Source organism: Haemaphysalis longicornis, unplaced genomic scaffold, assembly GCF_048455015.1.
Source record: "Haemaphysalis longicornis isolate Haplotype H1 unplaced genomic scaffold, Haemaphysalis longicornis Haplotype H1 scaffold_3, whole genome shotgun sequence".
NCBI classification, from domain to species: Eukaryota; Metazoa; Arthropoda; class Arachnida; order Ixodida; family Ixodidae; genus Haemaphysalis; species Haemaphysalis longicornis.
The window spans coordinates 131652345-131724433 of NW_027526335.1; the positions used below are offsets into that span (position 1 = coordinate 131652345).

The 72089-nt window shown below is 47.4% G+C and overlaps 1 protein-coding gene across 4 annotated transcripts; it reads right to left on the reverse strand.

Moving 5' to 3' along the window:
• Positions 1-8356: 8356 nt before the first annotated feature.
• LOC144175091 (protein lin-9 homolog) lies at positions 8357-59307 on the reverse strand. 4 transcript variants are annotated; one of them, XM_077704150.1, is made up of 16 exons: positions 59235-59307; positions 58874-58909; positions 58655-58701; positions 58429-58536; positions 58257-58328; positions 54787-54914; positions 50953-51078; positions 47305-47462; positions 42781-42914; positions 41919-42032; positions 40580-40684; positions 35176-35256; positions 34064-34189; positions 29155-29388; positions 24844-24938; positions 8357-13535 (listed from the first exon to the last, which is right to left on the reverse strand). In XM_077704150.1, the coding sequence occupies exons 1-16, from the start codon at positions 59251-59253 to the stop codon at positions 13427-13429; spliced, it is 1692 nt and encodes a 563-aa protein (XP_077560276.1). In that variant the 5' UTR covers positions 59254-59307; the 3' UTR covers positions 8357-13426. The 4 variants fall into 4 exon arrangements, with proteins under 4 accessions (XP_077560276.1, XP_077560277.1, XP_077560278.1 ...); XM_077704151.1 differs by having other exon boundaries at positions 58969-59247; XM_077704152.1 differs by having other exon boundaries at positions 59143-59243.
• Positions 59308-72089: the final 12782 nt, after the last annotated feature.

The window sequence follows — 72089 nt, forward strand, 5'->3', positions numbered from 1 at the left end:
GGAGGAGGAGGTAAAACGTTTTATTGAGCAAAAAAAAAAAAAAAAAAAGAAGAAGGTGGGTGGAGTCCTTAGTTCAGGAAGCCGCGCGCTTCCGCAGCCCGGGTGGCCCGGTTGATCAGGCGTGGTTGCTGGTCCTCCGGGTGCAGGCTGGTCAGTGCGCGTTCCCACCGCTCAGGGGATGGGGAAGGGAGGGGATCGGGATGGTGCGGGCAGAACCATACAAGATGGGTTGCTGTGGTGGGGAGGTTGCATGAATGGCAGAAGTAGGAGAATGTGGTAGGAGAGATGTGCGACAGTACGGTACAGTTGAAGTATGTGCCTGTCTGTAGCCGGCGTCACGTCCGGGCCACTGCTGTAGTGAGCGACGGGTGGGGAGGACGAGTGTGGCGGTAGTGGGCAAGCAGGTCGGTGTATCTGAGCGGCAGAGGGTGGGGGATGGTGCGGACCGTGCGGATGCCTAGTCGTCTGTCCTAAAACGAAAATCCCGGAAAATGAGTTCACGGGCAGCGGCATGTGCCGCCTCATTCCCAGGTAGGAAGGCATGCCCAGGTGTCCACACTATCTGGATGGTTGGGGGAGTCTTGAGGGATTGAAGTATCTTGAGAGCCTGGTAGGGAATGCGGCCAAGGAGGTAGTAGCGGCAGGCCTGCCGAGTCTGTTAAGATGGTGAGGTGGCCCGTACTTGTAGTGGTGGTGGCTGCCAGGGCTATGGCGGTTGCTTCTGCTGTTGCGGATGTGGTGTTAGGTAAGGTGGCCGAGGTGAGTATAGCACCTGTAGAATCCGTGACTGCCAGGGTGGCACGAGATGTGAAAATGCAGTGCGCGATGTCGGTGTATCTGCTGTATGGTTGGCCAGAATAACGTCTGTTGAGGTAATTGACCCGAGCTTCACGGCGGCCCTTGTTGTACTCTGGGTGCATGTGGCGCGGTATGGGGGTTACTCTGATGAAGCTACGTATAGGTTGCGGGATTGATTGATTGAAAAACCTTTATTAAGACAGGAAGACCAGAGGTCCGAGCGTGGGAAGGGAAGAAAGGAGGGAAATGGAAGCCAATAACTTAAGCACTTGTCCACATTGATGTCTCGATAAAGTCCAATAGTTGAGGCAGTCGTATACATATATAGGCCGGAGTCTTAATTGTGTCCACTGCTAAATAGTCCAAGCGACAGTCACCGATGGCGCTCTTATACCAGTCGTGCTAGGCCACTCTTAAGAGAATACGTCGCTATTTGTGCGAGTAAGGACGTGTCCAGTAGAGTTGGGTCTGGTTGAGGGTTCGGGGCGGTGAAGGTACGGTGGCGATTGAAGGCTGGACATGTCCAGACCAAGTGCCGGAGGTCGGCTGGGAGGCTTGACTGGCAATGAGGACATCGGGGAGGAAGGTGAGGCGTGTACCATTTACGAATTGTTTCCGGTGTGAAGGCAGTGTTTGTGATAAACTTGTTGATGAAGATCTGGCCACTACGTGGTAAGGGCGGAAGTTTACTTAGGTAGCCGGTAGGAGTAAGGTTTTTTAGTCGTTGACGTCTATCCAATTTGTAGCGATGAATCCGCAATGACGGAGATGGTGTAGATGAACGAGACGGTTCCTCGGCAAAGACCAGCGGAGTTTGAGTTAATGCACACTCCTGTGCGGCCGCATGAGCCGCCTGGTTACCAGTCGAGTTCGGCTCGTGGCCAGGTACCCAGTCAAAGCGGACAGTGAGTATATTCCAGGCACTATAGTGATGTGGTTCCGTTGAAGAATTTGCACTTGGTAGAGAATTTCATGCACAATGGGGTTAGTGGTGGTATGGGATCGAAGTGCCTGTATGACCTCGTAAGAGTCCGTGCTGAGTCGAAGCGAAGGTGGGATAGCCGTCGTAGTGTCATAGAGGAGGGATGATACAGCGGCGTTCAAAGCGTGCAGTTCTGCTTCAAAACTTGTTAAGGTGGGGTCCATCATGGTGCAATATCCCGACAGAGCAGGAAGTTCGGGGCACGTCCATGCAAGGCCAACACATTGAGGGGTCACACTGGCATCAGTGTATATATCGACTGCGCCGTCCTGCTGCGCCGAATGCATCTGCAGAATGCGTTGTCTACGCAACTGAGGGTTTCTGCGTCCGATGGGGTGCGAGTGCGGCGCTGTGACGCAGTCCGGTCGTGCCCAAGGTGCGATAGGTACTGGAAATGTGCATGTTGTGGGGATTTTGCGTTCGTCCCATGCAATCAGTGACAGCCCTTGGTGGGTTAGCGGCCGCTTGAAGGACGCCTGTGCTTTTGCCTCTTCGATGATTGCTGACACAGGTGGAAGGGGGACCGATTGCTCCAAACTGTGGATGGGGGTGTGCCGAGGCAGTCCGCTGATCACGCGAAGAGTGGCCCTATGTAGTACCTGTATGGTCTTCGTGTGAGTTTTATTGAGGTCGTAAGCCAGTGCCCCGTAAGTAAGGGTGCTCAGTGTGACGGCCCTGGCTAACGCTTGTGTGGCGGCTTGAGTTGCTCCTCCATATTTGTTAGAGAGACGCCGAATGTTTTGAAGGATGCCTTTCCACTTTTTCTTTAGGCGCTGTAGCCACGTGTTAGCGCTGTTCTTCGTTCCAATGGGCAGTCCTAGCAACATTGTGGGGTCTGTTGAGGCGATTATCGTCTGGTTCGAAATTGTCACTGGAATGGTGGGGATCGATGGAGGTGGTTTGCAGCCGTACACTGCCAAGAGCTCTGTCTTCTCTGGAGCGAGCGTAAGCCCCAACTCACACAATGACGACTCTAGACTGTGGGCAGCCGCTTGAAGTTCGATTATTTGATCTTCCAGAGAAGGAAAGTCAGCTGCCTCTGTCCATATAGTAATATCGTCCGCATAAATGGTGAAGCGGGCCGCGGTTTCCATGTCGAGCCGGCGTGCTACCCGGGACATTGCCAAGTTGAACAACAGGGGTCCCAAGATTGATCCTTGAGGGACTCCTCTATCCAGGTAGTAAGTGAGAGGATCCCATCCCGGGTGAGACCCCTGCAGTCGTATGGGGCGGCTTTGCAAGAAATTGCGAATCCAGGTTTGGGCTCTGCTGCTAGGATAGGCTTTGGCTAGTTCCTCAAGTATCACCGCCTGGCTAACATTATCAAATGCCTTTCGAAGATCGATGGCCATGACGAGGTCTGGATCTCCTCTGTTGTAATGGGGCCGGTTCATGACCCGCCGTAATAGCCACAGGCTGTCGTGCGTCCCTAAGTTGGGTCGAAAACCAGTCTGGGCAGGATGAAAGTAGGGTCTTACGTATTCAAGGTGGTGGATGATGCGGATATTGATGAGCCTTTCGATTAGTTTGCACAATACAGGTGTTAATGAGATGGGGCGCAGATTTTGGAGGTTATCGGCCGTCTTCTTTGGCTTTGGTATGGGGAAAATGAGTGTAAGCTTTAAATGGTCCGGAACGAGACCTTGCTCCCATAAAGAATTAATTTGAGTGAGTAGGTGGGGCAGCGCCTCGGGAGGCAGATTACAGAGGTGCTTCCAGGTCACGTTGTCGTGTCCAGGGGCAGATTGTTGTCGACCCAACCTTATAGCCGTACGGAGTTCCGCCATAGTAAACGGAGAATCTAATTCGGAATCAGGATTGTCAATGGGGATAATGGGCAACGGTGGTGGAGGTAGCGTAGAAGCCGTAGGGAAAAATGTGGTTATAAGCCGTTTCTCCACATCACTTGCTGGTGCCGTCAGTGTGAGGGTCTCGAACAGTGGCTTGCGGCCCTTGCTTTTCCCGCTCAACTTGCGATGCAGTTTCCATAGGCCCGAGAGCCCACGCTCGTGACTGAGGTCGCTACACATTGTCGCCCAGGAATCCTGATTTAGTTGTCGCTGATAGTCTGAAATCAGGCGATATTGCCGGCGGATTTGTTGTAAATCTCTGTGTCTTTTTCCTCTAACTCGGTAAGTGCGAGTAAGCTCGTGCACTCTCCGCCAAAGGTTTGCCAGATGATTGTCCATGTGCCGAGTGTCGTCACGGCATTGGATGGTCTCTTGCGTTTGCGCAGATGAAGTAGCAATCAAGTTGCAAAATTCGTCCAGCGATGCCGGTGGGTTGGAGGTTAGTATAATGTGTCGAAATTTGTTCCAGTCGGCCCTGGTCACTGCTTTGGCTGATCTCACGGTCTTGCTCCTTAGCTTTATGAGGATGGGTAGGTGGTCGCTGCCCCACGTAGTCGCATATGGAGTCCACGCTTGAACAAGTCCGGCAGTCGCCCAAGTGAGGTCGGGCGAAGTGTCGCGTTGAGCAGCGTGAAGGCCGATGCGAGTGATTGCGTCTGGGTCGTTAATGAGAAGAAGACCTGCTGCTTCTGCAGCATACTCCAAGGCTTTACCCCTAGGGTGAGTTCTGTTGTAACCCCATAAGGTGTTGGGGGCATTGAAGTCCCCACCCAGTAAGATAGGGGTGCCTGGAAATCGGGACGTTAAAACTTGTAACCAGGTAAAGGAAGCAGTGGTGGAGGATGAGGTAGTTGGCTTGTAATAGGCGGTGGCCACAATAATGGGTTTTCCCCCAGGTAGGCGCGTATGTACTGCCACTACTTCGTGATCCGGCGAGGAGAATTCAGGGTCTTGTATTTGCTGGTTTCCCAGAGATGAACGGACAAGGACGGCGACATATCCAGGTGGTGGCATTATCCGCTGATTCCGAGTGGTTGGTGCGATGGATGGGTTCACATGAGTAATGTATCCCGGAATTTGAGGAGTGCTGCGGGTTTCTTGCAGTAGTATGTAAAGTGGTTGGATCTGGATAATCCTCTGCTTTAGAATAACTTGCTGGTGGGAGTAGCTGCGGCAGTTCCATTGCAATACTGTCGGTGACCGGTTCATTGTGACTGGTTGTTGGGCCGAATGGACACTTTGCGCGGTGGTTCCTTAGAGTTTTCTCTCGAAGGGAGCTTTTGCAGAATGGACTGAACGAGACTACGGATCTCATTCATCTGGCTGTCGAAGTTTTCTTGGTCCTTTTTGCGCTCCGCTTGACGCGCAAGCCGTTCGCGGTGAATGTCTGTGCGGACGGTTTGGAGCGCTAACTGGAGAGGGGATTCGCTAGTTGGTCGAGATGTAGGGGTACGTTTTGTGCTCTGGGATCGGCTGGGTCGGGTTTGGGAGTTAGGCAATCTTTTGGACGTTGCTGTTGGCACTGTTTTGCTTTCTAGCTGTCGTTTAAGCTCTTGTTTTTCATTTCGGAGTTGTTGGTTCTCCTTCCGAAGCTGCTGTACATCCGCCCGGAGGGCAGCAAGTTGGGACAGAATGGCTGCCACAGTCGGTTCTTTTTCAGAGTTGGCATTTGTTGGGTGACTTATGATTGATGTCGACTGATCCGTGTGAGTGCCACGGGCCCTATCTGCCCAAGTCACCCGTTTGGTGGCATCCTTTCGCGGGCTAGCCGGGGGCGTTGGGATCCTGCTGGGACAGGTGGGATTCAGCGCAATGTGTCCGTATTCTTTGCAGGCCACGCAGTATATCTGAGGGCCGCATTCTTCACTCTCGCTGTGTGGTTTGCCGCAAGCTTTGCACACAGCTTGCGCCGGGCAGGAGCGGGCCATATGACCAACGTTATGGCAATTGTAGCAAACAAGTCGTTTTGGCTGGTAAGGCGAAACTTTGATTATAGCCATGTAGTATTTAACAGCCTTGGGAAGGGTAGGTGTGTCAAACGTGACCACTGCACGGTTAGTGCGTCCCAAGCGATGACATGCCAGTATTTTAGCCTGCTCACATCTTAACCAGCGAAGGGTCTCCTCGTTAGATTCATTGGGTTCAATTGTGATGACTCCCCTCGTCGTGTTTGGCTTGTACGGAGAAAGCTTGATCTCTACTGGTATGCTTTGCTGGGCCCCTTGGCGGACAAAGAAAACTGATCCAACTTGAAGGAGCCGAGAGGCGTGCGTTTCGTCGTAGACGTTAATGTAAATGCAGTTGCCAGTCGTGTCGTATTTGTGTGAGGCTAGTTCAGCTAAATACGAATGTGGGGCACTTGCACCAATTATGTGCGCAAACGTGTGCTTAGGAATGTCATTCACGTTGTACTTAATGAGTGGCCTGAGCACGAGTTGGTATCGAGAGCGACTTACTCTGTCAGAACGGGTCACTTGTTCTTGATCACGCACTGCAGGGCGGTTCCACTGGAAGTTCATTGAGGCAAGTTGAGGGTTCATTTGGGGGGTCTGTACCTCCGGATGAGAGGCCGAGGGTTGCGTGGAAGTGTCTTCTTCCATGGGGGATACTGTTTCGTCTTGTGGCGATTGAAGCGCCGATGGATCTGTAGGGGCGACGTGTTGCGCAGAGGCGTAGATGACCGACTTGAAGGAGCGGCGGTGCCGCACACGGTAGGCATTGCTGACGGTCGCTCTTCACAACGAGGCGGTGTTGGCGTAGTAGCGCATTCCCTGGGCGGTGCCGATGGCTGCAGCTGCACGTGCAGCAGCGGCGGCCGAAGCAGCGGTGGGGTCGGCGTCGCCGTTGCGCTGCTTAGGCTTAGCACCCGGCTGGGCTACTACTGCCCGCTTCGTCGAGGCAGATGGGGCCCTATGACTGTCCGTTGACCAGGCGAGAGCGGAACACTTTACGAGTCCGATGACACCAAAAACAAGGGGTTACGCAGTAATTAACTCACTTGCCGAAGCAATTATTACGCAGCCGATCTGGAGCCATGCGGTCGATCCAGAGATCGGAGGACCGTTCTGCCGGTAGATGTCAGGGCCAGGCGGGAGAGTTGGTTTACCTGCTGGTCGGTTTACCATGAACATTTTTATAAAGAAAGACTGTAGATATCACTTATGTGTTGATTTTCTGCCTTATATTTGCTTAATGTCTTGTTCTTGTTCAAGACAAGTATGAACATTAACATCGGATTTGGCTGTGGGTATGTAAGACTATTGCGCAGATATTGTTTCACTTTGGCCGGGTGGCTGAATCGAGTCACAGACAGACATACAGGCAGACCAAAATTTCTGCATTAAAGTTGCTCAAGAAAGAGTAACTTGCTTCCCGTGGTAGGATACGGTCCTGGTTCCTCGTGTTATGAAGCCGACGTCTATCTGATTGCACCATTCCCACAAGGTCCAAGCAGTTTGGATCATGCTTCCGTTCGCCTAACGATGGTGGTTGTTGAACACTATGGAAAGTCATGGAATTCTTGTATCAGCAAAGCACTATAGAGAGCGCAATTGCAGAGCAGTAAACGGTTCACTCGCTTCTGCGTCGGTTTGTTCGGTGTTGTACTTGATTTTGGAAAGCTTCGTGTCGTTTCAACAGAGGGGTAGTTGACTTTGTTTATGGAATGTTTGGAGCAACAGCTTGAGCTGACATTTTTTGCTTTTATCTCAGCTCTTTGACACCATTCTGAACATGCTTTTTTTTTCAGATTTTTTTATCGTAAAAAGAAATATGTGCACTTGTCATTAAAAGAATGTTAGTACTCTCAGTTATGCACTTACGTTTTGCCTCGAATTTACCTAAGGTTTCCTTTTCTCTGAATATGTGGACGCATATGGGCCAGGGCAGCACTTTTAATAGTTTGGAATGGTCTTGCCTGTATGTATTTTGTGAATCATTCACTTGCCTTCCAACCGGCAGCAAGCGGTTGAGTGGAGTAATAGACAGACAAATATTTGTCTTAAGTAGCCCAAGACAATCGTTTTCAAAACTATTTCTCTCTCTTTGTCGTCCACGTGGATTCGATGTGGCTTATAAGTGAATCTCAGCATTTTTTTAATAAACCTGAGGATACCTATAAGGCTGTCGCCTATAATGCGGAAAAAGTCTTAAATGTCCAATTTTTTTCCTGCTCCTTTTAGTTATTCTCATGGTGCAAGTCTTTAAATGTGTTTGCATTTGCCGCTGTGCTCGTGGATATACGATACGCAGTGACACCAGTGACTGTGAAAGACTTCCTGGCGTCCCGCCTGACTAAAACCACACATATTTGGTAGGACCAGAAATTAGTAGGACCAGTTTCAATGTGGCTTCGATATGCGAGCATCAGTGCCTTCCGTTATTGCACGTTTAATATACAGCTCCATTAGCGGAAGTAATGCCTCATGCTTTGCGGCACATAACTCACACTGGAGGATTGTTGAGTGTTACAGCATGTTCAACCTAGGTCCCCTTTCAGCTCAGGCCAAATTTGAGTAGGCTTATACTAGTGAGGAAGTGTTTTATACATAGCTGTTACGAAAAAAATGTGCTAGAACATGTTCTCTTTTTCTTTAAGGGGGAGATAGGGTATGTCTCCATCGAACGATGCCAGTACAGCATGACAACAAGCCTTCCCATTTCTCCCGAACAGCCAGTGGTGCCTGGCTGCACGAAATAGGAAACAGAGACAGTCTCACACTCATCATACATGTAAATAAACTTTTATTTTCATCGCAAAATACCTCTAGTCATTTTTTGTCAGTGCAGAGCTCACAATCAATAGGATAACATTAATTACAAAGCAGTACACCTCTACCCTTACCTGTCGTACTAAAGCGCACACAATCGTCTCGCACCTGGAAATCCAATGTGCTCGGGAACTGGCCAGTTAAGCACTTACTGCACACAATCGGCAAAAAGCAAGTCAGTCTCACGAAAGGCATAAACGGCCTGCTACAATGCCCAAGGACACATTTGTATCGAGCAGCAATTGGAAGATGCTCGGTCACACACCGCTGAGCAAGCATGCACTCGCAGTCTGGCAACAGAAAAGCGTAAAAAGCACTTGTCTCTCGCCTAAAAAGATAAGCAGTTGTTGTGGAAGAGTTTGAGGAAATGAGGCAAGCTATTCAGAGCAGTACAGTGTCTTCGGGACCAACTCCACTGCCACACATTGTCACTCACTCCCCCTGCTCTTGGATCATTCTCCTACCTCAAATGGCATTCTTAGACGGCATCAGAATGGGTTCCCTTTGAGAGCAAATTAGCGAAGAACATGCGCAGTAATTGCTACGCTAGAAGAAACTGTCACAATACCCGAATATCCTTCTGCCGCTTCATGAATGCAAGTGACTTCTTTTTGATTAAACAAACCTTGCTCGAGGCTGACATCATATCTACATGTTTTAACTCTCTGGGTAAGAAACTACCTTCAGTTCGTTTTTTCTGTCCCCTTGCAAAAAACTGAAAAATTTGTCGCTGCCTTTTAAGAGACAGGATTTAGAGGGAAAATAATTTTATGAGGTACACTTCTGCTTATTTTTTTTTGAAGTAATAGATCAAGTGGGTTCATTCCATTGATCTAACTAGCATATCAATTGCGGCAGTAGATACGAAGGTAGTTTCACTTGTTGCAGACAATCTCAAAATGTGCACAGCCATTGCAAGGTTGTGCATTCAGACGTCAGCTAAGATGAACCGCAGTATTAAATAAGCGGCTGTAGATTGCACCACTAACGGCACAAAGGCGTTACTACAGCTAGCCGTCACTGTTTTCGCGTCACATGTCCTCGCTTGCATTCTCAAGTCTTCGTATTCGGGGCTACGTCTCAATCTTGGCCATGATGCTGAAACATCACCGTACTGTTCCCCAGGATAGTTTGCACCAACACAATAAACTGCGGGTTCTGTACTGGTCGTAACATCTAAACGTCGTGTCAGGTAAGCACTGGTGCACATTTCAGCAAAGCATTGGGAGCTGTACAAAAAGCGAAGGCAAGACAATACAAAATAGTTACGCCATACAACGCTGGGAAAAGCCTCCAGCCGAGCTGTCCACAATAGACCAATGATACTTCAGTGCCAAGGGATGCTTGTCCAAGGGACGTTTCTACAGTTTGCATGAATTGGGGAAAAAAAATTCAGTCACTTGCCCGCGACCTTGTCAGCCTAAAGTCGCAAAAAGTGCAATGGTGACACCTAAAAATGAAGTCCAGAGCTGTGCAATGCTGAAGTTTCCAAATTAACTTACGGGAAGCCAGTTGTATCAGCTAATATGACTGTGTTTCAGCTGTGCATAACAAATGCCGAAAATTGATATAGCGAATCACTATCAGATCAAGTAACTACCAATGCTACGCCATCTGGAAACTGGGTAGTCAACATTTATATAGCCACTAACTGATGAATTTCTTAAAGATTAAAGAGTGATGTACTGCAAGGACCAGTGGAAGCACCTGAACCATTCAGGCCAAAAGCATAGCTTCAGTAAAGATGGCAAAATGAAGCCCTTAAGATGGCTTCAGGAAATATGGGATGTCAGGAGATCCCGATGCTGTAGTCGATCGTAAGCTTTCTATGCCTTCGTACATCAAAACAACCACTAGACATTCTTGCAGCACGAATCGTATATTGCTCACAGATGGAGCAAGCTGTATGCACAAAAAAAGGATGCTGCCATAACCACGCTCAATAGTTTTTCACAATCACATACAGATGACACAATAATCCCATTATATTTCTTACCCTCCTTAGCACCTGAATATGAGATGAAAAACTTGATTTGACGGTGCATTTATTGTGAATTTTTTCTTGCCGACATTGTAACTTCATGATTTTTAATTGCAGCACGCACTGTTTTTTCTGGTAGATTTTTCCCTCCCCCTTTATTGTCCATAAAAAGTCTAATTTTTGAACACAAACAAAAAGTAAACGTTTAGCTGCCAAAAATGAATGTGCAACACAGCAAACGAGAATGCCGATGCCACAAACTGCGTTCCTAGCTTGCGTTTGTGATGCAAATCATTCACTACCTTTAATAAAAGCGCTTCACCACCTGTTCAGCAATTGCTACTGCCTTTCAGGAAATCAAGAATAAAACCTAGGCATTCCATGCCTGTCGATTAGACTGGATACGGTTAGGTTGTGCAAAGTGACACACGGTAATGGTGAAATATCTATTCTGACAAAGGTTTAAGCCGCACTATGATTCACCTCTCGACAAAAAGCGATTGAAAAAATTTAATTAGTTGCCTTTAAAACAAAAAATGATTGACGTGATTTCATTAGTCTTATTTAGTAAGCTTTTAATAAGAGGTGCCCACTACTTCCCGTTTTTGCACAGCCATTTGCACAGAAAATAAAGTAAATCTAAAAAAAAACCCTATGCACAACAAGCATCCCTCTGTACACCACACAGTACACAATTGCTGGATCTAAAGGAAAGGACACAAAACGGTCAGGTGGACACAAAAATTAGGATGCAAGACTCGCTGCTGACTCGTATGATTGCGGCAGTTGGCCTAGAGGCTCTGCAGAAAATAAATAAAAGCTTTATTGCAACAAAACACAGCTCAAAAACTGCCTTGCACATAAAGTGTAACCCTTTCCCCGAGCCTCCGCTTCAAAGGCGCCTGCCAGCCAGCAACACTTTTCTCCGAGGCTAAAAACGCGCAGGCCGAAATTCGCTCGCAAAAGAAGGGACAAAAGTTTATACAAGACTACTATCACCTTTATAATACAACTGCCACGACATACGAAGGCTTGTTTTCAGGATGCATGAAGTTGTCTGCCTCATTATCACTAATATATATAGATATATTCTTTTTCTTTTTTACAGCAAAGATGCCAAGTCTTTTGAATAAAAAAACTGCAATTCTGTCAGCACTGTTTCTGAGGGAAAAAGCGTGAATTTGAGACAAACTGCCTGACAAAAAATCCTGCCGATGGCTGTGACAAGCATCTGAACAACACAAAACAAAAGATGAAAAAAAAAAAAGAGAGAGAGAGAGGAGGGTTTATTGGAGAAAAATTTAGCTCAATTAACTGGAAGGCAACCAGGCCCATACAGCATGTAGGCTCATACAGCAATACACAAAGCTGGAGAATTTGGGGTGGAAATTTGCTGCAATTATTTTTGCTATACTTCACCAAATTAGGGTTCCATCCAGGAATGGTACTATAACAATCATTTCATATCATTTCTGACATTCCTTTCGTAAATTTGTTTTTTGCCATGGCTAACAGAATGCCTCTTTTAAAAATGATCCCCCCAAAAACCTTTGCAACACTAGACAACGGCATTTCCTTGCCAAACTTTCTGTAATCAGCACAGATGTGCCAGAGCCAGCAATTCCGCCTTTTACCACCAAGCAGAAGAAAATTTTATGCGTTTAGCAGCTGTAACTGATCTGCCCAGCAAACATGTATTGCCTCGGTTTTAAAATTACCACGATTAGAGAACTGCCCCCCAGAATGAAGTAGCTGCTCATCTATTTCTAACAGCCCTTCTTAAGACAAAAACATCAAAACCAATTGCGGACAGATACCAAATGAAACCCCAAAGAACCCCATCCAACTTTAAGCACGTCACTATTATTCGGACGGGTTGGCAGACAAATGGAAGCAGTTCGAAAACAAGCTCATCGAGATGGCGCCAAAATTGGCCTCCGCAAACATTTCTCATTACCACAGGCAAGATGGCCCAATAGAAAACAAAATTGTATATAGCAAGCAAGCAAGTCCAATGAGTGTGCTGCTTCAGGGGTAAAAAAACAAAAACAAAAATAGAAATTAGAAAAGCTCAAGCCTATGTTAGCGACAATGACTTCATAGTGGCTTCAACAAGCGCCGTTACGCGCCGCAAATGAGAACACTATTTACACACACAATACATTCCACAAGGTGCTATAAAAAAGACAAGTACAGCAGCTGATGCATGCAGCTTTGCATTTCTATCAGACTGCTGCTAACTCGGTTCAGGAGGAAACCAAAGCGCATGCATTTAATGTAATGTACACGATGATGGTGATGATGATGATGACAATCGCTAACAACTACAAAACACGATAAACACACCGAAATTGTAACTCAGCAATTTGTATGTGTTTTCATCGCGAACCGGGCCTCCCCAGAGCACTTCTAGCTCACATCTACAGTCAGCCAAAACCAGGAGCTTTCAACCATGTCCACCACGTGCCTACATATTTCTCCTCCCACTTGTCACGCTGTGCGCTTTTTGACAAAAACAAACAAGTGTGCTCACAATTTACTTAAACAAACAAACGAAAACCAGGGCATTGCTGAAGCAACTGTACATAACAACACCAGGACGGTGCTGTTATCCGACTTTCACAGTGGGTAGAGAGTTATGGCAGGCCTGGAAAAGCTAGTGCTGTAACGACTGGCTTGATACACGTGACCGGTGCACAGCCCTGCCCATACTCATGTGCGTGCGGGCGCACCGATCATGCACAGGCCTGGCGTAACTCTCCGATACGCACTGACTTCTTCTAATCTGGGAGTGCTAGGTGCTACCGTGCGCATCTTCAATGACAGAGGCAATGCGTGTCACGAAACGGTGCCTCCATTCGGCCACATCACCTCTCGAGCGGAGAGCGCAGGAACGTTGGTGTAGAGGCCAAGAGTGCCCTGGGGGCCATGAGCGAGTGAACGATGAAGACGATGACATCCGCTGCTGAGGCCCAGACAGCCTCTTGCCGTCATCGGAAAAGCTGGCCAAGCGAAGGGTAGTAGTAGTAGTAGTGCAGTGGTGCGGTTAAACGGCGACGTTATGAGACGAAGACGTGAACGCGTACAGGCTCCCCAGTTGACTGAGGCCGTTCTGGATGTGGTTGACATGTATTTGAACTTTGTTCTCGAACAGCCTGCAGGAAGACAAAAAGGAGGGGGGAAAAAAGACATGCAGTTGTCACAACTTGCAATGCATTCTCTTTCTTGACCATCAAGATGGTCTCACCCCCGTATTCACAAACCTAAGTTAAGTAGAACTTTTCCCTTCGGACACTTTTCGGCGCCTTAACGCATTTCAAGAACCAAACTTATGCTTAAAGGTTGCCTTTTCGCAAAATTATCGGACTGAAAAGTAAGCGCTACTTAAAGGAGCCATGAAGAAAAAACAAAAGTTTGTTTTATTCGAAAGATTAGGTGTTTCATAGTACCCCAAGCGCTTTCCCGGAAGCAAATGGTGCTTTATTCACTGAGAAATAAGGCAATTTAAGCCAAAATTTTAAATCTCCCGCTAAAATTGCAGATTTCGTGAGGCGTCATACGAGCCGGTCCATGAAACAGATACTTAGTACGTCGACTCCATATAGCACCCACACGCGGAAGTCAGACAGGAACCGGAAATCGTGCCGAAACCGAGACAGCGGCCATTTTAAAAATACTAGTAAAACCTAGTGCACCCGCAGCCCTAGTCATGGAATCGCCTGATCGGGAGAACGAAACTCTCGCCGAGAAGCTCGGGCTTGCATTTAACAACCTCACACTACTCGAACGCTCAATGCTTCTAAGTGCACGAGCGGCAGGAGTTGTGGGATACGCGGATGGACCAGAAAGCGATCATTCTGCGATAGCCACAACATACGAACGCCCAGCCGTCGGCACCGCTGCCTCGTCAGCCCCGTCGTGACGGATGAATACAGACTGGTACGTATGTGCCGTATTTTTATTATGGTTAATAATAGTTCAATTTCAGTAGCAGTATCGCTTATGCCAGTTGGCTGGTGTCGTGTATGGAAAGCCGTTCGCGCGAGCTCTCTGCTCCGACCAGAAAGATACGAGCTACAATGTGCGGTGTGTACGGCATCTTTTCCCCCAAGGTCAGAGCGCTTTGACGGCGATTTGACGAAGTCGGCGACGAGCGCCAGCATGTCCCAGGAGTGAGCTAACGTAAGGGTCCCTGCCGTAATCACTTCGTCGGAAATGAAGCGAGCACACTCGTACTTCCTTTAGCTCCCTTTCTCCTCCGTTTGCAAAGTTCATAAAACGTAGCCACTTGAAAGGAGATCTCTTCACCGGCGGGGATGTCGCACTCCCTCGACGATTTGCCTGTACTACATGGGCATTTCAAAACGCAGCAACGAAATTTCATTGTAAAGAACTCGAACAAACTGAAGTTTTCAGTGGTTGTAAACTGGAAACGAGCTCGTAACGACAGCAGCAAGCCAACATCATTCAAAACTTCTGCGACGACTGGCACTATCTCGTCGCTTCTTGCTGTTCCTTACTCCCCACGTTTCTATCTTTACCTTTGCTGGTTAGCGATATGACGGCCAACCTCCTGTCAAGGGATTAACAGGGGTGAGACAGGTGAATCAGATTTGGGAGCAGTTTTTGGAGCAGCGAAATCTCGATTTTGGAGCAGAAGAACCTTGATTTGGAGCAGAATGATGACATTTATTACCCCCCCCCCCCTTCCCCCACCCCCCGAGTTGCAGGTGCCTTAAAATCAAATTTTTGGCAACTCGGGGGGTGGGGGGAGGGGGGGGTGCACTTTTTAATGGGGGTTTGAACGTACTTAACACAGAAACAGCCTTTCAATGAAGTTTTTTCTACTAGAGTATCACAAGGCAAGAACTGCACTACCTTTTTACAAGCCCTTTATAAATTCTTAGGCTATATATGCATGCATAGATAGCACGTGCCGTTGAAAACATTGAATCGAAAAACTAAGCAATCGTAAGGCATTTTCTTTATCGTGTGAGTGCTGAAATTATTATTTTTGTAATCCCGGACTCGGCTTTACACACAATTGTAGAGGCATGGCAAAAGTTGCGCAAAGCGAGGTGACAATCTTCGCACCCCACCAGCTCTCCCATTTGAATCCCCAAGGTGCGCAGTGACTACGATCGCAATTTGAATAACGTTGGTATGTTTAGCCACCTCCCTCTTGGCATTAAATTTCACTTCAGATAGATAAACAATTATTACTAGCGTGCAATAATAGCCCGTCCCGCTATCGGCCACTGCTTGAACATTTTGCGGCTATGTAGCCTGCGCGGCCACTTCTGCAGTGTCGATCGCCTCATTTCCGCCACTCGCAAGCTTGCTGTCAAGGGCAGCAATAACTTAGCGTTTTATTATAACACCGCAATGAGTCCGAAATTTCACTTCAAGCACGCACCGCGCCTCTCGCTCGAGGCCGAAACACGGTGAAATCACGTGCCCCACGTTGTTTTTGATGAACTCCCGTTCTGCGAGTCACGCAACTTTCCTCAACAGATCAAACGGCTAAATTAAAACCCCGCCACCCCCATAACCAAAACCACAGTAGAAATCGGCGAAGAGCACTCTGCCTGAACCACGAGCAACTGCTTCGCCCGACGGCCATGTTTTCCAATATTCACCACACCAAGACGGCGGCGCCCAGTAATGCCGTTCTGGTAGTATACACTCTAGTTCTGGAGGTACGGCGCTCCGAAAATTGCCGTCTTTTCATAAATTTTCACCAGTAGTTTGTCGCCTGAGTACACATACGTATTTTTTCTACAGAACTTTGCAATTGTTTTCCATGGGAAAACTTAAAAAAAAAACACAGAATATAACATGTGCAACCCGACATGGTGACCTTCGAAAAAACTATCTTGGGGACAATTTTATGCGGAACTATCTTGGGGACAATTTTATGCGGGTTTTTTATCTTTACAAACAGGATCACCTTGGGGGTGCTGGAAAATTATGCCGTCAGTAAGCATTTTTCCCCACTGAAACTGGCGGGAGCGTTAAAATCCTTGGCTCTCAGACTGTTTTGGAGCAGTTTGGCGCAATTTTTGCAATTTTCAAGCTTTTGGAGCAGCCTGGCGCAGGAAAGCAGATTTGTATCAAAAGTGCGCAATATGCGCAGCTGTCTCACCCCTGGATTAAGATACCAAGCAAGGTCGCGGCTGTACGTGCTGGAACGGTTCGTTGGCCCCTAAGAGCCTCGAACCCGAAAATTCGTCTGCGCGATGGCGAGATGTCGAGATCGGCCGGCGGTAGTTTCGTATGCATTGGCGCACACGCTTGCGTGTTCGTTCGGTACTTCAACCGTTTACTCCACCGTTCTTTGTCATAACAAGAATGTGCAGTATGTTTCATGGGCATATAGCTCACTATGCAAACTGTAAGCCCTGCCTAACATGCGTTTGCTTTTGCCGGCCTCCGCCAATCGCAGAGCATTCTCGAGTGACATCATAGGTTCTGTTGCGGAAAATGAGCTGGTGGGTCGCATGGTCATTTCCTTTTTTCCTAATTATGTAGCTTATTTGAGCGAAGTTTGCGTTATAAGTGGTGTCGTTATGGTTATAACGAGGCAATCTTTCGAATGAACCAAACTTGTGTTTTCTCTTCATGGCTCCTTTAAGGTAGCACCCGACCTACCTTAAAGGGGCACTGACACAAAAATTTTGCATCTTGTTTTTTTTTGTTGCGATAAGTAGCTAGTGACCTACTTATAACCTGTAGAAACCTCATTTGCTTCAGCGTGCGACGGTTGTTTAATTAGAGGCATTTTCAATGCGGCCAGTCGCAGTTTCGGTTTCAGCGAGTGCTGCGAAACGATGGATTTTGTGGATTTTGTGTGAACAAAACTGACCACGTGACCGTCGGAGGGATATCACAGAGCAGAGCTGCCGTAGCACTGTCGAATCCGCATCGACGGCAGTTTCTGCGAATGCCCCCACGTACTGATCTCGTGAGGCGCTTAATTAAAAAGCGACCGTGGATGTGCGCAGGCGCTGCGAGTGCAAATGCTACTGCGGCTAAAGAACTGCAGGGCAGCTGCAGTCCACATTTCAACCTCCTGAAACAGTTATTTCCGTATAGTCTGCCTTTTTACTGCAAGATACAAAGTATGCAGCTGAAATACGCGTATCCACGGTGCAAACGCCCATAAAAAATCGACAATTTTGAAAGCGAAATTGAGGAGAGCACAGCAATAACGGCCAGGCTGAAGTGACGTTCCAGCCGGTGGGTGAGCGGCGGCATGCGGCCAGACTGCTGGGGAAAATCTGTGTGCAACGGCTCGCCCTCACCACAGTCCTAGGAGAAGTGCGCACAGCAGAGCTAGACTGATTATCAGGGCTGGCTGCAAGAAAATGCACAGGGCCAGCCGCAATGTCACTTCCGCTTGTTTGCACGATCCGCCAACAGGTGCATCGTCACCTGCGACGGAGCTATTTTAAACGCTTATAACTAATTAAAAATGCATTTAACAGGGCTACCAGTAATGTCCCAGTTGGTTTGGTGGTACGTACTGTACGTTTAAAGTAAATTTGGCCGAGGTGAAATCTGAGTGCAGTTGGCCTTCAATTGTTGAGACAAACTGCACAAACTCTGTGCACCAAACTGTGCAACGCACCCCATTCCTACTTGGGCATTCTGGAATTCGAAAATAAGAGTGAAAGGGGGGGGTGCTCACAACAGAGAAAACACATGATCCGGCTATTCAGAAAGCAAATTGAAAGCAAACAGGCCACCACACATTTTACAAACTTTCCCTAAGGTGGCCTTATCAAAGACACCATTTTGGAGCAGGTTAGGCGCCTGCAGACGAGGCTAGTGCTTGATGCCCCAATCCACGCATGGTGGGAGGGCGGAGCCTGCCTTTTACAGCAATCATGAAGCACGCCCCTGCAGCGGTGGATTCGAAGCACTCAGATGGGCCAGCTACATCCGTGGCCAGCCTCCCATAGAAAGCATTAGAGTTAACATCGCACCAGACATTTGACCACCACATGCAACAAAAACGCGGACCACAGTCTGTTGAGCTGTTTTTCCATACACTATCACCACCCCACCACAGTGCCTCAGTAGCTAAGGCATTGTGCGTGGCCCAAGAATGCGAGTTCGATCCTGGCCACGGTGGCTGCTTTTATGATGGAGGCGAAAAGCGAAAATGCCCGTGTTTCAAGATTTCGGCACACGTCAAAGATGCTCAGGTGGGCAAAATTAGTCCGGCGCGTTAAACCCCACAATCAATCAACCCACACTATCACCCCTTTACTCCCATCACCACTTTGCCAGCGCCAACGCTGGCTGCCTTACGCACCGTCCGAGCCAACGTGCGGATGTGTACACAGCTGCATTGAGACAGCCAGCGTGCGCGAGTGGATCGTTCTCGCATGCGAAAAAAGCTTAGATTTTTTCAGCTTTATCAATTTCATGTGCACAATGTGCGAAATCTGCAAATTCAGCTAAGCTATCGTCACAGTCTGCAATGTTGGTCAGGAAAAAGCACATAAAGGTAGGTCGGGAGATATCTTAACAACACTTTCCTGCCCCCTCCTATTCAAATTGATAGTAGTTTATCGACGCTTGCAAGTTCAAATTTTGATGTTTTCCCATCCAAAATTGGCACTGTCCGAATGCACTCTGGGAGCTGGCACCATCTACTGAGTAATAGACACCTACACCCTCTTTTCTTTTGTTTTTTTTTCTGCAGCGCTGATTTTTAAAGCGTCACTGGAGTCACGTCACAGGCGCTCTGAAGATATGGCAATGATGTCGACATCGCAACGCAACTGCGCCGCAAAAACGCTGCCTTTCTAGACCCTTGGACAAGCCTACACACAAATTTTTGAATGATATTAGCCTTTTATTCATCGGATTTCAATATGGAAAGTGAACCTGAGTAAAATCAGCCGGGAACCTGATACCTTTGTTCGACGCAAGCCCCAGAAAATGCAAAAGTATTGAAACTGTAAATTGTGCTACGAACAAGAAAGAGTGGAATAGTAATCTAATGCTTTCTGCGATGCATGTCTAGCCAACCTATGTTTGACAAGTTCCAGGAACTGCTTTCCCCAGTGGCATGAAACTCAATAGGGTTTCCTTCTTTTTTTTTTTTTTTTTGTACGCCAAAAATTTTTAGTTAAGCATTTCACATTTTCAGAAGTTTTGCACTGCCAGTATGCAATTTTTGTGTCTTTTTCAGTGTGGAGCAACCCCAACGTTTCTGCTAATTTTCATTTGTCACAAATTTTCTGTGCAGCTTTGTTTCTTTCTTTTTTTTTTCACATAAACATTCATGTTTCAAACCATTGCCATTGCAAAGGAAATTTACCCTTCTTCATTTCGTACCATACACTTATATGTTACATATTCTTTGCAACCGGGAAAAGATTATTTGCTAGACTAGCCAAAATCCCTGCTTTTTCCATGGCCAGGAAAGTGTTAAGGGGGTTACGAAGATAACATACAAGTTTCTTTTATTCAAAAGATTGGTGTTTTCTAGTGCCCTTAGAACTTGTCCGGCAGCAAATGATGCTTTATTCACTCAGGGGTGAGACAGCCCAAACAGATTTGGGAGCAGTTTTCGGAGCAGCAAAATTTCGATTTTGGAGCAGAAGAATCTTGATTTGGAGCAGTTAGGGACATTTAATACATCGTCTTGTGAGCTTAAAAAATCATTATTTCAGCAATTTGCAGGGTCACGTGCACATTTCAATCAGTTTTGAATACACAGAACACTCAAACAGCCTTACCTGAAAGAGTTTTTAAGAGCATCACAAAGTACTAACTGCACTAATGTTTTCCTAACTGGTGATATTGTGTTGCGCCCGCACGCAACACTGACAACAAAACTGCTGTTAACATTACAGAGTTTTAGCAGTCCGTCTGTTCTGTTGGTCACTTTGTTACCGGGTTTACCGGACTGGTCTGCGCCTACGCCTGCGCGCTCGGAAGGGCGAGGAGGCGCGGACAAGGCGAAGGCAGGTCTGCGCAACTAATCCCCCTATGGCTACGAATGCCCAAGTGCCCAGACGAGTCCCGGTGAGCACGGTAACTACGTACACGACGAAACAGACGGACTGCTAAAACTCATCAAATTTAAAGGCTCCGCAATTGTGGCGTTTTTTTTGCTGTTTTAGTGCTAAAATTATTTTTGTAATCCCAGGCTGCGTTGTACGAACGACTGTAGTCACGGCAACAGTTGAGCAGCTTCGAGCTAACGGTCGCATAGCCCAACAAGCCTACCCGTTTCAGTCCCCGGGGCGCAGGTTCACCCTATGGTCATTTGAGTAGCGTTAATGTTTAGCCACCTAGATTTTGGCATTAAATTTCACTTTGCATACATCAAGTGTTATAGTCGCGTTCTATGGCAACCGTGTAGCCCTGCAGCTATTGGGCGCTGCCTGAACAGGTCGCGGCGCCGTAGCACAGCCCGCAACTTTCGTGTCGACCGTTCCATCCCCGAGGCTCGCGATCGCGCTTCGAAGCACACCAACACCTCAGCATTCTACAACAGCACAAGCCAAAAAATTCATTTCATGAACCCGATTATAGACGCGCGCACCGGGTTTCGCACTCAAGGACAAACCCCGGCGAAGTCGTAGGCCCCACATTCCAATGAACTTTTTTTCGAGCCGGCCAACTTCCCATAATCTGGCACCAATCTCAAACCATATCCCCGCGTTAACGTCACTGTTCAGAGCCACAACAGATAGAATGAATAGACTGGAACCCAGCTGATAGCGTAACATAAACCAGGGAAAATATCAGCGTTGCGCACTGAGCGCGTTGGTAGCAGCCAGATCAGGCGGCAGCCATGTTTGTTGCCACAGCGATGCCTAATCGAGGAGGCCGTTTCAGCAAACACGGACGGAAAGCGAATCGAGTTTTAAAAGCTATCGCTTGCTTCGTTTCAGTCTTTCTATTTGTGCCATTTCTGTTTGCGATTGACCGACGATAAAAGCGGTGACTGGGATGCGGGAGGATTTCGTCTCCGCCGAAACTGACATGAGCATCAAAATCCGTGCCGTTGAGGCTCTTCTGGAGCAGTTTGGCGCAATTTTCGCCATTTTCGTGCTTTTGGAGCAGCTTGGCGCAGAAAAATGGAATTGTATCAGAAAGGCGCAATATGCGCAGCTGTCTCACCCCTGTTCACTGAGAAAAAAACAATTTAATCCAAAATTTAAATTTTCCCACTGCATCCTGTTTCATGATGTTGGCAATAACAATTATTCAGGAGAGGTACCTAAAACAAAAGTTAGCATGTTGACCAAGGCTGCCGCCTTAAGAGGTCTTGCAGATAGCAAGAGCTCCTGCTTTGTTCCCACAAAAGAGATAAAATACGCTAAGGTACTACCGTGCAGTGTGCCTTCCGGTCCTTAACAGCCTGTCGCTGAACATTTTTTGTTCATTTTCCCGAGTTTTGGCCACTTGAGTTTGAAAGCGTCACTGCCACGATGCCTGGTTTGCCATACAGCATGGTTTCTCAAAGTGGGTTCCGTGGAACCTACGGGTTCCGCAGGCCCCTCCTCAGGGTTCCGCGAGCCACTGATAAATGTTCCCTGGTTCCGCAGTCGCAAAGTCACTTATACGGTGAACCCGCGGTGCGATCGATTTGAGGAACCTCCAATAACTCACACCCGAGTGTCAGTAAGCCCATATTGGCGCATAACAGAAACGCGCGAGCTGCACAATAAATCTCGGCAGCAGCTTGTAGCCAGCCAGACTCCGAAAACGGGCCGCGTGGTTACACTATTGCACTTGAATCTCGGCCTTATATTACCCCCTTGCGCATTTCTCCTGTTTGGAGATAGGTACCGCTAGCGTACGCGCTCGCGTAAAATCGACTGGAAAAAAACACCCTTGCTTGCTTTTGAGTTTATTGCACGTTAATGTAGCATGAACAGAATGAAAAACGGCCGCGGAGGGGAGGGGGGGGGGGGGGGGGGGGGGTTCCTTGGCATTTAATGAAGCTTAGCAGGGTGTTCCCTGGGACCAACATGCTTGAGAAACCCTGCCATACAGTATGTTGCGATTTGACGGTGGCAAGCCCTGTCCTAGACCTGTTGCAACGGTGGCAAGACCGGAGGCAAGACCTGTCCTGTGGTGATAATAATGGAGTTCTGAAGGCATAAACAGCTTGTCTTGTGAAGAAAACTTTTGCACTTTTCTTTTTTATTGTTTTCTTTACGCAAAAGTGCTGCCAGGGAGCATAGGAAGTGCATATTTTCTAAACACATCGTGCAGTTAACGTTTAATCCGGCATGATACAGTAAAATCTCGATGATAAGAATCTCGCGGGACCGCGAAAAATATTCGTATCATCCGAAATTCGTATGGACCAACACAGACCGAAAAATTTAGCACTAAAAAAAGTTTTTGTTTATTTCTTTTCTAATTTCACGTGAAGAAATCCGTGACGTTTTTCTGTTGCTTTTTTAACCTCCATGTCGCCAAGTGTTCCTTTCTGGACTTTCGTCTCCTCACTCGCGGTGCCCAAGCTCACTACAGAAGCAATTCTGCACGCGACTCGTGTGCATCGGCGTTGCGCGCGCGATAATTGCCCGTGTCGGAGATTCCGCGCCAGCGGCCGTCTGTGCCACACCAGAGTCTTTCAAAGCATTGAAGGACTCTGGCGATACGGCCAGAAAATGACGCGCGACACGCAGGGCAGTGGGAAAAGCCTGACGCCTTGCGCCAATGTGAAGGCGTGTGCCTCATGGCGGCAGTTTCGAAGCGCTTGAGACAACCGGCTGGACCCGCCGGAGTGGTTTAGGCTTAATACCACGGCAGATATCCCACGGGCGCTTTTACTAGCGGCGCGGATGATTTTTGATAGCACCATTTTCCCTCACATTATTAGCTCATTTACCGCACAAGAAACTTTGTGCGTGCTTTGAGCAGCATTTTAAAGAGCAGTTAGAAGCGGTCACTTGAGCGCCCTGCACCACTTCGCGACCGAAGCCGCCGCCATGTTGCTGCGGCCGGCCGTGCCTCGTGCAGCATTTGGGTGGTTTCGCGGCGGCGTCAGCGCGCCTGTGGAGTACGCGGCGCGTTTGTGCGAGCAGAAAACAACAGCCCGGCCGTTCCTGGAGAAAGAGCGGCAAAGAAGGGATAGAGAGCCCGTACGTCGCCGTCGCCTGCTTGCTCGGCAGTCGGGCCCCTCGCCAGCTCGTTCGTATCATCCGCCGGGCTGCGCAGGTCCGTTCGTAAGAGCCGAAATTTTTCCCATTGCAAACAATGCAATTTCGCCAGGACTTACCAGAAATTCGTATCATCCCGAAATTCGTATCACCCAGAATCGTATCATCGAGATTCCACTGTAATTTGTTATGAGCGCATTACCCCGCATCTATCTACAATTAAACCTCATTATAACGAGACAGTCCATAACGAAATAATGGCCATAATGAGCAAATCGTAATTCCCCTTGAAGGTCTTCATAGAAACCAAAGTGTGTATTAACTTTGTTTTAACAAGGTAAAATTTGCCTGTTGCGGGACATAGCAGACAAAATTCGTTAGAAAATAAAATTTCGAGACAATTTCACAGCAGTGTGCAAGGCAGATTTGAGATGGTGCACAAGGCAACAACCGCATTTTTAGGCTAACAGTTCGAAACTCCCACCATGCACACCCCGGCAACGCATGCAAAGCCGGACAGCGCGCCATCGTCCACTGTGCCCGTGAAGCCATTCCCACCTTCCTTTCGCTGCGCACGGCACGCAGACAATGCACGCGGCTCTCACATCTACAGCATGACCGCATGCAACTGTTGCCGACGCACAGCGCCGGAGCCGCATTGTTGAAGTTGTGTGCATGTTTTTCTCTCTCTCTCTCTCTTTCACTGCTTCAGCCTTATCTTTTATTGCGCTGCGCGTGTGATTTGAGCAGCACGAATTCGCCAGGCAGGAAGCTAAAGACGCTAGACGTGAAGGCGGCTGTGATAAAAGCCGTCGCATTGGGTGCAAACCTGAGCAACTCTTTTGCGTCTAAGCCTGTTTGACATACGAGTTACGTAGTTGGTACTTTGTTGTGTACCGCCATACAGTGCGATTCAATTTTACCCGCCATTTGTTTTGGGCCAGTACAGTGCCCAATATTTGCAATGCCCGCTATGGGTATAATGAAATATTGGTCATAACGAGCAAATCGTGGCACCCCTTCAATTTCATTATAACGAGGTTTAACTGTATTTATGCAACAATTTATTTTACAAGTGTAATAAAAAATATTGTTAGCATTTTTTAGTTACTACACACATATTCGATATCCAATCTGATATTCGAAGGCAGTGTCTTGCCTAATTTCTATTCGATTTGTATTTCAAAATTTCAATATTTGCACACCACTAAAGCCAACGCATGGGCTACAAGATCATCATGATATGCTCCAATGGCATATTCACTGTCTGAATTTCCACGCCCACCCAAGAGGACGACAGGCAGGGGTGGCTACTCACGCAACGTTGCGGCTGTCCAGTCCACCTTGTACTTCCACCAGGGCCTCACTCAGCGACTGCAGCTCAAACGAGTTCAGGTCCCCTTGCGCCAGGTTCTGCGAAATGGGCAAAGCGCAACACGGGCTTGTACACACTGCTCACTTCCACTCCTGCTGTGAGCTCAGCCTTGATCGGATGGTAAAAGCGTGGTCAAAATAAACGGGAAATGAAATTAACCAAAGTTTTGATTGTGGCGTTTCATGCGCTGACGCTACACAGGCGATGAGGCACGCCGTAGTGGAGGGCTCCAGATTGATTTTGACCACCAGGGGATCTTTAACGTGCACCGAAATCTCGAACACACGGGCGTTCTTGCTTTTCGCCTCCATCAGAAAAATGGCCGCTGCAGCTGGGAATCAAACCAGTGTCCTTGGGCTCAGCAGCACAACGCCATAGCCACTGAGCCACCGCGGCGGGTAAATTAACCAAAATCAAAAGTACAGTCTTTGTTAAAATTTTCTAGGCCAAGCCAGAAATGCGCAGGGCGCAAAAAATTCAATGTATACGCATACCTACGAGCGAGGCTGAAACTTTGTCTGCCAGAAAGCTAGCGAAAACACCATTTTCTTACTCATAAAATATTTTTGTCACATTAAAAGGCAAAGCTTATTCTTTGAATTCTTTGGTCGCGAAGGTTTAGGATTGGCTAACAAAATTTTGGCAAAGGGTGTACAGACACCCTGGACTGCTTATAATGAGGGTTCAACACTTTCAGGGTTTTTTATTTATTTTTATTTATTTATTTGTTAAGTGCCCATGAACAGCATGTTGCCTTTGGCGTGGTTCCTGAAACTAAAGAAACAAAGTAAAGAGCGGTATATACATTGGGGGAAGAAGAGCAGAGAGAGAGAAGAAAAAACAGATATGGATCGAACACCGCAAGACCAACTGACACATGATTTTACAACACAAAGAAGTACACTCCGGCTCTGGGCCAATCTTTTACAGCTCAAACAGAAGTGCTCCAACAGCCAAGGATACTCAGATCAGATGCGCAGTGGTGCCACTGATAACGGTGATTTGGAGCAATTTTTGTATCAGCAAATTATTAATTTTGGAGCAATTTGGAGCACCTAAATGCCAGTTTTGGAGCACCTTGGAGCAACTAAACATCAACTGCTAGATATGTTCAAAGCAACTCTCAACACTAAACATTAACCAGTATCGTCCAGTAATTGATGTAGAGGTCGCCATGGAATGGGCTTCACGATGCTTTTCACACGTGCGATCAAAAATGGACGGCACAGCTGAAGAATAATGGCCTTCTTGTCCTTACTAGGGAAGACTTTTTCAAGGAGTCACTGAAAACGCTCCATAGTTGGCAGGCTCGAACCTGTATTAAAAATAGCTTTCACAGTCAGCTCACCCAATAGCCCAAGAATAGCCAAATAGCCAATAAAAATTCCACCAACCACAAAAAAGTAGCCATATTTGGCTATTTATAGCCCCAACCTGGCATCCCTGGGGCAATGGGATTTTTTTCGCACTTATTTCGAAACAGTCGCTAGAAATCGCCAGAAGTTTGATGCAATTAAATAGTATCCACGCAATAGCAAAAAATGCCACAAAACATAATTTGCAAGGTATTTTGCTCCTTTCTGGTGCGAATAATAGGCAAAAAGGCAAGCTGGAAATACGCATGGAGCACTTTTGCATGCGATTCGTGCGCGTCGGCGTTGCGCGTGCGATTTTTTCACGCCCGCGTCGACGATTCCACGCACGCAGCAGCTTCTGCCTCGCTCAGAAAATGACGCGCGTCGCGTGCGGCAGTGGGAGGAGCCTGGCGACTTGCGCCAATGGGGAGGCGCGCGCCTCATGGCGGCGGTTTTGAAGCGCTCGAGACAGCCCGGTCACGGCCGGTTGGCTCCGTCCGAGGGGGTTTAGGCTCACCACCCTGGCAGGTATTGCATGGACGCTTTCACTGGCGACGCGGATGGTGTTTTATAGTGACGATTTCACCCACATTATAAGCTCATTTACCACACAAGCAACTTCGTGTGTGCATTGAGCGGTATTTTAGAGAGCGCTTAAAAGTGGTCGCTCGAGCTCCCCACACCACTTCGTGGGCGAAGCCGCCGCCATGTTGCCGCGCCGCTCGCAGCGTGCGGGTGGTTACGCGGCAGCGCGCCTGTGCCGTGTGCAGCGCGTTTTCGCAAGCAGAAAATGCTCCACGAGGTTCATGCTTTAGAGAGACTGGCCATTTTTCACGGCCCGCTTCACTTGCGATGGTTTACTTTGCGAGCCCAACAATCGAAGCGGGAGCTTGCAGCCAAGCGCGTCATGCATGCTGCGAAACGGTGCTCCAGCTGGCTCTCGGGGCGGAGAGAGCCGGCAATAAACGCCACCTAAAACTACCTATTGTTCATAGCAGGAACCATTGGAAACTACAGCAAGAAGGAAAGTTTTGAACCGCGGTACGCCAGCGCTGCAATGAGTTGCTAGACGAAAACACTGTATCGGCGGTACAGTGACGGCGCCAACCAAACTCACCGCGGCCAACACGATGACGGGTGCTAGGGAGTTCAAGTTATCAAGCCGAATTAGTTACACAGGTCTAGAGACCACTGTGAAGTAGTGCTTGTAACAGGCTGCACGCGATTTGCACGACACAAATTTTGGCGCACTTTTGGCGCACTTGCTTGCAAAATCGTGGTTTTTTTATCAGGATGGCGCACGATACCTCATTTGGCGCAAATTGGCGCATTTGGCGCAGGAGTGGCAGCACTGGATGCGTCAACAAAGTCATAGAGGATTTGAGCTCTCTGGACAAGACTTTTATTATTCATCTATATAAAATATATGACAAAACATAAAACAATTATAACTAATATAAACCATAAAAATGAGTATAACTAAATGCCTGTACAATTCGGTTAGAACTGAAAAAGATCAGTTTCTCCAACTGCCAGGTGCACAGGAAACTAAAAGTCCCTAACCTTTTTAACACCCTCTCTCAAGCTGTGCTAGTATCTGTGTGGATATGTGAAGTAGGCTGTGCTCAAAAATGTACTACAGTTGAACCTCGTTATAAGAGACACGGATGTAAGAGACAAATGGGTATAAGAGACACTATTCACCCACATGGTTGGCTGCCCTATCTTTCTCATTAAATTGACCTCTTTTATAACAGACATCGGATGTAGAAGATTGGTTATAAGGGACAAGTCATCCTTGAACTCTAACCAATATTCTCGCTTGTAACAGACATTTTAACTTCAGATGCAGTGCCACCAGTCACTAATTGCCGTTGCTATTTATTATAACTTCAGCAAACACACAGTGGTTCAGTCAGCTATGAAATGTCGATGAGAAGCCCTGCCAATGGAAATGCAACTTACAGAAGTGGTTGAAGCTTACTGCCATCCATTGGATGGAGCGCAATCGCACGTGCGGGCTCTCCCACTCGCATAGCTCCCAATCAAGAAGCATCGCAGATGTTGAATCCTGGAAGCGTAATGAATAGCCTGAGCACACAGTGGAAGAAGCTGTGCGCTCTGGCTATTCATCAGGCCTGTGAAATCAACATCTACGATTCATCTTCCACAAACAAGGAAAGGAAAAAAAAGCTTGTAGAATTGGTTGTAAAAAACAGTGCAAATACAGTCATGAAGCAAACAAAGATTCAGAACCGTTTCATAAATTCTGGGGGCCAAACATAAATTACCTAGAATGAATCTTTTGCAACATGTTTTAGTGTTCTTTTGAGCTTATTTTAGTCATATAGTGCCTGCATTGAAATAGGGGTTGATCAGTAAGTGAAAACATGGTACCCTGCTTATAAAAGACATCTCATATAAGAGACAGAAACTGCTCCCCGGTACGCGTCTCTTATAAAGGGGTTCAACTGTAGCACTGGTTGCCTGACTAGTACTGGCTATCACATTTCACTGATAAGTTTCAGTGGTACATCAAGGACTTGAGGACACGGCGGAGGTTCCTGCTTGGCCAGACTGGCAATACCAACCAAACACCGGTGTGGTTTGATATGCGGAGCAGGAGATTCATTGCCAGAAAGGGAGAGCCCTCTCAGAAGAAAGTAACGGGTCAGCTTGGAAACGAGGCAAGCCTAGATTTGAATAAACCCAGCATATTTTCCAGCCATTTACAAAATCCGAAAACAACCACAGTTTCCAAATAGTGTGATCCCATTTTACGAAAACTAGCACCATGGCATTAAACTACTTTGGCGTCCCAAGTGCTTGAACCCCCCACCCAACCTTTACCATAAACGACACCCAGTGGTTGTTGCTCCACAGGCGCAGCCGTGCCCACCTTGATCTGCAGCATGAGCGAGGTGAGCTTGGCCACCAGGTCCACCGCCCGGGCGGCCGTCTCTGCCGCCTCCGAGGACGACTCCCGGGGAGAGGAGCCCGAGGCGGCCAGGGCGGCGGCCATGCTTCCCCCCGGGGGCGCGCAGCTGCGCATCAGCTCCCGGGCCTCTGCCAGGCACTTGCTGCGCACCGCCTGCGGCTGCATGTCGAACTGCAGGCCCTGCTCGGGGGCCAGCTGCAACGCCACAGGGAGAGGGCCGTTTCAAAAGGGGCCACGAAGAACGATTGATTTGAAAGACGGCTCTGTCCCAACAACGACACCGGTTCTATCGCAAACCCCGAGCAAGTAATGGAGATGTTACGAAAGACAGACGAAGCAGTAGCAACTCCCCAGCCACTTTTCAGCAATTTCTCTATGACATCACAGAATTAGTTTGTATGACTGGCGGCCACCGACCTAAGCCGTCGTCAAAAAACATGACTGGGTCATTGTACAATGAGTGGGGCATCTTGGCCTGTTTATTTGTATCACCTGAATGCTAATATGCAATTAATACACTGTAATTGCGGTTTTAGTGCTGCCCGATATGACACCAATCCTGTCCATATTACGGCACTGTAGCAGGAAATTCAAAAGCTCTTCAATATTTCTTGCATTTTTTTTGGTTAAAGAAAACACCTTTCATGGCTGGAATCGAGCTGCGCGAGCTGCCAAAGGCTACCATACTTATTCGAATATAAGGCAAGGTTTTTTACAAAATCTGTAGTCGCAAAGTTGTACCCTGCATTATATTCGAAGCTCAGTGTATATACAGTGTAGACCATTTATAACGTAACCGCTTATAGTGCGGGACCGGATATAACGCGGGTTTTTGTGACCACCGGTTTGCCTCCCATAGAACTCAATGCATAAGCATACCACTTAAAGGGGCACTGACACAAAAATTTTGCATCTTGGTTTTTTTGTTGCGATAAGTAGCTAGTGACCTACTTATAACCTGTAGAAACCTCATTTGCTTCAGCGTGCGACGGTTGTTTAATTAGAGGCATTTTCAATGCGGCCAGTCGCAGTTTCGGTTTCAGCGAGTGCCGCGAAACGATGGATTTTGTGTGAACAAAGCTGACCACGTGACCGTCGGAGGGATATCACAGTTACAGAGCAGAGCCGCCGTAGCACTGTCGAATCCGCATCGACGGCAGTTTCTGCGAATGCCCCCCCGTACTGATCTCGTGAGGCGCCTAATTAAAGAGCGACCGTGGATGTGACGCAGGCGCTGCGAGTGCAAATGCTACCGCGGCTAACGAACGACGCGCGCCGCTCGAGACGGTGGGTGGCAAGACGCGCGCTGGGAGCAGCCGGCCGGTCTGCCTACAGGTCCGCCTACAGATGTGTTCGGCTTAGCACTGCGGCGGATATTCGAGTGCCGCTCTCGTAAGCGGTGCAGATGACAATTTTTAATGCAACCCGCCATGGCATCATTAACTCCTTTCTCATGTAAGCCACCATGGTCGGGACTTGGGGACAATTTCGTGCAGCGGTAACAAGCTATCACTCGAGCTACCTGCGCCGGCGTGGGCCACTTCGCGGCCGTGGCCGCCGCCTGCACAGCGACCGTGCGGCTTGCTCAATGGGCTTTTCGTGCCTCCGGCGCGTTTCCGCATCCAATGGTAATAAACAGTAATAGAAACAGAGTGCCTGGAATCGCTGTAGAACTTTGGTCGGGGCCAGCTGCCCGATGAGCTGACGAAATCACGGCGCCTCCGCCGCCAACGATCGGGTCGTTCGTTCTCGAGAGCAGAAGCTCCGCCCTCCGGCCCTCCGATTGGAGCGGCGAGCCGGCAGTGCGGAAGCGGCAAACACAAACTCGTGACGTGTTTGGATGTTGTTTATTTACACTTGCGCGTGGTCCTCTGCTGGCCGCTCGGTTGCGTTTCGCACACTTCAAAATTGATTTTAAATATGTTCTAGGCTGTATTCACCGCTGATATTTTGCAGATGATGTATATGTGTTCCCACCAATCTATCTCCGAAGTTATCTCGCCTTCAAAATTTTGTGTCAGTGCCCCTTTAAAGATGCGGTTGGCCGAACCACAATACCGTTTATAGTGCGGTTTTTCGGCGGATCTGCTGATCGACCGGCGCAGCTGGGCCATCGTTTTAGGGTAGCAAAAGAAAAAAAGAAATGATGAAATCGGCCATCTGACGCAGCGCGCACCCCTTGCTCTCCTCTAACTTCGACGCAGAAGAAAAAAATAGGCACCCTTTAGTTCGCGCGTACGTGATAACCACAGCTGTCCTTGCTTGATGCACCTCGGAAGATAGCGACCGACTCCCCGTCCGCACGTGGCAAGTTGTTTCTATTAATCGTGAACCGCATGGCCCGTTTTCGCACACGAATTGTGCACATCGGCGTTGCGCGTGCGTTTTTTTCATGCTCGCGTCTACGATTCCACGCTCGCAGTGGCTTCTTCGCGTGGCAGTGGGAGAAGCCTGACGACTTGCACCAATGGAAAGACGCGCACCTAATGGCGAGAGATTCGACGCGCCCCGAGCCGGCAAGCTGCGCCAGAGGTGTTTAGGCTAAAGTCCCTCGATCAGATGAAAAGACTTTAGTTTAGGCTTACCACCGCGGTATTTTTTGATGGGCGCTTTCACAAGCAGCGTGGATGGCAGTTTATATTCCACTTTGCGGTCACATTATCAGCTCTTTTATTTCATGAGCATCTTCGCTTGCGCCTCGTGCGGCATTTCAGCGAGCGGTTAGAAGTTGTAGCTGAAGCTGCCTGCACCGCTTCACGGCCAGTGCCGACGCCATGTTGCCGCCTCTTACTGCGCCGCACACACGCCAGTTGTATCCGCGCCGGCGTCGCCGCGCCGGCGTCGCCGCGCCTGCGGCGTGCGCTGCACGTTTTCGCGCGAAATCGCTCCATGCGGTTCACGCTTTAGAACATTGTGCAGATAAGCCACCGCTCTTTCCGAACAAGCGAGCCGCGCGAAGGTTTCCACCATTGCGTTGATAAGCAGCCGCCTTCGCCATCGTGAACACAAGGTGGGGTAAAAAAAAAAAAAAAAAAAATCCTGCTGGCCTTTCTTATCATGTCCTGCGGCATCTTCATAGACGCAAAAAACGCAGCCATGGTCTTTCAAAACACAAACACAACGGAAGTTAAAGCCGCACTCGCCGTTTGTAAGACCGCGCTTTTGCAATGTGAGACCCTGCAGCAGCGGCTGATGTTAAAAATAATACGAAATAAAGACCCTGCCTTCGTTTTTAGGTGCTGTGCGATTGGGTGATAAAAAATTTAGGATGTCTTGAGAGGTAGGTGGCGATTTGGTTGAATTCGCGCACGTTTTGGTTATAGTGCGGTACCGCTTATAGTGCAGATTTTTGCGGCTCCCGCGACATACGTTATAAGCGGTCTACACTGTATATGGCGATTTTTAGGGGCGAAGCTCCTTAGGGCGTGGGTATGTCCATCCTCGACGTATGTATGTAGCCACCTCTAGTTTAGTTCTTGGATTGTTTACTAGATGGCGTGGCTACCTCTAGTTTAGTTCTTGGATTGTTTACTAGATGGCGGTACTTGTATATGATGAAAAGATGCGCTTGGATTGTTTACTAGATGGCGTGGCTACCTCTAGTTTAGTTCTTGGATTGTTTACTAGATGGCGGGGAGCATTGTAATAAAATCCGTTCGCTGTTGGCGCGCGCTCGGAGTCGCCCGATGGATAAGGCTGCAGATGTGCGAGCCCGCGAAGCAGAAGCGCTCCGTGAAGCTGCGTGACGCCGCCGCCAAGATCCTGCCGTACGAGAACGGGAGGCCGAAGCGTGTCGTCTGGCTGCGCGACGACGCCGCCAAGATCCCAGCGTTCGAGAACGAGAGGCCCAAGCGTCACGGCAACGGCGCGAGGACCCTGCCGTACGCGAAGCGGCACGGCTGCGGCGCGAAGAGGATCTCCAAAACGTCAGAGAACGGGAAGCGGCGAAAAAGCGCGCGTATCGGCAGGCAGACCCCGATGCAGCGAGAGCTCGTGAGGCGTCTGCAAAACGCATCAGGCGAGCTCAGCCCCAAGGTGCCGACGCGCGGTTTAAGCGAGACTTTCTAGACGTTACGTTCGGACACAGATGTAGTGGGCGAACTTTCACTGAAGAGTCACGGTTTTACCGATGATTTCCCCTCAGGAGCTTCGCCCACTCATCATCATTCACCCCGTGGATATGCTGTGAATTTTTTTTTTTTACTCTCCAAACTGTACCCTCACCTTATAATCGAATAAATACGGTATTTCTGTCAAATTGTGCAAAATCGTATTTTGTCTTTACAGCTTCTTCAAGGGGAGTTATTTTCAGCGTGATTACCCTAGTTATTGTGTCAGAGTTTGATGTTTTTGTTTACATTTGCGTTCCTTCCAAACAAAAGTTTAGTCCCGAGTTCAGCGCTGTGCCAACTGTCCCCTTTCTTTTTTCCTTGTGTATCTTGTGCTGTTGTGTTATACCTCAAATCTGAACCAACTAGCTGAACCTGGTCGCCCAAGGTGGCATCACTGTTCAAAGCTGGTCGTAACGCCCAAGATGGTTGCTGGCTCTTCCATAGGTGAAAATAGTTATTTATTTTCGAAGTAAGCAGGGAAGTTCCGTTATCATTCTTAATGTTATACAAAACAGACCACAAAACATGACCTTTGTGTAAAGTTAAAGCCTGAACTGAGAAGCGCTTTGCCCAGAGAAAGTTTTGGAAGACACTAATTAATCCTTGTATACTTTCTATGTATACAAGGAAGGGGAGAGGTCATGTACTCAATATCCAGGGGAGGTAGCACAATACTGCAACCACCTTAAAACATGCACCAAACAATGTTGTGAAACTCGCTCGAGAATAGAGCAGAGGCACAGCAGTCCCGAACACACCCGTTCGCAGTAGGTCATGATGCCCTCGAGGGTGTCCTGCAGGTCCTCGTTGAGCACCTCAAACTCCATGATGAGGGCCGCATACCGCTTCTTGAACTCGGGCCGCACCACCATCCGGTACGAAGTCTGCAAAGCAGCAGGCGACAAAATGAGAGAGCATCCAAAGGGACCATCTTGGACATACAATTTTTACATGCTTGGCTCTGACAAATCAGACAAGCCCGCACATTTTCTACCCCTGGGGCGCATCTGGTAGTGGAAAGCCCAGTTTTTCTCCCAAGTTGGCCGCGCATGTGTAAATGGCTTTATCGTATTCCTGGAGAACACAGTAACCGGCACTCCGATGATGATGACGATTTAGGTGACAAAGGCAAACAGCACCATGACAATGGTGAGATAATATTGGACGTTGAAATAGAATCCATGATAAAATGCACCGGTTTAAAACTTCGCTATCGATGTCGGTGTACAGGGCCATTTAAAACATTACGAGTCTAGGCATCTCAGGTGTAGAAGCCTCAAATGCTGCCATTGTTCTGCGCCAGATCATGAGGACAGGTAAGCATATGGGCAGTAACATGCGTATTTTAAAGTCAATAATCTGGAAGAATCTAATTAATTAAAAACTCTTTTGTAAGAAAACATAAGACGATCTGATAGAAATAATGGAGGGTGCAAAGGTATAACCGGCACTCTGAGTACATACTTGAGCTGTCTAGGATTTTAAGCTACACTCAGCCGGCTTTTAGGACAGAGCTTGCACTGCAGTTCCTTCAACTTGAAGTTCCTTAAACTTGGAGTCCCTGCTGCTGCTCCCTGCGTAATGCGACTGGCACTGCACATCATCTCACAGTTGCCTCACATTTTGCAGCACCGCTTGGGAGCAGTTTCAGCACAATACTGCCTTTTGGAGCAGTATGGCGCAGCACTTCCACCCCTGCCACTGTTCCTCAGTTAAAATGGAAATTTCAGAAACCTAGTTTTCCGCATATGTACGAAGTTGTCCTGTTCCCACGCCAACACCAGTCCTTTTAAGTGGTTTTTTTAAAAGAGTGCAGTTACTCCCATTTGCCTGTTAGCTAATAGCATGAAGTTGGGCAACAGGTTCTCACCATCCTCTCGGCTTGCGAGTTCATGTCCCGCAGTTTGTCAATTTTTTGCCTTTTCACAGAAAGGATCTTGGATAGCTGGACCTGGAAGAAAAGCAGAGCACAGCCAAAGTGAGTAGAGCAGCATTTGGAAACGGAAGGTAGAAAGTGACAATGAGCACGAACAGCAGCCAAAAAATTCACTGACGATTACTATACTCCCTAATGCGAAATTTGTGCGCAGCGCGAACTGCAGTCTTCTCGGTCATGGCGCACATCTGCTGCGTCTCGGGAAGTGATCGCGTGATCAGCGAACACACGGCGGCGCACTCTACTGTGCTGTTATCTCGCAGTGCGTCGCTGCCGCCGGCAAGATGTTGTTGCAAATCGTGTTTGAACCTCCCGCGCAAATGTCACGTGGTTTGCACGGAGGAGCAGTGTCTGGTGAGAGTGTGAGGGAGCAGCAGTGAGGGAGATGGCGCCATAGCAGCGCATACTGCCCTCCACCTCACATTTTCGCCAGACACTCCAATGAGTGCCTCGTGCGGGTTCAGCATGCCGCCCTCCCCCTCATGTTTTCGCTTTCCTCCACCGTTTACTTACTTTCTGTCTTCGCTCACTCGGTTACAATGCGAAGACTGTCGCCATCGCCGCCGCGACACAACAGTAGCGGCCACCAAAGTGCTTGCGCACTGAAACCACTTCACCCAGAAACTGTAGAACTAGAGCACCATTTGCAAACACTCGATTGATTGTAGGGCTTAACGCGCCGACGCAACGCAGGTGATGAGGCGCGCCAGAGTGGAGGGCTCCAGATTAATTTTGACCACCTGGGGATCTTTTAACATGCGCCGAAATCTCGTACACACGGGCGTTTTCGCTTTTCGCCTCCATCGGATAAGCGGCCGCCGCGGCCGGGGATCGAAACCGCGGAATGGAATGGAGCAGCGAACGCCTTAGCCACTGAGCCACCGTGGCGGGTCATTTGCAAACACTCAAATTAGTAGGTAACACACCTCCAAACGCACTTTCACGTTTCCCCAAGACCAGCTCTTCTCAGTGCACCATGGGACTTCAGCCAAAAGCAGGATACTATATATAACTGCTATGGCACATAGCCATATAAATACAACAAAGCAACACAAAAGAAACGACAAATATGTGCTTCCTTTAGTTCAAACTTTTAGGCTTTCGTAATAGAGCCTGAATAAACATGGCTGTGCATTCCCATTTTCTTGATCTGTGAAGCCAGGCAGTGTCACATGTTCACTAAGCAGGGGCCGCATACATGTAGTTTAGTATGACGCTTTCATGATGTAATTGCGGAACCCAGATCAAGGTGCCCGATGTCAGAAAAAGTTAGCTAAGTGCTGGTGACATAGCAGTAGGTCACCACTGTGGCAGCCGTGATGGACTAACCTGCTGCCCTAGTGTTGTGTACGCCGAAAGGAGTGCTCCTCTCGAAGCAAAAGGCTCATGACAATCGCTACTATGTCACGGACCCTTTGAACGATCTCTACTCCCCCCCGCCCAATCATTTTCTATTTGAAGTGAAGAAGCAGAGCCCAAGCAGGCACAGTAAAAGACGTATGCTTGCCAGTGCAAAAAGCACGTGACAAGTCGACCAGGAGCCTCCAGCCCTGATTGACCCCTGCCCCAGGCCATGTGCAGGGCCACTTATGGCCAGCGGCAAACTCCAGCAGCCAGTATCTAGCCCCATAGATTGGAGGCAAATACCCAATTTCCCGACACTGAATACAGCCGCCAAGCATTGTTTGCTACTTTTTCCCTACTTTTTTATTCTATAGGTTGCATTCACTAGCATGGCGCGCATGCCAGCAATTATGTGTGTCGCCTTAGCAACGGGGACGTGCGGGCTTGGGCATGGTGGTATTCGCATGAGGCCGTCCCAGTGAGCTCAAAAGCATTACCTCCACTTTAACTACCGTTTCACACAGCGCCCTATACAGCCTACCTGTCGCAAGACATGAGTGAAGTGATTGCCAGATACCGGCAGATGCCGGCAGTGATTCCAGCTGCCGTGTTTTGGTATCGGCCCCAGATTGCTTAGCTATCAGCGAACGCTTCCACTCGCCGATAGATGTCGCTAGTCGCCCAGCTAACGCAATTGCTGCTACGCCGCTACGCTATTATTGCTGTACCTCCATCGTCATGCGCCTGAACAGCACAGTTTCTTGGGAATTATTATTCAGCTTTTGTACTGAACGACTCAGCAGTGGGCAACGTGCGGGTGCAGCTGTGTCTATATCCGTACTTGCAGGCAACTGAGCTGCAGCATAGGGATTTCGTGCATCATGCCAGTTTCCGCAACCGCGGCTCCATTCTCCAGTGGGGCTACCGAGTTCTCTAGCGGAAGTACAGCATCACCACGCATTCTCACTGCTACAGTTGAACCTCGCAATAACGAAACCGCCGGGGGAAACCCCCAAAATTCGGTTTCATGGGAATTTCGTTGCCGCGAGAATGAAACATAAAACGAAAGAAAAATCTCCCACAAGCCGAAAATTTATTTCCTAAAGTCGGTTATATTACTTTGCGAGCCTTACCTTGCCGCGACTTCATAGCTCAGCTCTCACACTACAAGAAGTGGTTGTTTACTAGCCGCTATACGCGCCTAAGAACGACGGTATTGTAGACGGCATTGTCCTCTACAGGTATTCTCTGCACGTTTTTTCCTCCTTGGCCCTCAGACCCGAGTACGTATCAACCGGAGTATAGGTCGACCCGGTACGCAGGTCAACCCCCTACCTTGAGGTAGAAAAAGTTGACAAAAAAAAAAAAAAAAAAAATCGGCAGAGAAGTTCACACACATAGTCTATGTTTATTTTCGCCGCCCGTCCATCCCTGCCACTCACTATGCCTGCCGAAGCCACTCATCCGAGGATGACAGCTTCTCACTGTCAGCGTCCCACAGAGCGTCATCTTCAGTGCCGTCGCGCGCGTTGCTGATGGAGCCCTTCCTAACTGCTTGTGCAACCATGTCGTCGGGCAGCAACTGCCAAGAGGACACCCAGCTTGACACAGTTGCGAGGGATGGTATTCACAGCCGACCTGTAGGTGTCTTTTTGTTGTCGCCGGCTATCCACTCACGGTACAGTTCGCGGAGCTGGTCCTTAAATGGCTTGTTCAAGACAACGTTCAACGGCTGAAGGTCATTTCTCCCGGAATCCCTGCAAGGTCGGTCCTCGCGTCGCCTTCTCACTGCCTGTTGAGATTAGCTTCACTTCCCTAGCCCCGCGTTGGCCGACTATGGTGGCTGACGGCATGTCAAACCACACCGGGGTTTAGTCTGTGCTGCCTATTTGCCCCAGGAGAAACGTTTTTTTCCTCCCGCAGACAAATCACATATCACTGAAAGTTGATTAGCCTCTCTTCATACACATCCAGCAGTTTCTTGCAGATAGATGTCCGCCGATGAAGAGCAAATCCCTTCCGCTTCATGAAACGGCTGACTTGCGACCTCGTATCCTTGGACTCCTCCCTAGAGAGGAGTTCAACCGCTTTGTAGCGGATGGCCTCCACCGCAACGGGCAGATATCGTGAGCGATGTTCCCAAACGAAGTCCGCCACTTCGTTCTCCAACTCGGGGTGCACCGCCTGACGTCCACGGAACGATCTGTTCCGAGGGTTGCACGCACACAGCTTAGCTTTCTGGCTCCACCAGCACCACACACTTTTCTCCAAAACGCCAAACTGGCATTACGCCACCATATTCCTATTCTGCTCGGCGAACTCGATTGCCTTCAGCTGAAACACAGCGGTGAACTGGCGTCGACATCTGCTCCTCATCTCTGAGCAGACATGTACAGAAACGCATGCATGCAGACACGCAAGACGAGTAAAAGATGAAAAACTAGAGAAAAGCGAAAAGCAAATAAAGGCCTGATAGTGCGAGAGAGCAGTCCGACACAAAGGGCGATGGCGACAGACTATGCTCACTACGCAACCGCACAAACGCCTGCACGGCAGCTTGCAATTTGTTGCCAGACTACGCTTGCTCCTATTGCCAGACAACAATTTACATTCTGCCAATGACCACTATATAAATATAGACGAGGGGTGACTTTTGTGCGGATTTTTTCGGAAAAAAACTCGACCTATATACCGGTTTACATGGTATGCCCAAGCATGCAAGCGAGGTCCAGCTTCTTCTGCAATTGACAAACATTGCCATACAGCGGCACCTCGTTTTTCCAATGCTGTTCACAAAGGTAAGTGAGGACCGCTTTGTTGACGTCCAGAAAGGCCACAGCCATCACCGTTTTGTTTTGCCATTACGTGCCATTTGTTTTACATATTTTACATCGCCATCAAAGAGTGGTGTGCTTGCTTTTAAAAATGGTTCGGCAAGCTGCAGGCGGTTCCAAACTCGTCGGTGCTATCCTCCCTTGCTTCACTTGGGCCACTGACTTGGGCAATGATAGCTGCCCTATATTGTTGTGATAAAAACTTCCACTTTTGGGCTGGCCGAGGCATCCTACTGAGAGCAAACGTGCCGATCGGCGCACACACAACAAACCCACGCTAGGGTCCACGCTATGGTCCACGCGCTCTGTTCCACAGTAGCGGGCTAGCACAGCTGAAGTCAAAGCCGCGTCACGAGTCACTATGTGTCGCCCCCTGGTGGTGTCGCTGCGAGGCTACCTCTGCGGCCGCCTGCTGCATGGCCTTTTTTGTAAACAAATATTGCGGCAGCCATGCAAGCGTGCTGTGGCAGAAGTTTACGCATTTTAAGTGTGAAAAAAAAATGCATTTGAGCACTACTTTTTGGACACTACTAGCCTCCAATGGGTAGATAAAAATTTGTTGTCTTATATTTGCGTAATGTCTTGTTCTTCTTCAACAATGTTGACAAGTATGAACATTACACCAGACTTAGACGGGTAGATTTAGCTGCGACTATATAAGACTATTGCGCAGGCATTGTTTTACTTTGGCCAGGTGGCTCAATCGAGTCACGACAGACTTGCAGCAAATTTCGTTAATGCGGGATCCCTTCCCAAAAACATTCCGTTGCCACAAGATATGAAATACATGGGCATCTATGGACGTTCGCCAAGGATCTGAAAATATTTCGTTGCGGTGGCAATTTCGTACTCGCGGGGTTCGACTGTATTATTATTCATGTCTGTTGGTGCCAAGGCCGAGAACTGAGTGGTAATGGTGCAGACGACAGACGCTGGGGCCTGTCTTTTTTTTTTTTTCTGCGAGATGCGGACGCATGCACAACTGTGGTGGACACAGTCGTGACGGTGTTTAGTGTTTCCAGGAGAAGAAAATTGCCCCTCTTCCTAATTTATGAAAACATCTGATAATTCAAACTTCCAATAATTCAAATAAATTCCTGGGGTCGCTTTGTGCTTGAGTTATCACGAGTCATATGCACACACCAGGGCTGCACGCTCACCATTTGAGTTAGAAACTCCACGGGGAAGCCTCCGACAGTGGACGCGTCGTCGGTGACCGTGAGGCCAGACCGGAGTGGAGAGGCTCCCAGGAGGGGATCGTTTTCCTAGAAGAAGCGAATGGAGAACGCTGTCGCATCAACATCCCTCATGGGCACCGCAAGAATGAGGCACGCTCCATCAACATCTCTCATTCCCCCGCAGCCTGCCTTCCTCTCCCCCTCTTTGACCTTTGGAGGATGCCACAAATTCCCGGTTTATTTCAGGGGCGCTCCTTAAAACCACAGCTTGTTAGCCAAGGTATTTCAGCTTTCTGTAGCAACCCAAAACTTCCCACGGAGGGGGCAGCTTATTTTAAAAACAGGCTACTTGAACAAACCTTCTTCAAGAATTAGTTCAGTGACAATACATCTACGCCACTTACTTATCGCGGCCTTTTCTCTGTGAAAATGTAATCAGATTTGACCAAGCCCCTGCCTTTTTGTCATGTGATGCAACAATTGAAATACAAAAGCTATTTTATGCTAATACTAATTTTTCTTTTGAGATTTAAAGTTTATGAAGTTCTTTTGCTCCTTTTTCAAGTTCTTAAAATTAAGTTCAGAAAAATGAAGGCCAGTGTGATAATGCTGCCTTAGATGCTTTGCAAAAGATAGCTTTTCTTTCGGAAAGGAATACTCAATATATTACAGTAAAAGGGTGCACTGAAGGGCTCGTTGGTGCATTGTATCATTTAAAAACAGGGCAGAAGACAGAAAGACTGGTCTTGTCTTCCGCACTTTTTTTAAACGATATTGCAGCAAGTAAACTCCAATAGACTTTACCCCAACCTGTATTCCAAATAGCCGGTGGCATGTGATGCACGGTGCAATCAAGGGGTACACTAAGACTAAAATTATCATTCTATGTGGTCTGTAGCAGAAACTACGGCCATTTGAAGTTCGGGCCTGGAAGGCAAAACCGGTTTTTATAGTTCCCACGTTTTAGGCCCGAACTTCAAACGGCCGTAACTTCTGCAACAAATCACACAGAATGATAATTTTAGTCTTATTCCACTCCCTGATTTGTGCACAGTTCACTGGTACCTCGTTCAGCTGCATCCCTGCAGTTTTTTTTACAAAAGGTGTCAGAAAATCAAATATAAAAATCCAAACAAATTTGAACAAATTTTTCATCCATAATCAGACTGAAGAACTACGTACCTCCCCCAATTTTTCCTCATCATAACTGTAAAAATTTTTGGTTTAAGAGCAGAGATGATTTCAGGGACACAGAAGTGCAAGCGTCAAGACCCCCGAAAGCCCATCCGCCGAAAGCTGGCATTGTCAGCGAGCAGCTCACCAGCTGGTGTCCTTGTGGATAGAGGTTCCTGGGGGGACTAAGGTAGAACACCTGCCTCGGTCGTTGCCTTTGTAGAAACGACGACTTGGGCATCGTCTCGGGAGGGTCTAAACTCTGCAAACAACACAGCAGGTTCCAATTGTCACTTCCCAGAAAACTGATCTACCCGGTCAAATATATGGCAGCATCATTAGGTCAGCATGATACAAGCCCATTCTGTCTTTGGCAACACTTGGAACTGTTTTTATTGACCAGCTCCACATAGCTTGCTTGTTCCTTTGAGTCAATAACATTGGTTACATTATCTCCCAGAGGTGTGGAATGTATAGGCCATCTTCAGAGCTTTCCCAGTGAAATTTATATGCCTTTTATTTTTCATTAGGGAAATCCACTGAAGTGTGCCGATCCCCCCAAAAACAGACAAACAGTAGGTATGACCAATTATCAGGTTAAAATCAAAAAACCTTAAAGGATGATGCAGCGTTAAACATTGAGAACCAGTATCACATCAACTCTAGCCTTCTGCTACAGTGAGTGAAACTGGTACACGACGCGGCCACAAATAAGGGTCTGACAAATTCACTTTGCTACAATTGTCATTCAGCATTTTGATAACTCACTCATGAAGTTGGAAATGTTTCGGGTAACAAGATCAATTTTTATTGTGTGCAGTCTTTTGTGTTAACATTACAGAATAGAGTTTAAATGTGTGTGCGAGATAAATAATTTATATTAGCTGCATGTCACGATCAGGAAATGTAGCCACCCATGGCAGCAACAAAACTACACCTTGCACGTATAAAGACTTTTTTTTTTTTTTTCCAACAGCAGAAGCTCAGCAATATGATGAAAGCAAACAAACCAGGACTTCGTAGTCTGGGACAGAGTGGGTTCCAAGGCCAGACCGGTCGAACTTGGTGCGGTACGTCGCAGTTTGCGTGTCAACAGCATCGATGGAGCCTTCGAAGAGACCATCCTGCGGCTTTCTGAGACGAGCTGGGGGGGAAAAAAAAACAATAAATGCAACACCACTGCAACATTTATTGCACCTCCTAAAGCTCAGACCAGGTCATAATAAAGAAGTGACCCCCAGTCCAGTCTGCCCACAAAGACTACTTACAATGGACTATTCAAACATTCAGCTAAGGCAGTTTAACTCTTTCGGGACCGCTCAATAGGCCATCGATCACATATGATCGATGGTTTCACGAGCCTGCAGAATACAAATTTTCGCTCGATGGAACACCTAGCGACATCTAGGAGATAGTTTGAAAACTGGAGTTTTCTCTTTTGTGAAGTTTCTTTTTTTATCGGCAGGCGGCAACGCATCAGATATTTTATTCTGACGGGCAGTGGTTTCGAATGTAAACAAACATGGCGTCATACTCGCGCGAGCGCTATAAGAAATCCGCCTCATCTCGTCTCGCATATCTTCGCCTTCTATTGTGGATTTTAACTATGAGAGTGGCAGTGAAGAGTCTGAATGCGGCTTTAGACATCGGATTTCAGCTCGAGTGAGGATTCAGGTGTCGATCCGCCCGGAACATCGAATCGCGCTCAAAGGTGGGTGTTGGTTTCGGTTTCAATTGGCTCTGGAGTAGGTATGTGCGCTCGAAATATGTTCTGGCTGGTTTATATTTGTTCGCTAGGGTGTTAACTACCTATGGTGGTGATCTCCTGCCACCAGCGCAGAAACGGATCAAGTTTTCGCCAAGACGAGAGCCCGGCGTGTACCTGGGCGACGACGTAGCCATGGCCCTAGTGCCAAAGAGATCACACGCAAAACAAAAAACCAGTTACACCTAGCCGCATCAAACTTTCGCGATGAAGAAACAAAGCATTGTGTTAGATTTTGTATATCCTGAAATAATTTTACTCTAATATTTTTATATTTACGCTTTTTTCTATCTTTTCCTGTAGTTTTTTTACGAAGTTCTTACTTTAAGATTTTTTTCATGGTTCTATCATCAGTGTTGAAGTAAAACTTGGTATTGCATGTCAAAGAACATCTAATTAGCTGCATTTTGGTATATGCTAAGGCAGGATGGTGCCTTTGCTTTATGTAACAAAAAATTTGTACAGAGACCTCCCTTTTTCATCACTTTTTCCGGCGGTCCTGAAAGAGTTAACCCTTGTGCACCTATTTGGTCACAGCTGCAACACTGCCCTGGTGGTTTCAGCCGCATTTCACTGGGATGGCGTAAAATTTGCTACCACTTTTTTCCCACAATGAAAGCCAGGAGAAGGTACGCAAGTTTTAGCAGCCCCCACATAACAAAGCGGTTCTTATTTTCGATCAGCAAAATGTAACCAAAACAATTTTATGGAACAACTTTGCTCCATTCACTTGCCAATGGGTTTCACCTACCATTCTCGCTGGTGTATTATCTGATTGCCTTCAGTGGAGCAGTGTGACCTTTGATCATTTAGAGCAGGATTCTAACAAAGACAGCGAACTCCGCAATTACAAACCGAAGTTACATTTGTGGACTGGCAGTACCAGTGAAACTTTTTAGTCAGTAAGCGGCTTGCAGTTGCAATGGATTTGGCGTGCGAATAGCTGTGCTTAGTCAAAACTGTGACTGCAAATAAAACCCATGTAAAGGAAGACTGACCTTGCACGGAGGAGTGCATACCGTACTTACGCGCATAACGAACCCTTCCCCGCTTTTCTTCTTGAGAATTCACTTTTTGTCACTTTGATTAGAAAATGCAGGGGGAATATGTTTTTATCTCAGCATGGTTGCTGATGCCATAGATGATCGCAGTAACTTGATATCACGCTACAGTACGCGCAGAAACGCTAAAACGCATCCAACAAAAAATCTCAACAGTAGCCAAAGACATGAGCGCCAATGCTGTGGCTCACAATTTAAAAATTACGTGCTTGCGGAGTGCCACCAGCTGAGCACAAAACAAACCTTCAGGTGTCATGAAAATGTTGCGGCGTGCAAAGAAAGCACAAAACGTACTCCGCACTCCTTCTCTTCTCTTTGCTGTTCCGGCTCGTTCTGGCGGCGTGCGAACAAAGCACTACACATACTCCGCACTCCGCTGCTGTTGCTCTTCTGCGAATTCGCCATTACTCTCCGTGGTTTTTTTGTTCAGCTGTGTTAATTTTTTTGTGTGTGTGTGTGCACCTGGAGCACACCGTACGATGGGCCAGTACATGAGCTTCACAGCCGGTTTTAAACTGGAAGTGCTGGAGCATGCGTTGATGCACATGGAAATCGCGTAGCTGGGCGGCACTTCAGTGTAGACCCAGTTGTGTGTATGCCACCGGCGGTGAACAAGGATCGCTGTGTGTTTCGTGGGCCCAAAGAAGGGAAGTTTCCAGGTGTGGGAAAAGAAGTTTTGGAGTGCCTTGACGGCAGGGAAGACGGTGCGCTGTGGGCCGACAATGAATGTGAAGCCGCAAGCGACTGCAGTGACAAAAACAGCTCCATGGCGAGTAGGAGGCTACTGGCATCTTGGGAATAAAAAAGAAATTTGATAACAAAATTACCTATGTGTTCTTACGAAAATGGTAAGGCTCTGACAGCGCTTCTCTTAGCAACTTTACTGTATGAAATTTCAGCTTTTAAAAACCTGTTGCAATTTTTTTCGCATCATCAACCCTCCCCCCAAATTCATGCCGAATTTTCTGGAAAAAAGTGGGTTCATTATGCAAGCAAATACAGTATAGTGTGCAGCTAGCATGATAAGAGAAGCAACGAGTGAGTGCTTTCTAAGACTTTCAGCGATACATGTAACATACTAGAGTATTTCTGCTCGTTCAGTTTGATGACACGAATTTCAGATGTCACAAATGCTTTTCACTGACCTTCTACTATACCTCAACACTTTGGTACAAAATTTTCGGCTTAACCGAGGGTTGTCTGCTCTCTCCAGTGGCACACCTGTTTTATCTGTTGTGCGCCCTTTCCCTCCCTTTCCTGTCTTTTTTTGTCATACTTTCATCTCTTTTATTTCTTTTCACACATTGTAATTAACTGCTTCAGACCACAGGAAGAAGCGAAATCACCCCCTCCATGGGTGCAATTCAGAACAGCAAAACCTTTGACAGCGGAGTAAAGTAGTAGCTCTAGTGCGTCTGAATACAATCAAGGCTCACGCTCAAAGGACAGCTCGTCATTCGAGAAGGATGACCAAATATACACCAAATATGACCAAATGACCAAATATAGCCGGGAGACCAAACAGCCAGCCAGCCGCTTCATGGCTGTTTGTGCGATCCACCGGCAGGTGCAGCGTCATCTTCTACTCGGGTATTTTAAACGCTTCTAACTTATTAACAATGCATTTCACAGGGCTACAGTAATGTCCCAGTTGATTTCGTGGTATGTACTGTACGTTTACCGTATTTACTCGCATAATCCTCGCACTTTTTTTTCGGAAAAGTCAATGCTAAATTAGGGGTGCGAGAATTATGCGGGGAAAAAAAATCCGGTGCACAGTGTTGCCAATCTGCCTCCTGCCAATCCCACTAAATGTAGCGGTCGTTTTTTGTATATGTAAGCTCAGTGTTGCCAACAGCAGCTATTTCTTTTCATTTTATTATTTACAACGTAAACAGTCTCTCGTCGATCAGCGATCACGAAATTGCCGCCTTTGCTTTCTGGAGCGCGCCCTATCTCGTAGTCGTCATGTGCGTGCCCTACCCCTGCAGTTACGCACATTGAAGTCGGTGACGCCGAAGTGCCTGCCTGCGGCGCGGTTGCCGTGTTCGATCGCGTACTCTAACACTTTCAATTTGAAAGCGGCACCAAGCACAAAACAAAGAGATCAAAAAGTTCTCAAAATGGCAGCGAGCTATCCACCGTTGACGCGAGTGACGGGATCACAACGACGACACGACAGCTGGCTGCGCGAACGCCGTCTAGTTGCGCGCACGCGAAACCGGCTCAAGGACAGTGTGAGCAGCGTGTTAGGGGCCGGGCGCCTGTTTAACAGGCGCCCTAACACGCTGCTAGGGTTGTTGGGGCGCCTGGATGGCCTTGGATACACAGCACTCTCCGCCGAACGGAGAGGTGGCGGGGGAGGGCGCACGTTGGAGAGCGCGTGCACCATGCGGGTTTCGTGAGCAGGCAACTTTCGCCGCTGCAAAGTTGGGGGTGCGAGGATTATGACAGGAACCAAAAAATCCAAGTTTTGGTGGCTCACATTAGGGGTGCGAGGATTACGCGAGTGCGAGGATTACGCGAGTAAATACGGTATAATAAATTTGGTCGAGGTAAAATTTGACCGCAGTTGGCCTTTAAGGTTCACCTCGCACTGTTTTGGCAGACAGGCATTCTGGCGCTCAGACACACGGACCTAAACTCTTCAGCGGAATGTAGCCCAACAAGGCAAGCGCAACTGAAGATGCAAGGAACGATGCCCCTACCGGTGACCTTGGTCCCAATGACGAGCGGCAGGGGAATGTCGTCGGGGAGGCCACCGTAGTTCTCGATGGAGACGGTCCTCCGCTGCTGCACCTGGCGGATGCTGTTCCTCCGGTCGTGCAGAGCCCGGATTTCTTCCTCAAAGAAGGCCGGGGAACACCTGCACACGCACAGGGCCCCTTCAGACCAACGAGCAACAAGGACAAGGACCCCGGCCCCACCCGCATTCAATGCCACCAGAAGGACGGCGGGTTACGGCATAGTCTGCTAGCAGACCGCATTCCCAGAGCCTGTTCAACCACGTGCTTCGAGTTACAGCCTCCCTGCATGCTCCCCCCATGGTTTTAACCCTACTAAACCCTATTAACCCTGCTAACCCTACGTAACCCTACTAAATTTTGGTCACTACTAAACGCCGCTGTTGGTAAATTGAACCTGCATCCTTGCTTTGCGAACTTCAACTTGAACCGTACCGGACGCGCGCTTTACGTTCACCTAATGATGTACAAACAAAATACTAAGGTGGTTATCAGCGAGCACCACCTAGAGCAGCGGCACCGTGACCAAAGAGGCCTAGAAAAAAAGACCTGAAGTAGGCTTCAGCAGCCTAAGCATAGACGGTGCTGGCGTAGACAATGATGGAGACTTCAAAACGGCAGACGCGCTACTAAGCCTATGACTGGTAACAATTTGAGTAGCTATATTCGTCACTTTTAATTGTTGTCAACCGTAGCTTTCAGTGTTTTCCTTTCGTTTTATAATTTTGAAGGCCAGCTGCAATCAAAATTTTAACCCCCAGAAACCGTGATTTCCGTATAGTCTGCCCTTTTTCCTGCAAGATATAAAATATGACGGCTGAAATACGCATATCCGCGGTGCAAATGGCCATCAAGAATCGGATATTTTGATAACAAAATTCAGAACAGCACGGCCATTTTCGGCCTGGCTCAAGTGACTTTGCAGCCGACCCAGCCGGCGAGTGAGCAGCGAAATGTGGCCGGCCGGCCGGGACAAACCTGCACGAAACGCTTCCTCGCTGTAGTCCTACAACAAGCACGCCCAGCGGAGCTTAACTGATTATCCTGGCTGGCTGTAGGAAAATGCATAGGGCCGGCCACAGGGTCACCTCCGCTTCATGGCTGTTTGCGCAATCCACCAGCAGATGCAGCGTCGCCCGCAACGGAGCTATTTGAAACGCTTACAACTAATTAACAATGCAATTCAAGGGGCTACCAGTCATGTCCCAGTTGGTTTGGTGGTACGTACTGTACTGTACGTATAAAGTAAATTTGGCCGAGGTGAAATTTGAGTGCAGTTTGCTTTTAAGTGTTAATGCTTGTGCAAATGCTTTCAAAGTAGGCTCTGAGAGGCAAAATAAAATGTGCCTTGACCGGAATCTCATTCTTGCTTTCTGGCCGAGACTTCGTTAAATCGGAAGTGCCGCACGAAATTACTTTGTAAAATCAAAATAAAAATGCATGCATTTAGCAAAATTGATAGAAAACTTGAAAAAAAAATGTGTTATATCACGAATTTAGCTAAATCATCGCTCATTATATTGATGTTCAACTGTATTTGTTTATTGGGTTTTGCAACCTCTACTAGGATGTTTTAAACTGCCTGTCCCTTGCAACTGTGTTTACATGCCTGCATTATCTTGTTTCCTCGCCCCCGATGCAACGCCCACAAGGGCCCTTAGAGTACCTGAACAAAAAGAAAGACAATAGCCTGCTGACCGTGTAATGATATCTACCGGGCTAGCAAACACAGACTCAGTGACACCAAATTCTGGTGTTTTTTTTTTCACACCGAAGCTGTACTCAGCCTATGAAGCATGCTGTAATAGAGGGCTGTGGATTAATTATGATTACCTCAGGATCTTTAGTGCCCAAAGACCTCTTGACCCACAGGCATTTTAGGTCCTGCCACAACCCACAACCAGCACTGCCAATGCCATGCAGGAGGATGAAACAGTTTTTCAAGAAAGGCATGCTGTAAACTCATTACTAAATATGTTTTTGCCAAGTGTTCACTGAAAATGCATACGCAAGCACAGTCAAACCTTGATGTAACGAAGTCGGTAAAATTCGTTATTCACTTTGCTAGATTGAAATTCATGGTTGAAATGAAGTGTTAACCATGTGAAGCGGTTTCTGCAAGCACGCATACATGTGGCACGCATACACGGCTGGCATACTGTTTCTGTTTCTGTTGGAGCCTAATCATCTACGTGGGCATCAGCGTGAACCGCATGGAGCATTTCCTGCACGCAAAAACGCGCCTTGCGAGCCACAGGCACGCTGTCGCAGCCACAGAGGCGACCATCCACGCGATGCAAGTAGCTCCAGTGACCGCTTCTAACCGCTCGCTGAAACTCTACACGAGCGGCAAACAAAGTTGTTCATGCGGGCAAGACGATGAGTGGGTGAAATTTGCACTGTAAAACAGCATCCACGCCACTTAGGAAAGCGCCTGTCAAATATCCTCCGTGGTGGTAAGTCTAATCGTCTCTGGCGGGGCCAGCCGGCATCCCCGAGTGCTTCGAAGCTCCCGCCATAGAATGCGCAGATTCCCACTGATAAAAGTCGTCAGGCTCCACCCACTGCCGCGCCTGGCACGAGTTGCTTTCTGGCTGTGGCAGAAGCAGCCACCTGTGCGCAATCGCAGATGTGGCCGTAAAAAAATGGCGCGCAAGGCTCACAAAGACCACAAATGCTTTGCCAAACACTTGCTGGAACTATGGAACTGAACAAGCGTGAGCGAACTCGAAAGAAAGACAAAGCAGCGGCATGTAATGGCAGCGGCGCCATACACACTTTGTAGGCAAGGAGCTTGTAGGCAAGGAGCTCGCTCAGAGACTCAGTGTCTCGCTGCATCTGCGGCATTGGGCGGCCCGTGTCCCCGTTCGTGTTTTATCGAGACCCCGTTTCGGTGCTGGCGTCTCCCAAAATCTACCTCTACAACCATAATTCTGAGTGTACTTGTCCATGAAACTTCGTTATGTTGAAATTTTGGCAAACAAAACTTTGTTACACAGAGGGTGAAAATACATGGTGTGCATGCACTTGAAATTGAAACAAAATTACGTGATTCATTACATCAGGGGTTTCGTTACATCAAGGTTTGACTGTAATATAGGTGTGCTCCTGCAACAAGAATGGGAGTGTGCCACAATTATTATTTTACTACGTATGCGTCTAGCGCACATGCTGTGTCTGAAACTTTAACATATTGCAGCGGTGAGTGGATTGCATCGTACACGTCCCTCAAAGTGCTCACAGAAAGTGTGATAAGTCCTGTGCCTTGATCAGGTGCCTTGTTATAATGCGCCTTGTCATGAGAAATAAAGCAGGCAAACAGTGTCATGAAAATCAGCTTTAGGTGATAAATTAGGATCGCAGTGTGAAGGTACAGCGCAAACTGGTAAGAACTGATGGCAGGAAGAGGAGACAGAAAGCATAATGGCTGCATTTGCAGATGCCCGCTGCACAGCTCCCCACAAATTTAAACCTCAAAGTGGGGGATGGTCATGCAACACGGGAGCCATATACGGGAACAAAAACTTTCCTGGAAAAAGGAGTATCTGAAACCTGAACATGGCATTCTACACAGACTAGAGATTATGACCGTGGCAGAAAAGCAGGCCTTACCTCCGAGGCTTGCCCATGATTCGCCGAATCTTGCACCACTGAACCCTCGTCAGCTTTCTTGTCTTGAGCAGAGGAAAGGACTGCTTCAGGTAGCCACAGAACTCGTTGTCTCCCAGGAACAGGGGCCTTGGGAACCGGGAAACACCAAACACTCACAGTCACACCCAGAGGTGACATGAACTCTTCACATAAACTTACTGCAAGGGTTCACAAACACTGAACAGATAGAAAATGGCATGTGTGCAAGAAACCGTGCAATCGCTTAATACTTTCGTTACTCCGTCTATTCGTTTAAAATCGTCTATACTGAACGAAAATTTCAATGCCCATTTTGAACCACATTCAAGGCATTTCTAGGACAAGGCCATCTGACAACAAGCTTGAGGAATGGCCTTTCAAAATTAGGTTCCCTTTTAATTATTGAAAAAAAAAAAAAAAAGATTTTTGATGAAAATTTGCATTTTCTCAGTGCAGAAATTGGGTGTGACCATCGCACGCTGCTGGTTCTGAAAAAAAAAAACAGGACGTGTACCACTTGCAAAAACAGAGCACCAGTGTGCAGATTTTATCAGGGCATCAATGATGAATCAGAAGGCAATTTTCAATTGCCGGATTTCCACTTTGACAACAATAACTAGTGAAATCGGCTGGAAATATCAGGAAGTCTGTTTTTAACGATAAGTTTTGATTTCAGGCAGTTTATTGCCGTTGTGTGTGTTGTCGGAGGTCCTATGATAGTCTTATATACCACAGGACCCTTCACAAACAATTAACAGTTTTGGATTTGTTTCTGTGTTGCAGAATTCATATTTGACACTACTATACTGTTATCCCACTGTAAACATAATCCCCACGGCGCCTTTGTCACCTGCTACTTCCTCGGAAAGAAAAAAAAAAAGCCACCAAAGCATAAAATTTCTATGAGTTTAGGTAAAAACTCCATAATTGTAACATGTGTGACAACAAGTGTATTAGAAAAGCAGTACTCAGCTCCAATGCCGTTCTATGTCAGCTCTGGTGGTTACCCATTCTTTTTACAGTGATGCTGTACAATGGCAACCCCTCCAGTTCCAGTGAAGCCGCTTTACTTGGCAGGGTTCGTACGGGCTTCAAAAGCAAAAATTCAAGGGTTTTCAAGGCCTTTCAAGGACCACAAAACACATTTTCAAGGTCCCCATCTTATGTTTTATCTGGTATTATTTATAACTTTTAGGGGTGAAGCTCCTTAAGTCATGGGTCTGTCCATCCCTTGTGTCTCGTGGTACGTGACCGCCGCATGCTTTCGGAGATGTCGCAAAGTGGGCCGCGTTGCACGCGCAAGAACCGGCTGCAACCGGCAGCGCAAACTTGGCACCGGGAGCGCGAGCTTGTCTGTGTTCGCCAACGGAGGCGCGAGCGCACGTGCACTGCGAGGGGGAGATCACGCAAGAGATCACGCCACGAACGCAGGCAGTCGTTCTCGGAGATCGAACGAGACGCAAGGACCTTTGCTCGTTTCCTCTCGTCTTGTTCGGGCACAAGTTCGCCCTAAATAAAAGTTCTTTCTTTACCGTATTGTCCCATCCTACGTGACAAATTGTGGTAGAGGTGCGGGGTAGTCCTCGATGGCGCGGGGTCTTTCACCAGGTCTGGGCCTGGGAGCATTGACTCCGAAAATAAAAGTTGATTTGTACAATGTACGCACACAGTCTTACGTCTTTCTTAATGATGTAATGAGCGAACTTTCACGGGAGAGTTACGGTTACCGATGATCTCCCCCTCTCGAGCTTCGCCCCACTTATCATCATTCTCATTCCGTGGATATGGCGTGATTTTTTTTCAACAAAATGCAAAATTTTGATATTGCCTAATACCTAAGAATATTAATGCACATTTAGATAGGCGCTATGGGTTCATGAATGCTCCCCAGCTTTTTTTTTTTTTCATAGTTTATATTTAGAGGTTTTTCTTTTTTCCTGGTATAACACCTAAAATTCACGACGAACACCTTCAATTCTTGTGAAAAAATAGGGCCATTGGTTATCTCCAGAAAAATCAAGAGTTTTCAAGGACCCTTTAAAAATTCCAGGACTTTCCCGGCCTTGAAATTTACACTTCTAAATTCAAGGGTCTTCAAGGTTTTCAAGGACCTGTGCGAACCTTGCTTGGCACTGGTTCTCCACTCGTCCCTGCCACCGCCAACGCCTCTTTCACAAGTTTTATACCCCTCGACACCAGTGATGTCTCTTTTGCAAAATGCGCGATTATCTGATAATAACGCTGGCGCCGTTATCAGCAGTGGCACTTCTAAGTCACTATGGGATGGAAACATCATTTGCTTGGAGGAAGGAGAGAGAGAAAAGAGCAAAAATTTCAGCAGCGTCAGCGCGCTCAGAAGCGCCAATAGGCACGAAAACAACAAAAAGCCGTTGCTGCAGAGTGGTCAGCCACCACCGTCGCCGCCCAAGTTCCAGCTCATCGACTAGCTGCGAATCCCTCCGAGAAGAGCAACTTGCCCACTTGGAACGCCGACATGAGCCAGCATTTCTTGTTCAGTTTGAAAGGCTTTCGGAGCGATATTTTCATCAGTGTCTTTCACGGCTGAGCACATCACCCGTTGCCAGTTTATGCATGCATGGGTGAGCGGTAAGGGGGGGAAGGGCTGCATGCACAGCTCGGGCTTCATCATGCCCTGAGCGATGACATTCCGGTTGTGCAGGTAGGAGATTTAAACACCGACGTCTCAGTCCAATGCAACCTGTCTGTTGTCCTTCATGGTTTAGTGGTTTGGGTTGGTGTGTATCAGACAAAAAGATGCCTACGAGGCAGAAGGAAAGCAGACAGCCCCTTGATTGTCCCCTTGAATACAGCTGTGATCCATTGAAGTTTCATCCAGCTAAATGGCTAGGAAGTATGCTATTACACACAAACGTGGTCTGTTTCGTGTGCTCTTTCGACTGCGCCCAACTTCACCTGTCATCCTTCTTCACATCCTTGTCCATTGAATTTTTCTAATTCAGCAAAGCTACTAAAGTCCGATTGCTTAGTCCCATTAGTCAATGTGATCTGATTCCATTCAGGATTTTACCTGCTTTCAGTCAGATGCCAACAAGCTAGATGTTTGGCCAGCCTTCTTAGGTGCAAAATTTGGTGCACTGTGTACTGCTTTTACCCTACATAATGACTGTTAAAGGGCCACGTAGGCAACATTCCACCGTGTTTAATTTGAAAGAACTAGCTTTTGATAACTAAACTTAATTCATAGCCCAAAAGACTTTTTTTTAGCCAGAAAGGTAAGAAACATTAAAAAACTTTCAAATTTTGTGCCACATAATATCAGTGGAGCTATGAGCACATTGCGACTTATGGGCAGTTATGAGCTCGTCATCTGTACGTTACATTTAAGCACTGGTATGATCACATGGAACTATAGGCACCACCATAATAGCAGAGTCGAGTTTCTTGGTGGCGTTGGTAAGTGGCTGCAAATCGCACAAGCAAGTCGGTGACGCAACAAGATCCAGGTGAGAAAGTGGCTGGTGAATCGCCACTGGTTCATCTGTTTTCTCTTTTATCTACACTACCTGTTTGAAGTTTGCATTAAAACTGACACAGTTGTTATTGGAACAAAACGTCTTTTTAGTGACCCAAACTTGCACGTATTTTGTCTTCATGATCCCTTTTTGATTACTTCACTGACTAACTGCCAAACAGCAAAAAAGTGCCATTACATCTAAAAAAAAATTGTAGTATGGTTGAATTCCTGTTTAATGTGACAATTGGGGTGCGAGTTATTAGCAATATTTACTCGCAAGCTATTCTAACATGACAAAATGACTGAACGTGGGAACTTACTGGTCGATGTTCGAGTAGAACCACTCATAGCAGACCCATCTGTGTGCTTTTGGTAGCTTCAGGAGATTCCGTAGCCGTATGCCAACTTTTTGGATTACTCGCTTGTCTGGCAACACCGCTGGAGCCATCTGCAAAGATGACAATTGAAAACAAGACCCACATGACACCCCAGGACTGCTCAGCAGCTTGCCCGGCTTCTAAAAGGCCAAGTTTTAGTATTGCAGCCTTCACTGAGCTGTAGCCTTACTCGTAGTGAGCCTGGAAGAGACTGAAATAAAGCAGGATGCTTTGCAACTACGCCAGCACTGTTCCCATGCCCCAGGATCTCTGACAACAAAGAACTCGGTAAATTAACTGGCATAACCGGGAAAAAAAAATTGAGATAGTTAAAAGCGTAGCCAAGCCACTTTGCGAAACAAGACACTGCACAAAGGGTTCAAGACCTCACAAATACCAAGCCTTCAAGCACCCAGTATGGCAAGCTGTACCTGCAACATTAGGAGTGCATGCTGCACAATATAGCGGCTACAGTCATGGCCATTGCCGGTAAATAGAACATGCGGCGATGCCAGAACACCAATTTCGGCAGACATGTGCCCGAAGTTTACACCTGCATCAAGTGTATTCACAAAAGCAAGGTCGCAGTTAATGCGAGTGATGCACTTTACATGGCTAGCTACCTAAAGGTTGCAGTCACTCGACGTCATCCAAGCAGAGCATGCCAGCGAAATGCCCATAAAATCAATGATTACACAACACTAAGGCCAACCAGGTCACTGACAGCCCAAAGTGAGAGCCAGGGTGAAACAGAAGTGCAGACTACACAATCCTTGTGAATACAAACCAGGAAATAAGTGCTGCACTCAGCTGTGCAACAAGACTACACACAATGGCACTAAAGACAATTTGACTGAAAGTAGACAAAGACATAGGACGTGACTATTAATGACTTGCGGCACTGGACCCAAAACTTTCCCCAAGTGCAGCCTGCTGCCAGTAGTCTCAGCCATCCCCAATGTGACAGTCGATACTTTTCTGCCACATACAACACTTCTCTTGCAATTCTATTCCCTGCTCCTAGACTGTTTACGTGTCCCAATCCATATTCTGCATGTTTATTCTATGCCTCACTGTCCTGTTGTGATGTCTTTTCACTTTTCTGCAATATACAGTTGAACCTCATTATAACGAACACTGATATAGCGAATTATCGGCTACAGCGAACTAAATACAAACTTTGGTTGGTCCCGCTTTATTTCAATGACACTTCTTTTATAACGAAAGTGGAACTGCGAGAGCAGTGCGCACTATCGGATATAACAAAGAAATATTTGACCAGTGAGCTGAGCAGCTACTTGGAAAAACTCCTGCCATTTGAAAGTGACAAGTAAAAAAGGCCATTTTGTTAGCAGACACTGTGGAAAACATCCTGCTAAGCGCTGTGAATAGCCACCAGACAAAGGTCACATCCTTCTTCAAAATAATAACAATGCAGGCCTCTTTTGTCAAATGAACTTCGTTCTGTTGTAATTTCCCGTTTCGTGTTCTGGTTCAGTGAGCTTGAAATGCCACAAGGAGAAAGGTAGGGGTTACCTTGTTTATAGTACATTCGAAGATTAGAATAATGCATTTTTGTATCAGGGATTTTTGCGGGAGCCAGCTTACCAACTGGTTTGAGCAGATTTTCAGCTCTACTGTTAGAACGAATATCAATCATAACAAACTAAATTATTGTCCCAATACTACTTCCTTATAACGAGGTTCGACTGTACTCCATGCATCTTGATTTGCACGAAGTTGATTGCATGCCTGTGGCTCCCCATGCGATACTGCAGAGAGGGGAGACAGCCTGCTGGCCGGAGCAAATCCCCCTACACGGACTGACACAGATTGGGCAGTGCTATGCCACTCCAAGAGCCACGCACAATAGTGGGGACAGAATGAAAGGGCTACGTAGCAGGACAAGGAAACAAGCAGCACCCAAAGGCTGGTACCAGGAGCATAATTTCCGCTAAACAGTGATGTGAAGAATCGCACGAGATAAACTACACAGTGCAGCCACAAACTAGAGCTCAAGGTTACACTTCACTGCCCGTTCAAAACACCTTCAATCTGATTATGGGGTTTAACACGGCAAAGCAACACCGGGGCTACGAGGGGCACCGTAGTGAAGCGCTCCGGATCAATTTTGATCACCTTGGGAAACATGCGCCGATTTCTCGAAGCACGGGCATTTTTGCTTTTCACCTCCATCAGAAAAGCTGCTATCGCGGCCAGGATCAAAGCCGTGTCCTTTGGGCTCAGCAGCACAATGACTCAGTCATTCAGCCACTGTGGCAGATTCAAGACTTCCCTTCCCTGTCCTTCTAAACCACATTCAATTTAATAAATGGCCTGATTTGCAAAGTTATAATTGCATGGGTACTCTCTGTTCTGTCATCGGTGCCGCGGTTTGCTGCACACGCCCTTATCGAAAAAAATAATATTATAAGTTTAATGACAGCTGGAAAGATCTTCTACTCATTAATGCGACACAGCATACGAGATTTCTTTCTCTTCTTTATTTTTTTGAACCACAGCACCTGCTACCATTATTTGGCTTGCTATAAAAAAAAAACGCTATGGGCTTTACTAAGATGCATTGTTTTCCGTAGCAATATAGATACTATTTACACGAAATCGAGTCAGGTGAGAAGTTACTTCAGTTAAGTTGAAACACAAGCCAGCAAGCAAATGCTCCCATGAAAAGTCAATAGAGGCCGCAATGTCATATCGTAAGTTGATAGTAAGCGCCTGTGTCGTTCCCTTTCTCGTCCATGTGAAAAATTTTTGCGCTAAGTTTCACTCATGGAAATTGCGAACCAACTAGCTCGTCTCTCCATTTTACGTCATATCTCAGCACAAGTGACCAAGTCCCTTGCACATAAATGGTAGCATGTTTGAAAACAGTAGTGCAATCTTTCTTTAAAACTAGGCCCCTTCTACGATTTCCTTTCCCGAACATCGCTACATGAAACACATTTCAAAAGCTAGCGCCATTTGCTAGTAAGTTGGCTTCTGTAAATTAATTAGCGTCACACCAACCTTAATATAATATAAAGAAGCTTTGTTCCAGCCCAAGGAGTTTCAAGGAGATTTGGAAGGTTTTGTTAGAAAACCACGAGTATTCAAGGAATTCAAAACATTGTGCCTACCTGGGCGCGATACGTTACTTTTTCTACATAGGAAACAAATAGGTGCTGCCGTCTCTTCATAGAGGTCAAACTGTCACGGTGAAAAGTCCCATCATGTTGATCACTGCTGATAACAATGTTGAAATGTGCTGACCATTGCGCAATGCCACGCCTGCATGCTACTGAGAAATGTATATAACCAGTTTGTGCAAACATCCCAATAGCTGTACATATCTACATCACCAGCTCTTCAAATGGAGATTTATGATACAGGCGTGTGTGCAAAAGGTAACTTACAGGCTCCTTTTTTATGCTGCGACCTGGCCTCTTGTCTGGAGTCCATTCCGGATCATCAGTTTTCTGCGGAACCTGAAAAGGAAAGAAACCACGTTTAACATTTTCCATACAGGAAGATGAAATCTTGCCACACGCCTACGGTAAAAGAGGCAATCTAATAACGTGAACTCACCGGGGAAGCAGTACGAGCCGATTTCCGCCCTGACGATCTGGATAGCGTGTACGACGTATCTTCGAAGTCGTTAAATATTCTTCTGTTTCTTTTTCTAATCCGCGGAGGCTGCACAAAAGATGGACTCGTCACACAAAACACCCCGGCATTTCTCTTAAGCACGCAATTAGCATAGCGCAATCAACGCGAGAACGGAAGAATAAGGTCACCCTCGAATGCGACTCACCCTGGACAGCACCGCCAGATGCTTTTGCGTGTTGTTATTCAGCGCACCTAGCAAGAGAAAAGGTCCTTATGCAGCAGCAAAAGTTTACGCCAGTGTCGCGTTTCACGGCACGCACGCATGCATATCGACATTTCTTCGAAATATCGCGCGCTTGCGAGGGGGGGCCACACAGCCAGGCAGCGGCTGGTTGGCGTCGTATACAAAACATTTGCTACTCACCATCCTTCATACTGAGGAGCGCTGCTGCCGATTCAGCTGAAAAGAAGGAAGCCCACGTGAACACAGACTTGTTAAATTACCGTACGTGACCATACCTCGACACAAACACAGCTAGCACTTTTTCCGCCAAATTTTCAAAATGCTCCCGAGGCGAATTCAAAATGCCTGCAGCGGGCCCGTGATTAGGCTTACACGAACGGTATTTATTTTTAGGCAGCTAGACACAGCACCAAATGCGGTATAAAAGCAACGAAGTAACCGTCGAAAACCTGCGTCGTCTATCCAGCTTAAAATCGGTGGGCTACACCCTTGCGGTAAGCTGACGATTACAGCGATAAACACCACGGAGGAAATTTCCTACTTTCAAGCGAGTCCGCCATGTCGACGCATTCAAAAAGCGCTACATAAGCGCCGCCAGTGCCGCGAGACACTTCGTTTTTTCACGGAATGCGGAGCTGGCAACGTAGGCACAACCGAAACCGAAACCTCATTTCGGGTCTGCAGTGATCGCTCGATTCCGTATGGCCCCTGAGCTAAAACTTTCACTCACTCACTAGGCGTCGGAAAATGCGTGTAGCGAGAATGCGTCGCTTCCAAGGAGGTTAAAAAAAGTTGCATTTTTTTAACCTCCTTGGTCGCTTCACAACGAGTTCCTCAGTTTTTATGCAGATTCTCTAAACTTACCTACAAGTGACAGATCCCTTTTGTTGATGAGCAATGTCGACCAGAACTGTTATAAGCCTTTGAACCTGCATCTTTGTGCTTTTTGGTGCGCGTGAACGAGATTTCATAGCATGTTGGATATTGAGTGCTCTAAATTATTGCGTCCCCCTCTACAACGACGCGTCTTCGAACTAAGGTGTAACCTCTAAGCCAGAAACCACAACTGCCGCTTTTTTTTTCTTTTTTTATTTTTGCTTTTAGTATTTTAGAAAACGTTTATTGTTGTTATTTGCGGTACGTTCCCAGCTCGTATAACAGTTGTCTTTCAGAATTAACTTGCGACACCTGCGCCATACCGTAGCATCACTGGCAAAAAATAAAGACAGTGCGCATAAAAATTTTCCCTGGCATTAAACCGTGAGGCACTATATAAATTAGTTACCTGCATGTACACCTTAAGCACACCAATTCAATAAGTACTTGTGGTAATGCCTCAATCATATTTTAGGGAGTTATAATCATGCTTCATCAATTACTCTTCCCTGAGGCCGATTACGCGCAATAAATCAATAATACAAGATCAAGAAGTGCAGCGGTAGGCCTGCTCGGCAAAAAAAACATATATTTTCTAAAAGGACTGGCCCCTCCACGCCCACGGTGTCTTTAACTCTTAGCACCTGATGGTGCCGTTCGGTGCTTCGTTCCTCTCACATATTCTGCGACTAGAGGAATAAGCATCAGCGTCTAGAGTTGAAAAGCAGTAGGGCGTATGAAATGCCAACTATTCCAGCGTCGTATCTTGGCTCATTTTACATAAAACGTTGGCGTGAGGTTCTTGAGCTGTCACAGATTCATCACGTTCTTTGTGTTACGTATTACATATGTGAACACTCTGTACTCGCTGGGGTGACTAAGCAAAACAAGGGGAAGCTTCGAAGGTTGATTCGCTAAGCCAATCTGTCGTTGGGTGCTCTAGAGTCCTCGCTTCCAGGAGTTTAAAGTGTTGCCACCAGACAATGTTCTCCCACTTAGCTTTATCTGGAGATTTACACGCTTTTTGAAGAGCGAAGTGGTCTACATACACATAGCTTTTGAAACCCCCAGACTTTTTTTATAATTGCGGTCATTCGTGTCTGCGCTTTTATCCCCGGAACCGATTTTCGTTAGAAGTTTCGATGAAGCCGCCTCACACCAGTCGCATATATAGCTGGACATTCGGAGTGCTGTGGATTAAGGGAGTACCCTGAAATAAACGCTACGTCACGTAATTGTGCCATTCCTTTGGTTCAGAGATATATTGTCGATACATGCATGTCCCAGGCGCACGTCCCTGTTCTTTGTTTAGTTAGGTCATGTGTTTCTCTTTCTTTTTAAGAATCCTTTCTGGCTCACGCGACCTTCATAATGCATCTTGTTCATAACCGCACAGCTACTATCTTTCGCGGTAAAAAAAAAATGACGATTCGTACTGGTTATTTAGTAGCCTTTACGGGTACTTTGACAAGAAGATGATTGAAAGTGACCCAATTTTTAATGCTGCAAAGGAAGCCGCAGAAAAAGATGTTGCTGGGCAGGTCGGCCCTACTTGATGACGTGATTTTAGCCCTAAAAAGACAGGACAAGCGCACTCACACTCGCACTCACTAAAAACACAGGGCAAGCGCACTCAACTGATTTATTGCGGTGGGTTGCAAAGACGAACCGAGCGAACATAAAGACAATAGCACTTATCAGGCTAAGGACAATCGACACCAAAAAACTTATCTCGATCTCGTAAATGGAGATAGACGTGTCGCTGAGATTATCACTTCTCTCTCTTTTTTCCCATATGCCTCTAAAGTTCCTGAGATTTTCCGTTCCTACTTCCAGCCCGTGTAGCGAGGTTTCGGCGCACGGTAAGGATCCACAATTGGTTAAAACAACGCGAAGCTCTGCAATAGGCGGGTTCTCATAGCCAAAGGTTAGCCTCTGCGGAATAAAAGCCTCAAAATTTGAATTTGGTTCCTGCTTCTACCTAGAGCCCCACTTTTGTGACCGACACCCCCCCCCCCCCCCTCCTTGTCATCCTTCGGTGGCTTTGCTTTCCAGTCACAAGAGGCAGTGGTAATTGCATTCGCTCTGCACCATTTTCGGTCGCCAAGTCTCCAATAAGAATGGGGACGGCTGGGACCGAATTGGCTGGCCTTCAGAGTCGACCCCACAACGCCTCCCCCATTAACAGAGACATCACAGAATGGTCAGACGCCCTAGACAAGCTCTACCAGAAGAAGCAGACCCAAGTTGCCGGCCGACACCAAACCTGACGTCGACCTTCACCTCCTGCACATGCACACCTCAAACTGCACTTCCAAACCTACAGCTGCACTGTATACGAACTTGAAGGCAGAGCTTGAAGTTAGTACGCTCTTTTACGCTCAGGATATGTACCGGGGCACCAACCGCTCTTGCCAACACTTTTTATCTGATTTGCTGCGGCAAAAGAGTTACTCAATTCCTGGCCCTGATGGGCAACAGTCCTGCATGGGAAGAGTTTCCGGAAAGTATCCTTGTCGATGCGTTACTGGGTGCCTGTTGCTCTTTCTGGGCCTTTGTGGGAGCGAGAACACTGAAGCCGGGAAGGATGAACTGACGGTACCTCACGGAGCCACTCATCTATGGTGCAGTTCGCTGCTGCACCCTTCCGCAGTTTGCGGTGGCACCCTTCTGGGTGTCATTACCACTGCCGAAGGCGTTGCCGACGCCTGCAGGATATTCCTGGGCACGAAGTATTGGCGTTATACAGCCTTTTCACTTCGTGAACGGGGGCTAATTACGCAAGCGCGTTGTATCTATGTATACCTATAAAGAGAAGTGCCCGGCTGACTGAATGACTGACTCATGCACTGACCAGCTCATCAACGCCCAGCCAAAACTGCTAGAGCTAGAGGCTTGGAATTTCAGAAGTACATTTGTGTCATGTCGTAGGGGCTCACTAAGGCAGGATTTTTCGACATTATACTCCTAACCGAGGAAAAGGTTTTTTTCCCCGGGGCTTCCCCTCCGAGCCGCTGCAGCGCTGAGGATCTGACCCCGGGGATCTTCAACCGACAAACTCGACTTCCGATACAAAAACTGTAGTTTATTTGCAGTCCAGCGGGCGACTAAGAAATACACTGTTTGGGTGGAGCCCGAAGACGGCGGGCTCCGCCCGAGCATGAGTTCTAGCTGTTTCCCATGACACACCCATGTATTGACCTAATTATGTACAACTACACGGTGAATTTTCCAATTATGACAAGTAATAGATAACTGAGCAAGTTATATACCCATTCGTGTAATTAGTATAGTGACCGAACCGGGCATCGCCGGTTACTGCCGCTAGTCTTTTATAAATAATTTGATTGTTTTGGCGGCGCCAGCGATGGAATTATTGTATACGGAAGCAGCGTACATTCCTGCGCGCAGCGGCCTTGTCCCACACTATACATTGTGGCCGTGCGCTATACTCTGTGTGTGACACTTCGTTAAGCTTTCGAGTACGCATACAGGATTCATAGCGTGGGCACAGATTTCCCGTGGGGGACACTCCTAATGCTCGCACCGTAAGTGATTGCTTTGTGCACTTCGGTTTATGAAGCGTCTGTCAATACCCCACGGCGGGTACGTGCAAGTCTGCGGGGATGTATACCTTTTTGCTGGAATAAGAGCAGCAACTTTCGGGTATGCGCCACACGGCCTGAGCTTAGGCCTAACGCTTTGCTTCGAAGTCTTTCCACGTCAGCCGGTATCCGCAGCCTCAAGTACTACTGAGTACAGTACTCGCCAGGGCCAGGATGCTCCTCTTTTATCACAGCCGTGCACCGCGAACTCATTAACTTGCGGTCGTTTCCGTTCTTTCTTTTTTTTTTTTTTTTTTGTAAATGGAAAGAGAGGATCTATGTTCAACCATACAACCATCTCCCACCCTAGCTGCCAAAACCTATGGACCAGGTTTGGGATTAGGCTGTGCCGGCATACATACTGTCTCTATTTTTTTTTGTATTTGGGATAGAATTCCCGTTGGCGTAAAAATAACCTATTTAGAGGTAGAGATGGGTACCTGTTTCATTTTTGCCCTTCCCTCTATTAGAAGCCTAAATTATTTGAACTCTCTTTTACCTGGCATCGTTGTACTATACTCTCGCCATGTTTTACGCTTATTTTAGGTGTCTTAATGTCCCTCACCATTATTAAATTGAGAACGCTTCACCGATAACTATGAACGCTAGCTTTGTACGAAGCTCGAGCAAAGCGGCCCAGCGTCATTAGGCCTAATACACATGCTTACTTGGTCACAGATCATGGTGTTTCGGGTAGTACCACTGGCTTCATACGTTTGGAGAGGCGATAACGATAATGCTTTGCTGCCCGAGCTTGTAATTGAGGATGCCATCCAGAAGGGTGGACAGTAGGGCGAGTTAGTGGTCTAACGTCGTGGCGAAGCCGCGTGGCTTAACGAGTACACGAAAAGAAGAAATTGACAGGGTTCCTTCTTTTGTGTGTATTCGTTAAGCCGCACAGTTTCGCCCCAACATTAGATGATTTTATCACTGGAACTGGCTCGATGATGATGAAAACACTCTTTTTGGTGGTCGGCATAGAGTTTCATACTTGTATATTAGTATGAAACTCTATGGTGGTCGGTACCCCTATACTGGGGGTCCGTTCGAATTCGCTTCAGCTCTTGCCCTTGCCATCACCTCCTGCTGAACCTTCGGGTCATTGGCCTCGAGGACATACCAATGCGCCATCAACGAGTGACGTCACTTATATGACGCCAGGTTATGTCGTCGTCTGCCAGAACACATTTCCTGTGGTTATGCGACCGTGTGTTTTTCTGTTCTGTAGTACAAAAATCAAAAGGCTGAGATTGGGGGAAAATTTTAACGCGAGAACTACCCTTATTTAAAACGCTACCTTTTGCACTACGCCCTGTTTCAGGCGGAGGGAACATTCCCACTCACGGTTCAATTAAGTGCATTAATTTAGAAGGTGCCGCTTCAGGTCCTTTGTTGGCGTATGTTGCCGACAATTGAATTTCATACCGACACACTCGGTTGCAAAATTCTTCGCACGCACGGAAAGTTCAGCCGCACGAGTAACACTGCAGGCAATGTTGACAGAAGGTTGATGTCCACGGCGAAATAGTTCACCATGGGAAAAAAAATTAGAGCCAACACGGATTGTAGGCGGGCCAGTTGGTACACAGCTGAGTTACAAACAGCGCAGGAACAGGACGATAGGAAGATCACACAAACACGGCGCTGACTAACAACTGGGGTCCAATGCTCTAAAACGAGAGGCAGCCATTTTGAGACGACGGGGTGCATGGCGCCATGCAAATGCATGTGTTTCGGGGTTGGGGCGCCACTTTGCGCTGTTTCAGGACGCCAGTGTATCCCTGCAGAAAAGCACTGTGTTAAGGGCACGAAGCGACAAGCAAAACGACGGAGGACAGTGTGTGTCGCTTTGTGTGGTTCGCTATGTTGGGGTTTAGCTACATTGGGGATTTGCTATGTTGAATTGTAAGGAGAGTGGCGCGATTTCAACGTCACATACTAAGGGCACACACGATTGGTGGGTAGAGACAATGACGTTTTATTATGGCGTGTCTACGATAAACACGGCGCAGGCTGTAGTGCGGCACACAGGTAGCCGGCGAAGAGCCCGCGGCATAACGCAACGTCCGGGGCAGAGAGACGCCGCGCGCGAAAGAGGCGGCGGCGTTGGAGAGGAGAATAGAGTGGGGCTGCAACAATGCTGCCCCAGAAGAGGGCCATGATTCACCGTGCAACGGACAATGTGGAAAATCCAGCTTACAAAACCCAAACTTACACCAATTTCTTTAAAGCCGGCTTTGCATCTACGCACAAAGGCCTTGCTGGAAAGACAATTCTTGGGGGAAATATAAGCCGTCTTATACCAAAATATGGAGGCCCTGGGAATGTTTTCATTTTCTAACTTCTGGAGATCACGAAAAAAGTTCGTCCGCTCAGGGTTGGTTTTGGAGCAGTTCATAATGAAGTGATCAATGTCACCAGTCACACTGCACGAGGGGCACAAAGGGGATGAAACAATGTTGATTTTATGTAGCCAAGCTGGTGTACGGGCTGAGTCTGTTCTTACTCGGTGGAGCAGGCAGGCTTCGGCTCTTTTCAGGCCCTTCGTCACGACTGGTTGATGTACTGGTCGTCACAGCTGCCTAAAGTGCTCGCGAACGGTCTGTTTCTGTATGCGTTGGAAATCGCACCGCGTTTGCACCGTCCTTGTAGAAGATAAGGCGTCCTTGGCTAAGCTGTCAGCATGTTCGTTTCCCGCTACACCGACGTGCGACGGGTCCACTGGAATTGCACAGTGAAGCCTTCATGCTTAAGCCGCTTTAGTAGAAGTAGGGATCGCTGACAGTTCTTTTCAACAGGTATACCCCGCTGCAATAGGTGAAGGGCTCATCGGAGGACATTATTTTTCCTAGGGACCACTGGATTGTGCGAAGAGATGTGTCTCATCTCCTACTCGGGTTCTTGCAGTCCACAGGACTAAGTGAGGTGTGGTGACATTGCGTGTCTGTTATTTTAGGACTAAGTGAGGTGTTATGACTTTGAGAGATTTGATATGGTATTGGGGACGATTAGGCGGAGCAATTGCCGGCAGCTATGCAAGGCTAAGTCCGCCTTATTCAACAATACTTACTACTACGACTACTACTGTTTTCATTTCCTATGAATTTTTTTCGCGCGCTGAAAATTGTTGGTATAGGCTCGGTCTGTCGCCGGAGGCGATCTGCTGTATATTAGCCACAGACAGCTTCGCTGTAAAAGTCATAGCCATTTGATATGCACAGCTAGCAACTATACTCGCCCATACGCGGGCGCTGACATCGCTTATGGGTGGTTTATAAAGGCTTCAGGAGAGAGACGGAGAGAATATTTTATTCAGAGATAGATGGGGAAAAGGAGTTGTAGTGATCAGCGTTGCGAGATCCAGAGGCCTCGGTCCAGGTTTCTGCTGACGGAGTACTGAATGAAGTCAGACGGCGTACTGAATGAAGTCAAGTTGCTCCTCTTGTCTCCTAGGTCAGATCAGCTACTCTAATGCATATACTGTTTCCTAATTCGCTGCTGCGGCGATGTTCGCACGGCAAAACGATCTATTGCCACAGCTACAAAAATATGTCGTTTTGCCAAACGATCGGCGCCGCAGCAGCGAATCCGCACGAAAATTCGCACAGTGTAGAACGGGCTTTCTGTAGAAGTGTGCACTTTGTTGTCAGTGACACTTTTGTTGCCCTGATGAGAAATCTTCTCGCTTTCAACAGCGGAGCTGTTGCACAAGCCGTAAGTACGCCGTTGCAGGAAAAAGTACCAAGAAAATGAAACGCGTTCGTAAGCGCGTGCCACGCGGCGACCACCGTGTGCCCGGATCGCACAGTAGCTTTAGCAAAAAAAAAAAAAAAGAAGGAAAAACTCCAGCGCTACTGTCAACCGCTACCACGCATGTAAAAAACAAACAAAAAACTTCGGCCCTTATGCTAAAATGAAAAACACCCTCTTGGGAGAGGTCACCGCGGCCAGCGCATTCTCGAGAAGCCATTATGGGTAATTGGAGACATAGTTACCGATGTGCCAATCCTTCCTGAGACGCGCATTGCAGATCCCGCCACCGCTGCCTCGATTCGATGACGAAAATATGGTGGAAGTCTACAATGCTGAGGATGACTTTGCATCCACCAGTCGCCGCGAAGAAGACGACGATATCTTTGATGCATATGACGACGATGACTAGCACCGCAACTACGCAAATAAACAATGATTCTGAAACTTGACTATGCGTCCGGCAATGCTCACTTACAACAGCTTCGCCATTCAAGTCTTGCGCATGAGTGAAAGCTTCCCTGAATTTTTAGGTGCGGAGTACCTTAGGACGCACAATGTCCGTCCGTGTCCGTGCGCAATAGCACTTACAATCGCAAAAAATCACACAGGCACCGGCAGGATTCGAGCCTGTGTCTGGTAGACGAGACAGAGTTAGCGTCAGTCGTCTTACGAATCGGGCTACGACCGTGGGTTAGTACCCAAAAGTCAAACGGCTTACTCCCTCGCCTGTAATGGTGCGGAGTACCTTAGGACGTCCCAATGTCCGTCCGCGTCCATCCGTGCGCACGCCATCCAGCGAAAATCAAGCGAAATTCGATTTGAGCCGTGAGTTGCAGTTTCATTTAGGGAATAATCAAGGTGCAACTAACGGCTCAAATCGAATGACTGTCGGGGCGCAAATCGGATGTCACTCGGGGCACAACTTGGATGTCATTTCGAGTCCCCGAGACAAGAAACGAGCAACCTGGATTCGGGACCGAACTCGAGTAGAAGATAACATAAATAGATGTTCAAATCAAGAAAAAGAAATTGACTTTGGCTGGCCTTGTGGTACGACGAACTCACAACACGTGGACCACGAGGGCAACAGAATGGACGCCGAGAAACAGAACTAGAAGAAGAAGAAGGCCACTAACTCGATGAACGGACGAAATAAGAAAATTCGGAAGCCACAAATGCTCTCGGGAAGCGCAGGACGAAAGGGGGTGGAGGTCAATGGGAGTGGCTTCGCCCTGCAGTGGTCCTAAACAGGTTGCTGTTGTTGATGATGAGACGATGATGACGAAAAATCATATGGAGGAGGTCGAGGTGCAACCTAAGCGCCCCCCCCCCCCCCCCTTCCCCGAGCAATATTTCTGGCTACGCCCCTTTAGGTTAGGGTGGGGTGGTTTCCCAGATGACGGATTTTGGCAACCATTTCTTGGAGACCGGACGAATGCGTCGAGGGCAAGCCTTTTCGTTTCCCAGTCCTCTGGCGTGGCAAGAAATCCAGCCCAGGAGGGTTTGTAGCAAATTATGCATCCCGTACAGGCTCGCTTTTCCTTTATACGTTTGAATAGGTGTGCCGCCGAGCGGACTGTGTAACCGGAGTCTAACAGTCGGCACGCCTCTTGTTGCCAATGGCGCATAGTTCCGCTTATTCTGCGGAGCTGAACTGTTTATTGCTTCCTGTGTAAGTTCTGCTAAGTCCGTCCTAGCGTGCCTTTTCCCGCCGCATCACTGTATGCATGCTTTTGCTGGGGTTCTCTTTCCGGTGTCTTGCTGAAATATTTTTTATTTATTTTATTTACAAATACTGCTGGCCAGAGGCCAAAGCAGGATGGGTAAGATAATACAGTTATTATACACAACATTTGAATACAACATCAACAAAAGAATGAAGAAAATAGAAAGTGGAAAGCGTAACATTTTTACAAAATCAATTAAAGGTAAGAGTGGGGAGGGAAACGCGGAACAGTTGCAATAGTTAGAAAAACAATTTCAAATTTCGGCGTAAATAATTAAGCTCAGGGGAGTGTAAAGTGCTTGCAGGCCAACCGTTCCACTCTTCAATGGTACTAGGAAAGAAAAGAAAATTTGAACAAGTTAGTACGAGCAAAATATGGTGTTAAAGAAAGTGCGTGTGAATGCCGGGTCTGACGTGTTCTTAGTGGTATAAGGTAGGGGTCGGGGTTCAGAGCAAGCTTGCGGTTTGAAAGGAAGTACAAGGATTGGTAAGCTAAGTGTTTCACTTTCGTAGGAGCATCCTTAAGTTTGTGTCTTAGCATGCATAATTTGCAGAAAGCTGCGGAAGAAACTTGTTTAATGTGGGAAATCCAATTTAAATTATTTGTTAGAGTGACACCAAAGTACTTGTATTCCTTAACTTCATGAAGAGGTTGACTAGAGAGCGTGTATTCAGTTAGTATTGGCTTTTTCTTGTTAGTGACACGGAGCAGAACTGATTTGTCCAAGTTTAGTTTCATCCCCCATTGGTTGCACTGTAGACATATATTGTTAGAGTGGACTGGAGAGCTGCTTGGTCATCAGGATTAGCTATCGAGTTGAACGCGTTTCGTGTTTAACTCGATAATGGCACGATAATGGCACGTTTCGTTGGGTCCATATTACCGGGAATGGGTTCTATCTTTAACTGTTGTCGGTCTGTTGAAGAACAAGAGCCGAGTAGTATACAAAAAGAAACGAAGCGACCGTTAAACGCAACCTCATGAGCCGGGAAGCAGTGCAAGTTTGATGAATCCGCAGTACGGGCTCCGTGGTGCTACAAAACTTAGGTGGTGTTACACCCCTGCGTATATAGTCGGCTCAACTGTGTGTATACGCAGTGGTGTAGCACCACCTAAGTTTTGATGCTGAGAGCTCTTCGGGACCGAAGAAGCACGAGCCGCTCCGTCTCGTCTTGTAAAAGGTACTGGGGTAATTAGGAGTCGCGATGAGCGGAAGCCGCAACAGCTCGGTCGCCTTAGTTATTGCCCGCCTCACCACACCCCCTGTATACGACAACGGGGTGATGGACATTTAATGCACGAATCATTAATTTTTTGAGCCAGCTATTCACGAAGCAGTACCGTCCGGTGCTGAAGAATTGCACAAAAGTCGGTCAAGATTGTCCATGCCTGAACCAGTGTAGGTAAACATGTTGCCATGCAACGCGCAGGGCAGTCAGTTCCGCGATAATTGACGGCCGGGCTCAGTGAAGATTGGTTGGCGGTAATTGTTTTGCGTGTCGACAAGATCTATTTTCATACGCAGACGATGCATCCGGCACCGAGCCGTCAGCAAAACGCGAGTTCATTTGGGTTGGTGATCTGCTCTAGGGGAAGAATTCCGGAGCAGGCGGTGGCAACTTGGTTTGTTCCTTGTGTTGGGAACTGTTACTACAATTTTCCAAGAGAAAAATACCCATGGTGATTTGGTATGCTTTGGTGGGCTCAGGTTTAATGAAGGTGGAACCGCACGTCTACCCCGTCTCCTGAGTTAGTAGCCAGCGGTTATTGGAATGTCCTAGTTACAAACCGTAGGCGCGCACGAAGAAGTCTTTATTTGCAAAGGACAGTTGGAGAGAGGCACTCACACTCAATGCGGGTCCCATTTGTTAAGTTATTTTAGGTACCCCGAGGCACACAGATATCGCGGACATTGTAAAACACATCAGTTATGGGTAGGCTTCTTGGTTCATATGGCTATAGCAGAAACCTTGGCAGAATTTTGCAGCATTACTGAGCGTGTAGCATCTATTATCCTTAATCTCAACAAAAAGCACAAGTTGCATGTGTTACAGATGTTGTGGACGTTTTTTACTAAGACGTTGAATGAACAATGAATAAAGTAAAAACTCGGATCCGTACTCTATCGTCATGGACGACTTTTATGCAAAAGTAGGGGAACTGCAGGTGGGGGAGCATGAGGTGGGGAAATGTGGCTATAGGCTCTCAAAACAGCCGCGAGGAAATGCTCTTTGCCTTCGCCGAAAGGAATAACCTTGGACTCATTCTTCCGCAACAGAAATAATAGGAAAAGAACTTGGAAACGTCCGAATGGCGAAATAAAAAAAAAATGAAATAGACTTAATTTTAATAGGACCTCCACGCGTGGTGCATGATGTACAAGTAATTGGCAGAGTCGAAACAACGAATCACAGGATGGTCAGAAGCCGCACCCTCCCGGATTTAGGAAGGGAAAGAATAAATATTGTTACGTGGCGACCGGCAGGACAAAGATGAGACGAACGATGCGATGGGGTGAAGCGATCTATTTACATTATTTAAATAATGGCCACGACAGAGCTCGCGCCAGGCCCTTCGTCGTCGTCGTCGTTATCGTTCTTGAACCAACCAAAGCGCTGTGAAGCATTGCCCACCGGAGTCCCGTAACACTATGCAAAAGCGGAAGACGCCTATCCTGCCCTCCTCAAGAAGGAAAGCGATATAATTCAGATTAATAATTGAGAACAAACTCTCCGTGCTGTCCAATCAAGATAACGATGTGGACACTATGAACAATCATTCCACGAATGTGATCGTTCAGTCAGCACCACGCAGAGGAGAGAAGCAGTCCCTGAGTGAATCGAAGTTACCATAACAAATGAAGGACCTTATTAAAAAGCGCCGGAAAATATTAGTCTCCAGTGCGATGGACCGAATAAAATTGGCCGAGTTGTCTAAATTGATAAACAAAAGTAAGACTTCCGACATCCGTGCATTCAACGTTGCAACAGTTGAAGCAGCTTTGAAACACGGAGGAAGTTTGAAAGCGACTAGGAGGAAACTCGCTATTGGCAAAAATAAGCGTATGAACTCCAATATGAGAAAGACAAAATAACAAACAATGCGGATGATATACTAAAAAGAGGCGAGAAACTTTATGCAAAATTCTACACTTCTGACGCTGACTCAGAGCTAAGTCTTCCGATTACTGAGGTCAGGCAGGTTCCAACTGTTACGAGAGATGATCGAGGAAGCACTTATCTCAAATTACACCTTCTAGCTGAAATTAGGTGAAGAAAATGGGCATGAGGGCCAACAGGTTGACTATCCGTTCAACGGAATGGTTGCCAATAGACCATAAGCGCGACCGGGGACGCGCAAAGATTCGGAGGAGGGATGAACAACGAAAATTTGGGGGGAAACGGCGGACTCAGCTAGCACTCGATAGACGTGGAT

Coding starts and splice junctions, on each gene's coding strand:
- LOC144175091 (XM_077704150.1), bottom strand. Junction 58,329..58,428: donor CGGCTCGTACTGCTTCCCCG/GTGAGTTCACGT, acceptor TTTCCTTTTCAG/GTTCCGCAGAAAACTGATGA. Junction 24,939..29,154: donor CGCTCATGCTGCAGATCAAG/GTGGGCACGGCT, acceptor CCCATTTCGCAG/AACCTGGCGCAAGGGGACCT.